Genomic DNA, 72,089 nt, shown 5'->3' on the forward strand with positions numbered 1-72,089 from the left:
AAAGGCAGCCCCAAGCAGGGATTCTGGAGCAGCCAGGTTGTGGGGTTTTTTCCCCCACAGAAAGGTTGGGGAAGGGGGCCCCAGCCCCTTTCCCTTGGGGGTTATTGTTCCCTAGGCTTGCTCAAGAGAAGGACAATCTGTGGGGACTAATTTCAAATTTGCTAGGTGGTACTCAAGTGCTTGCCACCCATTATCCCATGGAATGCCAGACCATTGGGGCTCGGATCGGAACTGAACAAGGATGCTCTATGGAGGGAAGCTGCAAGGACGGGAATTTTGGCAAGTGCTGTCTCGTCTTGGTGACTGCTGCCAAGTAGCAGCAGTTAAACCACGTGCCCTTTCATCCTGTCCACCCATGTGGATACATGCACCCTTGCCTGCACCCCAAACTGGCAACCCTGCTATCCTGGGGCCACTGGAGAACGGGGCTCCCGTCTCCTGCTAATCCTCATGCCAGGAGGTCTGCATACAGTGCAATGCCGGACTGAACCTGGGAAATTTGAATGGGTTGGCATTTTTAAAGCCAAATTTTGGGTTACGGCCCATTTGACTCACAAGTATACCACTTAGGGTATAAAAAGTCCACTCCAGAATCTGGTGTCTCCCTCATCCATGCACACAGGCAGACTCTAGCACATGGGGCATCATGTGCACCCTATGGGTGCACACAAAGCGTAATGGGGAAAGGGGTGTTGCAGCACTCAAGTTCAGTCTTTGGCCATTGAGAGTTGGGTACCCTCCGCAAGCAGGGCCCCCATGGAGGGATTAGCTCAACCTCTCAGCGTGAAGTCCAGAGGAAGAACTGGGGCAAACACCTCTTGCACTTGCCCAGTAGAGTGTCCCAGTCATGGGAGGGATAGCCAACACATAGCCTGTATGCCCCCTAACTTGTGGGGCTGTGGCTGCTGCCCTGTGGGTGAGTTTGTGCAGGATGGGGGCCAGGGGAAGTGAGTCAGCAGTTGCTGAGGACCATCTGCCCAGACTAGCCATCTTTCTGGGCTTATAAAAGGGCTGCTGCCCTGTGGTGGTGGGCCCGGCATTGGAGGGGTCGCCACCAAAGGGGGTCACCCTTATGGGGAACCACTTTGGGGGACAATGAGAGTGAAAGCCAGATTATTTTGGCTTCTGTTTTGCTTAAGTCCTGGGTGTTTCAGATGTGCCTTGGTTTGTCTGGGGATGGGGACTGACTATGGGGGGCGTGCCTACTGACTATGAGGTGGCTATTCTGATGGTGGTGGGGAATAGATGAAGTAAAGTTGACAGGTCAGCGAATTACTAACTGAACCGACAGACTTGGTCTCGGGTATGGTGTTGGAGTCCCTCAGGCTTGTGGAGCTGGGGAACTCCAATGTCCACTTTGGGACCAACATGTGGCTGGTCACACACTTGAACTGGTCTTTCACTCTGATCGGGGTGGTGTTCTGTGGGTGGGGACTCCTGTGATTTCCTCGTCATCATGGGTGGACCACCATCTGGTTAAGGTTGGACTCACAATCATACCCCATCTTCACAGGGGCAAGGGACCCGTTAGGATGATCCTCCCGAGAAGATCCAGTAGGGTTTGAAGAAACTTTGGAGGGATTTAGTGTTGGCTGTGCTGGTGATCCTGTTGATGCTTTGGTGGAGAATTGGAACAGCAAACTGACCAGGGCAGTAGACATGATCGCTCCTAAGTGTCCTCTCCAACCCTCTTCAAAATTGGTCCCTTGCTATATGGAAGACCTACAGGGGCTGAAGCAGCAAGTTAGATGACTGGAGCACAAGTGGAGGAAGACTCGACACGAATCCAACCGATTGCATCATAGAGCACATGTGAAGATCTATGCTCTGGCGATAAGGGTGGCAAAGAAGCAATTATTTCAGCCCATATTGTGTCTGCATATTCATGTCCAGTGGAGTTGTTCAGGGTTGTGAGAGGGCTAGTGAGTGACCCTCCTCCCTTGAATCAGGACTTGGAACCATCTATTACCCACTGTGATGTGTTTAATGCTTTTTTTGTGGATAAAACTCTCATATTCGGGCCGACTTGGATTTAGATCCCACAATTACTGCAGTGTCTGAATTGGAGGTGTCCAGCGACTCCTCTTATGTGGTGAGGCTGGATTAGTTCCAGTTTGTGACTCGTGAGGATGTGGACAAGCTGCTTGGAACGGTGCAGCCTACCACCTGTTCTTTTGACCCTTGTCCGACATGGCTTATGCTATCTGGCAGGGAGGTTGTTGTTGAAGGCCAAGTAGAGATCATAAATGCTTCTCTGAGGGAAGGCAGGGTGCCTCCTTGCCTTAAGGAGGCAATTATTAGACCTTTTTTTGAAGAATCCTGCCTTGGATCCTTCAGAGTTAAGCAATCATAGGCCTGTCTCCAACTTTCTGTGGTTGGACAAGGTAATTGAGAGGTTGGTGACCTCCCAACTCCAGGCAGTCTTGGATGAAACTGATTATCTAGAACTGTTTCAGACTGGCTTTCGGGTAGGCTATGGTGTGGAGACTGCCTTGGTCAGCCTGATGGATGATCTCCAATTGGAAATTGACAGAGGGAGTGGGACTCTGTTGGTCCTTTTGGACCTCTTGGCAGCTTTCAGTACTATCAACCATAGTGTCCTTCTGGAGAGCCTGAGGGGGTTGGGGGTGGGAGGCACTGCTTTGCAGTCATTCCCCTCTTACCTCTTGGGCAGATTCCAGATGGTATCCCTTGGGGACTATTGCTCTTCAAAATATGAACTTCAGTATGGTGTTCCTCAGGGCTCCAAATTGTCTCCAATGTTTAACATCTACATCAGGAGATTTGTTGCATCAGTATGCTGATGACACCCAAATCTTTTTCTCCATGTCAATATTATCAGGAGAAGGCATAATCTTCCTAAATGCCTGCCTGGAGGCAGTGATGGGCTGGATGAGAGATAACAAACTTAGACTAAATTCAGATGAGATGGAGGTACTTATTGTGCGGGGTCAGAACTCGGGAGATGATTTTTATCTGCCAATTCTGGATGGGGTCACACATCCCTGGAAGGAACAGGTGCACAATCTGGGGATGCTTCTGGACACAAAAACCTTCCCTGGTGTCCCAAGTTGAGGCGGTGGCCAGAGGTGCCTTTTATTAGCTTCAGCTGATACACCAGCTGCATCCATTTCTTGAGATAAATGACCTCAGAACAGTAGTACATCTGCTGGTCACCTCCAGACTTGACTACTGCAATGCGCTCTATGTGGGGCTGACTTTGTACATAGTTGGTCCAGAATGAGGCAGCCAGGTTGATCTCTGGGCCATCTCAGAGAGACCATATAGCTCCTATCTTAAAAGACCTGCACTGGTTGCTGATAACTAGGCCAAGTGGCACCTTTTAAACATGGTGATTCTCTTTATTTAGCAGCGGGGGAGTAACTGGCCCTATCCACCCCCAGCACAGCATCCCTCCAGTGACTGTTGCTGGTGTCTATCTTGTGTTTCTTTTTAGATTGTGAGCCCTTTGGGGATATGGAGCCATCTTATTTATTTGTTATTTCTCTCTGTAAACCACTTTGGAAACTTTGTTGAAAAGTGGTGTATAAATAGTTGTTGTTGTTGTTGTTGTTGTTGTTGTTGTTGTTGTTGTTGTTGTTGTTCTTCTTCTTCTTCTTCTTCTTCTTCTTCTTCTTCTTCTTCTTCTTCTTCTTCTTCTTCTTCTTGTATTTTAACCTTTTTTACTTGTTTTTATTGTTTTGTTGTAAACCGCCCAGAGACTTTCATTTTGGGCGGTATACAAATATGTTAAATAAATAATAAATAAAATAAACAAAAGCAGGACACCCCATCACCGAAGGGGAGCAAATTATTATTATTATTTGAGGGGGTGCTCTTGGTTGTGTTTAAAAGGCAGCCCCACTCTAGAGCAGCCAAGTTCTATTTTTTTCCACTGAAAGGATGGGAAAGGTGGCCCCAGTCCCTTCCCCTTTGGGGGGGTTTGTGATCCCTAGGCCTACTCATGAGCAAGGATGGTTGCCAGGGTCAGTAGTGCTCCAGTCTTAGAAGAATGCAGAACTGCTTGGAAGGCAGATTCATCCAGCCTGGGATGGACCACTTGCTTACAGAGGTGTACCTAGGTAATTTTGGAGCCTGGACCTAAAAACCATTGGAGGGGGCCCCCTCCCCTGCAAATTAAGCATCATCATGCTCCACCGGATGACCACACCACCCAGGACAAGAGAGCTGGTCTTGTGGTCACAAGCATGACTTGTCCCCTTAGCTAAGCAGGGTCTGCCCTGGTTGCGTCTGAATGGGAGACTTCATGTGTGAGCACTGTAAGATATTCCCCTTAGGTAGAGCTGCCACTCTGGGAAGAGCAGAAGGTTCCAAGTTCCCTCCCTGGCAGCATCTCCAAGATAGGGCTGACTGAGAGAGATTCCTGCCTGCAACCTTGGAGAAGCTGCTGCCAGTCTGTGAAGACAATACTGAGCTAGATAGACCAATGGTCTGACTCAGTATATGACCGCTTCCTATGTTGCTATGACAGACTAAAGAGGATTTGGGGGGCCCAGGGGCTGTGGAAGATCTGGACTTCCACCCCGAAGTCCAGGGGTAAGAGCTTACAAGAGTGCCAGGCAGGCCATGGGGGACACCCCCTTACAATTCATGAGAAGGACCATCAGATTGGAGGGGAGAGAAATACCAAGCAAAAACTCTACTGAAGCCTGACGCCAAAACTTCCCCTTCTCCCACTGACTGTTCTCTCATGGGAATGATGGGCCATTGGGGCTATGTACTGAGCCAGGTTGCTGTGGGGGGGAAAGCTGTGGGGAGGAGTACCCCAGAGACTGCTCTCCTTGACTTGGTGACTGCCACCATGTTGCTATCAAAGCATGCCCCCTGCCAGCCCGTCCACCCATGTGGATACGTGCAGCCTTGCCTGCACCCTGCAACGGTGATTCAGCTATCCTAGAGTCACTGGCTCCCCTCTCCTGTGAGTCCCCATGCTGGCAGCAGATTTCCATACAGTGCGACTCCAGACTGGGCCCTGGAATTCTGAATGGGTGTAAAGGTCTGTCCCAGCATCTTCGCCCAACTGTGCACACAGCCAGGCTATGGTACATGGAGCATCTGGATCTCCTTTGGGTGTGTGCTTGTCTTCACAGGGAATTAGCGGCGGCGGATTGTGGAGATTCTGTGTTATCCTTTGCCACAGAGAGTTGGGGGCCCCACCCAAGCAACCCCTTGGGTGGGTGGGCTGGCTCAACTCAACTCAGACAGCTCAGAGCTTGCAGTCCATGAGTTGACCAGTGCCCTCACAGTTGTGCAGTCTCCCTAGAAAACTGGCCCTCTCCTGGAGCAGGAGGTTTGTTGGATCTGGAAGGACTGCTTTGCCAGGGCGACCCCTCACAACCTCATCCTAGGTCATGGTGGGACTGATCCCCAACATCCTTTGCCCTCCGTCATCTACATATCCCCTCCTAGGATGCCTCCATGCTCCCCTCTCCTTCCAGTGGAACATGGAAATATCCCCCCAGACCTGTCCACCCACTGAGGGTGCATGGCTCTTTGCAGTCCACCAATGCCAACATGACCAGAAGCATTTAAATGCCTCCAGCTGCCGAACCTGACCCAGGTACTCATAGCACAGACTGACCCACAAATGCGAGGCTAGGTCACCAGGAGGACAGGATGCAAGGTCTAGCCTCCGAAGGGTCAAGTGTAGCCATAGTCAGCAGGTCATGGTTGGGAGCCAGGAAATTGCAGTCTATGAGTGGAGGGCAGGAGTCAAGGTCAAGCAAGCCACAGTCTGGAACCGAGGAGTCGAACATGGAGCAAGCAGAAGAGGCAGTCAAGCAAGCCAGGGCCATGTGCCAGGGAGCAGGCTCCTACAACCATGTTGCTTCAGCATATATCAGAGCTATATTGAGCCTTGATATAACCCTGCTCTTTGACTCCTGTCTCTGGCTCCACCCCCTTCCCTGTAGAACAGGGATTCTCAATGTGTGGGTCCCCAGATGTAATTGGATTTCAACTCCCATAATTCCCAACCAAAGGCCACTGGGGCTGGGGATTATGGGAGTTGAAGTCCAATAACATCTGGGGACCCACATGTTGAGAAACCCTGCTGTAGAAGATGTCAGAGTTAATACAGCAATTCCTTATTTTGGAGTTGCTGGCTCTGGTGGGCTTGAGGAGCCTCTATCTCAGCTCAATGGTCCTCAGAGGAGTCCTCTGAGTCTGAAGATGTAGGCAAGGAAGCATCCTCCTCTGGCTGAAATGGAGGAGGTGGGACTGGTAAGCCTGGAGCTTCCTGTCCAGACTTGTCCCCTGAACTGTCCCTGTCCGCCCTCATCTGAGGGGCTTCAGGACCCAGGATCATGACCCCAAGTTAACTCTCCAGGGTGTGATAGATCCTCACCTGGGTACAGCACAACAGAACTCAATAAAGCTCCAGTTGCTCCCTCACCACACAGACAGCTTCTTGTGCTTTTATTAGGATTGGAAGGACCATGCATCCTCAGCTCAATGCAAGGAACCACCATAGACAGTGGCAAACATGAGGCACAGCATTGCAACTCCCTAATGCTGCACCCTGGGGCTGCTGTGGGCATCCGAGGCAACCCCAACACTTTTCAGAAGCAGTGGTGGCAGGAGCAACTGCTTGTCATGAATGGAGAAAGTGCACTGTCACGGATAGGGAAGCCTGCAAAAACTCTGCTTCGGAACAGGGTCCAGGCTGCCCTAGAGATCCACAGCAGCTCTGGGACGCAGCATTGTGGAGCTGCAATGCTATGCCTCATGTGAGCCACGATGATGAGAAAGAAGGTCTGCACAACATTCCTTCTCCTGCACGTTATATCAGTGCACTTCCAAAGACTGCATCAGTATTACGGACTCTGAATGGTGTATAATCGGAACGGATCTTGTTCCTGCATTACAGTGGCACTTTCAGATAGAGGCACAGCAGCAGGCGGATGGTCTCATAATATAACATCAGTGTAACTTAGTCTCCTGTACTTGCCCAACTCAACAGTTGTGGTGGTGGGGGGGTGGGATTGGGCTGAACGGGGAGGCCCTTACATGAGGTGTGGCGGGGCAGTGGCCTCAGGTGGCAAATTACTGGGCACCAGCAAGGCAACCAGAGCCCCCTCCCCACCACTGTCATTGGAGCAGCTTTTCAGAACCCATCAAGGAGCATCTCTCCTTGCACTTCTTGCACAGCTTGGAAGAAGCATGAGAAGCGGAGAGGAGGCTCCTGGTACGCTGCCCTCCATCCAGTCCCCCACACCACTTCCGAAGCTTACAAGGTTTGCATTCAAAGGCAAACCAGGGGGGACCCTGCTTAGCAAAGGGGGCAATTCATGCTTGCCAGCACACGACCAGCTCCAGCTCTCCTCCAGACAGCCCACAAGCAGGACATTAAGGCATTCCCCCTCACCTGGGCATGAAGGCCTCTGGGCATGATAGACCTCTCCCACCCTTGCAACACAGCATCTGGTGTCCAAGGATATATTTGCCTCTGAACATGGACTTTTCATGATATGTCATATTATTACATATTTATTTTACATATGCATATACTGCCTTTTACATATGCATATACTGCCCCACTGCATAACCAAATAGAACAATAAAACAAGGACTACAAATGTTAAGAGGGAAAGCTAACAGCCCCAGCCAGAGCTCTCCTCCTCCCCCCCTCCTCCTCCTCTCTCCTCTTCCTCCTCTTCTCCTCCTCCCCCCTCCTTTTCCTCTCCTCCTCTTCCTCTCCTTCTCCTCCTCCTCTTCCTCCTCCTCCTCCTCCATCAGTCTCAGCCCCTTTTCAAACCATCTCAGCAAGTGGCAGCCATCATCATATCTTCCACCAGCAAATTCCAATTGGCATAATAATGAGTTTTTGAGCATCAAGAAGATGCTGAAACTACAGGGTCCATGCCCAGCCCATGGCAATGCTTGCATTCTTAGCACTAGTGTTACAGATATCACAAAAAAGATGGGAAATATTGAAACCAAAGAACTCTGGGGAAGGAAACACTCCGCACTTGGCCTGAATCCTCCTCCTCCAGAAAGCCACAACTTGCTGTCAAGGTAACAGCCATTTCCACAATATTGTTGCCTCGCCTAAACAGCTCGCACCAAGTTCCGGGTTGAACGAATATGTTTTTCCACCTGCAGGAGAGAACCATTTGAGACGGCATTCCAGGATGGATCTGGGGAAGGTCGTAAAAAGTTTGCGGTAACCTATAGATTTTATTTTATGCAGGCGCTTAACACAATATATTTTATAAACGTGCTAATGTTCACATAAATCACTTCACATGCTGTTTGGCATGCTGGGGGCGTCCCAGTGAGGATCGGATGCTTGCTCATGTTAACCACACAGAGACACACGTGGGCAGACACCCGCAGACATGGACGGGGCTTCCCTCCATCTTCCAAGGCCAGTTGAGGAAGGTGGAGGCCATCCTTTGCTGCAATGATCATCTCTGTGGGAGGCTGGGAGACTTGTCATAACAGCTGCTATTGATTAGCAGTCATGTTTAAGACAGCCAGAACTTTGGAACGGCCTCGTTCCTGCTTTCAGCTACTAGGACAACCAGATGCAACAGAGGACAGGTCTCCATGTGTCGATGGGGGATATTTTAGGTGCAGTTTATCAAGCAGGGGTGACAACAGCTACACCTGCTGAAATTCACTCACCTACATAACTCTGAAAGGGATAGGAGCCTTCTCCTCTGTTGCCTTTGGCCACCCTATCAGTAGTTATGCACTTGAGAAAGAAAAGGTAAGTCCCTTGTCAGGGTCCGCCTAGAAATCGACCTAGAAGAAGGCAAGTTGGATGAAGAATGGGTGTCTGTCCCAACCTGGATCCCCATCCCTGACAACCTCCCAGAACCATCAGAACTAGTAGAGCTAACCATTCCCATCAAGAAGTCCTGGAACTCTGATGACCTGGAGCTCCTTGTAGGGCTCTGGCTCCCTCTCTCAAGCCCCCTCCATTGCCTCCAGGACTCCAAGAGCAGAAGTGACACCCAGCCAGGACCAAGCACTGGATCCAAAGATGGAGAGTACACTTGGCTGATTGGAGTATCCCTCCCGATAGCTTTCCTCCTCTGGAGAAGGAGGAAACCAGCCTGAGTGTTTCTTTGGGAAGAGGGCTACCCTGGGACTTTAGGAAGAGACGGGTCTCCTGTTAACCATAAAAGACCTTTAGCCATCACCTTCTCACTGGTTCAACCACTCCCATGAAGTGCTCAGGCAGAGGTGTAGCTAGGGGAAAGGGAGCTCGTGTTCGCCCCTCTCCTCTTTGGCCCCTTGGAGTGAGGAAGACAATGAAGAAAATAGGGGAGGGTGGAGCTGGGGTCGGTGGGTTCTATGAACCCATCCGCTCAGTTATAACTCATGCCTCCAACTGCCTAACCTGACCCAGATACAGACATACCTGCTATACCATGTTGATTTTTGTTGATTGCTACAGCTTGCATGGCAGATGGCTGGTGGACCTTCTGCTGGGGAACCAGAGACGACCCACCTGCCATGGGAGTTGTAGCAATTAATATGATGCAGCCGTTGTTAGCACATTGGCCTTTGGACCCTGGAGACTGGGTTTGGAATCCCCTCCTAACCATGAGACAGTAAACATCACAACTCAGTTAACAAGGAGAGGAGGAGAGCTGGTCTGGTGGTAGCAAGCATGACTTGTCCCCTTAGCTAAGCAGGGGGACCCTAGTTGCATATGAATGGGAGACTAGAAGTGTGAGCACCGTAAGAGATTCCCCTCAGGGGATGGAGCCGCTCTGGGAAGAGCAGAAGGTTCCAAATTCCCTCCCTGGCAGCATCTCCAAGATAAGCCTGAGAGAGATTCCTGCCTGCAACCTTGGAAAAGCCGCTGCCAGTCTGTGAAGACAATACTGAGCTAGATAGACCAATGGTCTGACTCAGTATATGGCAGCTTCCTATGTAACACCCACAAAAACAACAAGCAGCCATCAAATCCCTCTTCCATCAGAGCAATCGTGGCTTCTTTCCCTTGCTCAGCTCATCCAGGTCAAGAGACCACGAGGAGGCCTTGGAATGCACAATTGAAATTTCAAAGGGATTTGGGATCTCTTCTAGTCCAGCTCCCTGCTGAGTGCAGGGCACTGCTGAAGACCAATGACCATCCAGCCTCTGATGAAAACCTCCAGCAAAGGTGAGCCAACCTCTTCCTGCAGGTGGTGGTTGAGTCACATCCGTCCTTAGCAGGTCAAGAGTCTTCTTTCTCACCTAACAGTGAGGAGATTCTCACGACTGGCCAAAAGCAGGTTAAAGAAGCCGAGCCAGCTTTTGGGCGAGTGACAACCACCGGGCCCGCAGGCAAGCCCGGTGTCCTCAAAGCGGGTGACCCGCTTAGGTAGCCCTCCCCTTAGACGATGTTAGCGGAGCAAGCACTCCGCTAACCCCATGATTTGATCGTGTACTGCCGCAGCTCAGCTCCACACCACAGCAACACATGAGGACACCTTCAGAGAAATCTTCCTATTCCCTTGCTCATCCTGTGCATGCTTATTCAAAAGTAAGCCTCAATGAGTTCAATACTCTGTGGATTACTATAGTGTTAATCTCCTAAAAGCAAGTCAAATTGTGCATTGAGTTCAGTAAGGCAATAAGCCTGCAGCGTGAACTGCTAAAGCGGGAGGGGGGGCACTCAGAAGTGTTGCTTCAAGCAACCTGTTTAACTAAACTTGATTTTTAAAAGATCAAAAGTGCTTTTACTAGGACATTTATTTCCAAAGCAAACCTCTTATGACATTTACAGCGCACATGTCATAAGAACGTAGGAGACCTCTCGATCGGACTGAAGTTCTAGCTCACACAGGACTTTGTATCCTACCATGGCAAGTAAGAGATTTCCAGAAGGCCCCAAGCAGGGAAAGGAGGCAAAAGCTCCCTCCACCCAATGATTGATGCCTTCCTTTATACCACATGCAACTTGCCTTCTCTTATCTTCTTATGTGCAGGAACGTAGCAAACCTGGAGTGGGCCATGGAACAAAAAAATGAAGATGGACCACTGCCCCCCTTCTTCTTCAGACTGGGTGAGTGGGCGACAAAGTGGCAAATGAAGTTCAAGGCTGGCAAATCTGAAGTGATGCACATTGGGATGAAAAACCCCAACTTCACATATACAGTGATGGGATCCGAGCTGTCGATGACTGACCAGGAGAGAGATCTTAAGGTTGTGGTGGACAGCTCGTTGAAAGTGTCGACTCAATGTGCGGCATTTGTGAAAAGGCCAATTCCATGCTAGGGATCATTAGGGAGGGGATTGAAAATAAAACGGCTAATATTATAATGCCCTTATACAAAACGATGGTGCGGCCACACCTGGCGTATAATTCTGGTCACCACATCTAAAAGAAGGACATTGTCGAACTGGAAAAGGTGCAGAAGAGGGCAACCAAGATGATCAGGGGCCTAGAGCACCTTTCTTATGAGGCAAGGCTACAACACCTGGGGCTTCTTAGTTCAGAAAAAAAACGACTGCGGAGAGACATGGTAGAGGTCTATAAAATCATGCATGGTGTGGAGAAAGTGGACAGAGAGAAATTCTTCTCCCTTTCATATCACACTAGAACCAGGGGCCATCCCATGAAATTGATTGCCAGGAAATCTAGGACCAGCAAACGGAAGTACCTTTTCACACAACGCATAATCAACTTGTGGAAATCTCTGCCACGAAATGTGGTGACAGCCAACAACCTGGATGGCTTTAAGAGGGGTTTGGATCACTTCACAGAGGAGAGGTCTATCAACAGCTACTAGTTGGAGGGCTAAAAGCCACCTGCAGCCTCAAAGGCAGGATGCCTCTGAGTTCCAGTTGCAGGGGAGTAACAGCAGGAGAGAGGGCATGCCCTCAACTCCTGCCTGTGGCTTCCAGTGGCATCTGGTGGGCCACTGTGCAAAACAGGATGCTGGACTAGATGGGATTCCTTGGGCCTGATCCAGCAGGGCTCTTCTTATGCTCTTATGTTCTTAGGTGTGAGTGGAAGAGCAAAGAGCAAGTTGTCACCCAACCAGCGGGGCCCCTCCCTAAGACGTCCAAGGACATTTCTCTCTCTCCCCCATGTAGTTCAATTGTAGCTAAGTCCCTGCTTATGTGGCTATGATATTCTTACACAGGTTTATCTGATAATTCTTACTCTTTGGGGAAATTAGGGATGCCAATGAAGCTCAGCATAATTGAAATAATTATGAGTATTGGGGGCTTCTAGGATTCACCTAAAGGACAAGGTGAGCATTAGAGCCCCAAATTCTTCCCTGTCTTGATTGAAATCTGAGCCACGGAAGAATTTCCAGCCTAGCCCCTGCTATCTGGGGAAAGAGGTACACTTTCAGGTGGTGGCTGTCTTCTGTTTAGCAGGGGAAGAACAATGGTCCCTGTTCTGCCCAGTAAAGCGTCTCTCCAGTGACTGTTGCTGGTGTCTCCTGTCCTTTGTGTTTGTGTGTTTCTGGTCATGAGCTTTTTAGATACGTCGAACCATTTTCTTATTTATTTTGCTATGTAAACCTCATTGAGAATGTGTTGTATTCTATCGAGTGACCTTTCAAGTTTTGTTAATTAACAATTTATCCCAGTGACAATCCTGTAGAGAGTGTGAGGGGTAGAGTCAGAAAGGAAAGAGAGGGAAAGGAAAAGGAGAAAAATGTAGTAGTTTCTGAATTACACTTAGTTAAACAAACCTAAGATCTATCTATCTATCTATCTATCTATCTATCTATCTATCTATCTATCTATCTATCTATCGCCTGATATCTCAATCTCTAGGTGGTGTACACAATCTAAACACAACAAATACAAAACATAGTAAAAACATTTAAAACAATTTCACATAACAAAAATTTAAAACAATCTCACAGGTTAAAAACAATTAAACAGTTTAAAATTAATTTCAGTTAAAAGCCTGAGAAAATAGGTGTGTCTTGAGGGTATTTCCGAAGGAAGCAGCTATAAAACAGAAGGTTTGGTTGAAAAGTGACATATGAAAAAATTAAATAATAATTGAAACATTGCCTCCCTGTGACCCACAGCCCTAAGCCCCACAAATGGCAACTTCATGCATTCAGGAGGGGGCTTTCTTGGCTACATAAATTTTTCATTTGCATTTAGGAATCACGCAGGCCTGCAGACCCTCACAATCACAATCCTTGGCTACAACTGTCTTGCATGACCACAGCTGGATCTCTGCTGCCGATACAAAGCTGTCATTTGCAGCCAAGGATTGTGGGGGCTTACCCTGAGTTTTGAAACATGGTGGCTGTTTTCTGGCCAGGAGAGTGAAAGCTCTCCAAACTAGCGATTGCTATTCCTCCACTGGATTTCATGACACCATCCATCTGCCATGAATCACACTTCCTCATTGATGGGCTGGGCTGGGAACTGGGCATCCCAAAAAGAAACATTTAGAAATATAACCCTCTTATATTACACATACTTGTCTGTGATGCCATAACTTCCATTTATCATTCTAGCTTTGGAACCGCATGGGGACTTTTTCATGTGCAGGAACTGAGCACTTGATACTTTGGCTAAATTGACCCATCAGATGGTCCAAGCCAAACTATACCCATTGAGGAGTCTGCCTAAGTTTGGACTAAGGTCCTGGAAGTGGTGAACCATGGGGAACATTGTTCTCATTGCTTCTAGCATCTGTGGACAGGGAAATGCGCATCTATAACAGCATCCAAGATCTCAACCCCTGGTACAGCATCTTCTGGAACACCTTTCTACTACCTCCCCTCACCTTGGTAACTTGGAACACCACAGAAGAGACAGAGGCCCTTAAACCACAGTGCACAGTATGAGGTCAGCACTGCACCAGAGCACAGGTCCTAAAGGTTCAGTCTGCTCTGCATCCAATCCAGAGTTTGGATTAATTTGGACTCCGGGATGTCCAATGAATGTCTAACAAACTAATCAGTTTACTTCACCTGTTTACTTCACCACTCCCATGTCATGAAGTCCACACAGCCTGGCCTAAATATTGTGATGTTTCTGCTCGAAAGGTCTGCTGATCAGCTGTCTTTTCCCTGTATCACCCTCTTCCATACTTTGAAGTGGGGTGTCTTTGCTTGGGGCTCTGGTCCCTTGAAACTAACTAAGGTACCTTCCTGTGTACTGCTTCCGGCTTCTACACCCTGATCCTGGCCCACTTGGCAAAGTTGGAATGTCCACTATGCTAATGTGGCTGTCTTCTTGCCACAGCCTTCCTTCCTTCCTTCCTTCCTTCCTTCCTTCCTTCCTTCCTTCCTTCCTTCCTTCCTTCCACTCTCTTTGGGCTCTTTCCCCCTTGCTCTGCAATACCTGATCTTGGGATAATAGCAGAATCCTCCTCTTCTTCCTAGGCTCACTCATGCCCCCCGCCCGCCGCTAACTCTGAGTCAGCTGTGAACACCTGAATTAGTTAAACATTGTGGTTGGTATTGGCTGTGCTCATTTCCTCTTCTAGGATATGGAGCAATTGATTACCTCATTACTGAGCCGAAACATCCCCTTTTGCCGGACTTAGACAAGGACGTCTTTCATTGCTAGCGTGGAGGTATGAACTGTTCATGGGGTTGGGCCAACTCTTGTTTACATTTCCCCTCTTGGTCCGACATTTATTTCGATGTTCTGATAAGGGAGCAAGGGAGGGACTACCGGAAAGAATGATGTACTCTTGCTTCACACTTCCATTGCAGAGTCAACTTCCACAAGCCATTTCCTTGCCACCAGAACATCAGATGGAACAAACATTGGATTGCCAAGGTGTGGACCAAGATTGTAGGTTGAGGCAAGGATATCCCTAGCAAATATGTTGTGGATCAAACCCTGCATGTATCTCTGGAGAGGTTGATTCTAGGCAGCATCCTCTCTTCCTCCTCCTCCTCCTCCTCCTTCATTTAATGCTATTTCCCAAACTTCAACATTTCTTGATGCTTAATTAAAAATAATTATTTTACTAAACAACCAAGAGCTGCTGTTTCTGATCCAGTGCCTGGAGGGCATCATCAAATGGATGATGTGAAACCAACTAAAGATGAATCCAGAGGAAATGGAAGTTATGCTGGTGATGAAGCCCAGTGTTTTGGAGACAGTGGTGTTGCCTGGAATAGATGTGGTAGTGCTTGCCTTAGCACAGTAGAAGTACAGTCTGGTTGTGCTCCCAGACAACACTGGGACAAAACACTCCCAGACAAAACAGGTGGCAGAAGTGGTCAGATCAACGTCATCTGTGCTCCATCGTGGAGAGAAGAGACATCACCATCCCTGTCTATGCTTTTATAACATCTAGGACGGGCTATTGTTTACTGACATGCCATGCATGCAAAAGGTTTATCTGGTAGCAACTATACTTTCACAGATTCACTCATAATGATTTGGATCCAGAAAGGATCATGCAAAAGAAGTTACTTGCAAAAGGTATTTGATAAAAATTCTGAAATAGATTGAAAGATAACTGAAACAAGTTATTGAAAAATTGCATTACTCTTGGAGAATGTTATGGCCCTGGGTGATATACCATGTTAAATTATCAAAAAGGGAAATGTGTGAAAAGATCATTTCCTCTCTATTCATCCTTCATTGGCTTTCAAATAAGAGGTGTGGGTATACTGAAGATGTGGTCCAGTGAGCAAGGAGAAGGGAGACAGTGTGGTCCAGAGCAGGGGTCTTCAATGGATGGTTTGTGAGGCACCCCAGTCTCTAGTGGGTCACCCTAGGGCACTAGCACCACAGGCAAAGGGAGCCTTGTGTTGTAGGAGGTAATTTTTTAAAGAGAAGGTGCAGTGATAGTCAGGCTTGAGAGAGGACTAGGCCTCAATTAAAGTAACTGCTTGGAGGGTGGGCCTCTCCAAATGAGGACAAAAGCCTGGGAGAATCCATCCATATTTATTTATTCTTTCTCTGTGTAAACCTCCCTGAGCCATTTTTGGAAGGGTGGTATAGAAATCAAATGAATGAATGAATCAATCAGTCAGTCAGTCAGTCAATCAAATTCCTGTGGCCAATCCAGAGTGAGAGGCAAGGTTTACTGGACAACAGTCTATAGAGAAGTAGGGGATGGATGTATTAGAGTTCGCTTCTTCCCTGGAGGCCTCAGAGTGAGGTCTGATCAGCAGCTACTGTAGGGAAAGGGGAGACTAACAGCCTTAGGCTGGCAGTCAGCTGAAACTTCCTTACCTGGATGCAAGTAGGAAGGATAGGGACCAGTTTAGCTAGACATGTCAGGGAATTTATTCTTGTTTAGGTGCTTGGATCTGACTGCATGGTTCTTATAGTTCCTGGGGAAGGGTTTACTTGAATAGAAACAGAGATTGTTGATGCCTCCATAGATTTCTTTGTCATCAAATTATTAATAAATCCTTGTTATAGAGTGCCAATCCTTACTGGGTCCTGCTCTAGGCACACACTCCTGAAGACCTAAGACTGCTCAAGGCTGACATCACCACAATGACATCACCACAAATTACACCATTGGGGCATCCCTATGTGTCCATACAGCTGAAGCAAATTTGGTCAAATTGGTTAGACTGTCCACAAGTTAGTGTACTTGCTCCTCAAAAGTTTATGTGTCTGGCATCTTGAATAGGGTTGGATGACATCGTTACAATCTACACCATTAAGCGGTTCACAAGTTAGCCCACTTGCTCCTCAAAAGTTTATGCATCCGCCATCTTGAATCAGTGTGGATGACATCATCACAAACTATGTCATGGAGGTGTCCCTGTGCATCACTCACTGCAACTGTACCCAATTTGGTTTAAATTGGTTAGACTGCCCACAAATTAGCCTTCTTGCACCTCAGATGTTCATGTGGCTGCCATCTTGGATTGGGGTGGATGACATCATCACAAACTACACCGTTGAGATGTCCCTATAGGTCCCTACAACTGTACTCAATTTGGTTCATATTGGTCCAGGCATTGCAAAGTTGATAGTGGGGGACACATATACGGACATATGGACATATGGACACAAACAGAGAATGCCGGGTGATCTCATAAGCCTACTGGAAAGTAGGCTGAAAATAGGAAGAAGAAGAAGAAGAAGAAGAAGAAGAAGAAGAAGAAGAAGAAGAAGAAGAAGAAGAAGAAGAAGAAGAAGAAAGAAGAAGCATTGCAAAATGGGGTGAAAGGCAGGCCTCAGAACTGGAACCTGTGGAAGACAAAAGGTCCACAGGTTAGTGTTCCGAGCTTGCTTGTGGTGGGGCTTGAAGCCAGGGTAAAGTGCAATGTGGTATAACTGGCACTGATAACCTGGCATCATTAGACCCCAATCTCTCAGCAAGCCTTGCAAGAAATGAAGTAACTGCTGGTAGGCTGGTCAAAAAGCTACACCTTGAACAACCTGGCTGGGCCTCATGTGTGAGCTCCAAATCCAACTTCCTTCTTTGCCCACCTGAATTTGCTGCTTTGATTACATTTGCTGTGGACTCTCTGCAAATCCTTCCATTGTATCTGCTACCAGCCCTGATATTCTGTCCCCAGTCTTGTGACCTTGTATGGCCAGTCCTGTCCGATGTCCCTGCTCCAGATTCTGACCGGCCCATTCCATGGACTCTGTTCTACCCTTGACCTGACCTTACTTTCCTGGACTACTTCTGCACATGCTTCTTCTATTCGTTCCGGATAGTAGTGCGCACTGTAAACATGCCCAAAGCTAACCGCCTCTAAATAAAATGATTTCCCAAGGATGTGTCCATCTAAAATGTGTATGTTGGAGAGTATTCAGTGCTTTCCCTTTGAAGAAGGAAGCTATAAGAACAAGAAGTGCTCCGTTCATGGAGCTTCCCAGTCATTCCAGCTGGGGAACTTGTCATGTTTCCTTGCTAGCAGTCTGCTATTCCACCCTAGTCCAGTGAAACATACATTTCCATCCTGAGAAGGTGGAAAGGTTGATCTGCTTCCTTTCAGTGCAGGCTCCCACCTAGAAATCTCCCAAAGATGCAGCTTGGAGAGAGAGAGAGAGAGAGAGGGTGGGAGAGAGAGAGAGAGAGAGAGAGAGAGAGAGAGAGAGAGAGAGAGAGAGAGAGAGAGAGAGTCTTTCTGTTTGATTTCCCTGAGATGTTTTGGGTTTTTTTTCATTTTCTCAGATGAGGATTTACATCCCCAGTTTGCAGCCTGACGTTCTGGGTGCTTGCCACTTCAGGAAAGGTGCTAGCCAAAACTGAATCATTCCATAAAAACGCAGCTGATCCCAATTTGGAAACTTTTCAAATGAGACACTTAACAAAGAAGAAGAAGAAGAAGAAGAAGAAGAAGAAGAAGAAGAAGAAGAAGAAGAAGAAGAAGAAGAAGAAGAAGCAGCAGCTAGAATTTGGTGAATGGACCTGGAGTAACCTAACCTGGAGGGTTTGGAACCTCAAATTTGTATCCTCACACTTCACTTCTGACAGGCTTTGTCAGGAAGCAAGAAGTGGGGGTGATCTTCAGGCTGTGAATCCAGACAATTGACACTACAGCTACATAGAGGTCCTATGCCCTGGCTGCTCAGAATTACTTCTGCTAACTCTTTCTATAGTTGTAATTTGAGACTGGGGTAATTTCCGACTAGTTTACTTCTAGTGCTTTGTTATGACAACTAGATGTTTATTTAGCATCGGGAAACACCAGGTGTTGTATAAAATATGGAAGCAATACAATCCTATCCCAACAAGCAGTCTCCCAAAGGAGAGGAAATTGAGCGATGTAGTAGTGGGTTACTACTAGTGGGATTGTACCACTACTAAACAATTATCTAGCACTGATACCTCCTAGATATGGCATAGAGTTTGGATGAGATACAGCTCTTTCCTCAGTTTCCCAAAGGAAAGGAAAGTGTGTGTGCCAATCCATTTTCCTTGTTTAGAGATTTGCAGATTCTTCAAACTTCCTTTCCCTGAGCTCTCCTGTAAATTCTTTCTGACTTGTCAAAACGACCTCTGTGAAGTGTACACAAAGCAATCCCCAAGAAGCACAACTAGAACCCATGATCTCAGGCCACACCGGTACCTCTTAGGGCTTTGGCACACTCTCATGCCAAATGCATGGCCCCCTGGATTGCTAGAGCTGAGCCTCTCCAGACATCATCAGAGGTGGACCTGGACAGTTTGCGTTTGGCTCTGTTTTTCCTGCCCTGGAGCCTATGGGCCAAAGGTTGCTGTCAGGATCCGGGCCTAGCAATCTCTGGAGCATCCATGGGCTGCTTGGCAAGTCCACTCAGAGCCTACTAGTAGCCAGCTCTTCCAGAACAGTTGATTGATGGGGCTCTGAAGGGGAAAGTCTGTCCTCCATTGACACACAGTAGAGGGGAGGGTTGGCAAAGGAGCACATGGAAAAGCAGTTTTGGCACCATCACTGGCAAACGCCGGTCACGCTTTGCCAGGAGCAGCTCCAGCCTCAGGCATGGAAAGGATCTCCTTGGAATTGTATCTCTCGTTCTCCAGGCCTCTGTGAAAGGAGCCTAGCAGGCAATGGGTTGACAATGAGGCTCTCTGAGCTATCAGGATGCAAGAGCATTGGCACCCTAAAGAGCTAGTGGAGCAAAGAGCTGGGACTGGGTGGGGATCTAGGGGAGCAATACACAGCATCAGTCAAGGAGGAGAACTGGTCCTGTGGCGGAAAGCTTGAATTGTCCCCTTTGCTAAGCAGGGTCTGCACTGGCTCGCATTTGGATGGGAGACTACTTGCGTGAGCCCAGGGCTGTTCTTACATTCACCATAAGATATTCCCCTTGGGGGGTGGGGCCACTCTGGGAAGAGCACCTGCCTGCTTGCATGCAGAAGGTTCCAAGTTCCCTCCCCGGCACCTCCGAGATAGGGCTGAGAGAGACTCCTTCTTGCAACCTTGGAGAAGCCGCTGCCAGGCTGTGTGGACAATACTGAGCTAGATGGATCTATGGTCTGACTCAGTATATGGCAGCTTCCTATGTTCCTATTCCTATATTCCCTTTCCAGTTCTGCTTCTGACTTGGCTATGGTTGTTTTTTTTTTGTTTGTTTGTTTTAAATCAATGTTTTTTAAAAAAATCTCATCATGACAGATCCTTCTCTCTGCTGACAAAACTAGACCCCGCATGGATGCCAGTGAATCAGTGAACAAGATGCAAAAAGCTTTTAAAAAATTAACATTGTGGGGGGAGGGAAATGGGCCATGTTGCCCAAGCAAAGGCCAGGTCTGATCTGGAAGCTTGTATATCCCAGTCAGTTCAGGGAAAACCAATGGGCTGCCTGAGGTACATGAAGACACTTTGCAACAGGGTGGAACATCGAATCCCAGTGATCCTTCTGATCTTCATCTCCCAGTGACTCACTGTAAGGGCCAGCAGAGCACTGACCCTTAAATTCCTGGTTTTAGATCTAGTAGCTATGGACACTTTAATTACCTGATTGATTGATTGATTGATTGATTGATTGATTGATTAGACTTGTAAATTAATTATTTAGGACAGGGGTTCCTAATGGCTGAGAACCCCTGTCTTAGGGCTCATTTATCCAACCCCTGCTCTGTTCTTCGCCACTACACAACCTGTCCTCCTTTTGTGAGATGCCAGAACACCAGATCTGTCTTGGTTTCCTCCAGTATTTGAGGCACTACTCAAGATAAAGCCTAGAGGGCCTAGACTGCTTGGACCCTAGGCTGTGCAATTAAAAAATGATCAGAGACAGGCAAATGTGCAAAGCCTCTCTGAGAGAGTTTGTCTTATCAAAGTTTGAGTCTTATCAAAACTCTTTTTGTGCCCCTTTGATTCCTCAGGTGGTTTGACTGAAGAGAGGGCTCCACATTTGTTTATCTCAACCTTTTGCTTCTAGCCAAACTTGCTTACTGCTGAGGGATGTGCAAAACCAACCTTATCCCCAAGAAATGTCACTTCTGTGACTAAAAGTTACCCCTGCTAACTGGGCAAAGAGGCACCTTTGAACGTGGTGATTCTCTTTATTTAGCAGGGGGAGAGCAACTGGCCCTCTCCACCCCCAGCACAGGACCTCCAGTGACTGTTGCTGGTGTCTATCTTATGTTTCTTTTTAGATTGTGAGCCCTTTGGGGACAGGGATCCATCTTATTTATTTATTATTTCTCTGTGTAAACCGCCCTGAGCCATTTTTGGAAGGGTGGTATAGAAATCGAATTATTATTATTATTATTATTATTATTATTATTATTATTATTATTATTAATACTGGCTGCACAAGAACAGGCACTAAGAACAAATGCAATAAGAGCAAAAGTAGAAAAATCCACAACAAACAGCAAGTGCCGCCGTTGTAAAGAAGCAGATGAAACAGTGGACCACCTAATCAGCTGTTGCAAAAAGATTGCACAGACTGACTACAAACAAAGGCATGACAAGGTAGCAGGGATGATACACTGGAACATCTGCAAAAAATACAAGCTACCTGTAGCCAAGAATTGGTGGGACCATAAAATTGAAAAAGTGGTAGAAAATGAAGATGCCAAAATATTATGGGACTTTCAACTACAAACAGACAAATATCTGCCACACAATACACCAGATATAATTGTAGTCGAGAAGAAAGAAAAACAAGTTAAAATAATCGACATAGCAATACCAGAGGATAGCAGAATAGAAGAAAAAGAAATAGAAGAAATCACAAAATACAAAGAAATAGAAAGGCTGTGGCAGAAAAAGACCAAAATAATCCCAGTGGTAATTGGCGCCCTGGGTGCAGTTCCAAAAGACCTTGAAGAGCACCTCAACACCATCGGGGCCACAGAAATCACCATCAGCCAATTACAAAAAGCAACTTTACTGGGAACAGCCTATATTCTGCGATGATATCTATAATAACAGCAACAACATTGATAATAAAATTCAGCCAACCCAGGTCCTTGGGAAGGACTCGATGTCTGGATAAAACAAACCAGTCAATAACACCTGCCTGACTGTGTAAATAAGTAATAATAATAATAAACTATTTGGGATTCCAACGTAGTTACTCGGATGTTTTCGCTGGGCAGAAACCTCCATATTCAATTAAACGTTTACTTTATGGGTAAATTTTGGAAATCGAGCATGATCCAGCCTTCTTGACTGGTACTCGAGTTTGACACTAATCCAATGGCCAAATCAGGAAAACTCTCCACATTTATCTAATTTGATTCAAACGATTTGCATGCTGCCTTTCTGCCACATGGCATAATGATTTCAGCAACCAAAAAACCACCAGGCTGACAAGCTGAGTGAAACAGAGCACTACAATAAGCTAAATTAAGTCACTAGACTTAACTGCCAATATCCAGAATAAATAGGACTTTGCCTGGCACCCAAAGAACAGTCATGAAAACATAAGTGTATCTGCCTCCAAAAGGAGCTCTAGAGGTAGAGTAGAACCACAGAAAGGGACCTCTCTCCAGCAGCCATGCTCCTAACCTCAGCAGGTGAGAGCACACAGATGCAGGCTGCTGATGACAGAGAATGACAGGCCACCTGAAAGGTCTCACCTGGATGCAATGAATAGAAATATCACCTGCAATACTCAAAACCTTATTTATTTTGCTGGTTTGCATGGATTTTTCATTGCTTGACCTTTACGAAGCTGTGCTTTACATTGTCTGGCTTCTCTTTACAAGGGAAAATGTCATTCAAGTCCTGTGTCACAGAAAGCTTTTCTCCATCTCAGATTTCCTCTCCATTCTTCTCTGTCGACAGCACCCACTAAGTATGAATATTAAGGGCAGGCACAGAAATCCCATATTTGTATGTTTGTAGTTAGAATTCTATACTGCCTTTCATAACTTTCTCATGGTGGTTTACAAGGTTTTGATATAATACTAAAATCCATAACATCACATTAAAACAACCAAGAACAGCAACCATAAAATACAGAGAGTGCGGAAAGTACAGAGAAAGCAAAGCACCCCTTAAGGCCTGAAGAAACAACATTGCTTCTTAAATGCAGCAAGAGGAGCCAAGGAATGGACATCCTCCAGGGGAGCATTTAAAAGCCTGGGGTAATAACCAAGAAGGCCCTGTTTCACATACATGACAATGAGCTTCCCTCATGTCGGCACATGGAGCACAACCCTTCTGATGACCTTGTGGGGTAGTCAGAACCCTTCAGGAGCAGGCGGTCCTTCAGCTATTCACGGTCCAAACCATTAAGGGCTTTAAAGATGATGATCAGCACCTTGAATTTGATCTGGAGACAAACTGGCAGCCAGTGTAGCTCTTTCAAAAGGGGTGTAACATGCTCCCATTCTTCAAGGGCTGCACCACATAGAGGCCGGGTTCATATATAATATGAAACCATGGGTCAAATGGACCCGCGGTTCTGTGACGCCTCCGCCACTCTGCCGTCTGCATTTGTATCCTGGGGAGAGTGTCGTCTCTGCAGAGAGGCTGGCTGGGTGGGCTTCCTTCTTCGCAGAAGGATAGCCTGCACAGCCAATCAGGCCGGAGTGAAGGAGGAGCTTCCTCTTTCAACTCTGGCTCCATGGGGCCCAAACTGTGGTGCCAGCATTTGTATATAATGCTGGCACCACAGAAATGGAGTTTGTGGTGGTGAAACTCCACTCTGACTGAAGGTTCAGAGTGGAGTTTGGGGAGGGAAACCACAGATTGCTTTCCTCCACAAACTCAATTTCCCCCTAAGGCATGGGTAACTGTGACCAAAGCTGCCTTCTTGAGGAAGGGGCACGACTGGTGCTCCAACTGAAGCTGTGCAAAGGCACATCTGGCCATGGCCTCCAGCTGGGCATCCAGAATCAGAGCCAAGTCCATCAGTATCCCCAGACTGTGCATCAGCTCTTTCAAGGAAAATGCAACTCCAGCCCACAAGAGTTCCTCTCAGAGCAGGAGGACGAATATGCCCCACTGAAGCTAGGGCTATGCACAGTCACAAATTCTTGATCAGATCAGACCTGATCTGATCCAGAACCATAAGTGTCAGTGTTGGGTCCTTTGGACCCTTAAGAATATTAGAATCATCACAGATAACTCAGACTCTGAATGAATGGCTACTAAAATTATGGGAGTACGCCTTGATGGCTAAGGTTACAGCCTACTTACACCACAACTCAGACAAATCATTTCCATTAATTTGGGAGCCTTTTATAAATTTTAATATTTTGCAAGGTCTTCATCCACATCCAAGATTCAGCTTCTCTTTAAAATGATGTTTGATGTATATTATCTACACTTGTATATTTGCTTTAACTTTGCTATGGGGCAGGGTTAGGGTAATCAGTTGGAAGAGGCTTTTCTGGATTGTTATTTGTAATATCTTATATGCAGTTATTTTAACCTGGAAGTTCAAGAGACGACAATGTAATCATGTTCTTTCTTTTCTTTTAAATAAAAAATTATATTAGAAAGAAAGAAAGAAAGAAAGAAAGAAAGAAAGAAAGAAAGAAAGAAAGAAAGAAAGAGCTTTGGAACCCAATTTTTTATCAATGAAAATCTCCATAGAAATCAATCGGGAAAGCTTAAAAAAAAAACACTAGGGGAAACACAGTTAAACAGGGAGCTCTATAAGTTGCCCTACAGGTAGGCAAGGATGGCCTGACTCTATGAATCTATTTACAGGAGAATCCGACCATCTGTTGTTTTTAAACTGTGTTTTTTTAAAGTAACCCGGAAATTGCACTCATAGAGAATTACAGAAGAAATGTGTTGAAAGTAAAAAGTAAAATAACCAACTAAAAACTTGAAATTAAAATAAAAAAATCCATGGGCCGGCAGGCCGGTGGGCGGGCGGCAGAAGATGGTCGAAGATGTATTTTTTACCTTCCCCCAGACACAATGGGGAAAGAAATGCAGATGTGCGCCACCATTTGGAGCTCCGAAATGCTTTGGGATTTTGCAAACAGTGTCAGAGAACTCCAACCCGAAATAGGCTTCCCTATTTCAGAATGGGAATATCTCCCATACCCTCCCAAATGGCCGATGTCGAGCCATTTCCAATATTCCTGATCTGACTTGACAGAGCCCTAGCAGAAGCCCACTAGATCCCTGAGCAGTGGGAGCTTGCCAGCCCTCTCACATCATCCCCTCCGGCACTGGGGAACTCAGTGCCGCCCAGCAATGCTCTTGGCCCTGTCTCTAGAACCTACTTCATCACCCGCAGGACCTGCCAAGAGCAAAGGCAATGTCATGTCAGGGCTGAACTCCCACACCGGAGGCGAAGTGCTTGCCTAGCTGGAGGCAGAGGGTGTATCTCAACCAGCAACAATGTCAAGCACTCCCCATCTCCCTTTCTGTTGGACAAAGTGGCAGAGCTGAGCCATAGGTAGCCGTCCGGGTTGAGCCTGGTACAAAGTGTCAGGCAGAAAGAGGCTCCAATCTGCAGTCCTGGGGACTCACCATAAGGGGCAGGCATGCACACAGCCAAAGGCTCCTGGTAGCTTCTCACACAAAGAGATTTCTGTTGAGATCAGTTCTCCTCTGCTGGTTCACACCATTGAAAAGCCATGTCTTCCATATGATGGCCTTTAGTTCTCACCCCTGGTTTGTCTGCCACTTCAACATGAAATGTAGTTCTGGATGAGGATCTCACAACACAGAATATTATTCTTCCACATGGTGTGCGCTCCGAGCTGGCACATCCCACGCTAACAAATAGAATAAACACGGAGGTGTTGTTGAACGAGTGCTTGCAGTCTGTGGGTGGCCATCCTCAGTAAGACTTTCCACTGACTCTGGACATGGCGGGTTGCATGTGGTTGCTTGAATAATGGAGTGTTGGTGGAGCGGGATGGTGATTAACCAATCATGGGTGTGCCTTTGCAGAGGATGGATATTCCCAAGGAAAGGCGAGGGAAAATGAAGAGCTAATTGGTCAGATTAATTGATTAAAGCTCTTTTAATCAACTGAAAAGGTGCTCCCGATTCATAAGGCAGCAGATTTTTTATTTAAAACAAAACCGCAAGTAATTATAATCATCCTTTTAAAGGGAGGCATGCTCCCTTTTCTCTCATCCAGAGAGGACGTCTCTTTCTCATACAATGACTACTAGAGCATGAGTATGCCTCAGCTAAAAATAGATGGAGGATGCTTCCTGCTTCAGAACAATTGTTTCTAACCATGTGCACCTCTAATCAACCGCTGATTAATTGACTCAAACTCATATGGAAAAGGAACAGCCAGAATAAAATACACAGCCAAGGCCAAGAGTGTATCAATATTTCATCTGGTTTTTAGTTTGAATGATAGGAGGTTCCAAAGGCAAATAAATTTCCACTTTTATTAGAGATAGGCTAAACCCAGGGGGTCTCAAACTTAGGTCCCCAGGTGTTCTTGGACTACAACTCCCATCATCCCCAGCCACAATGGCCTTTGGCTGGGGATGAGTGGCCTTTGGCCATTGCGTCTGGGGGTGATGGGAGTTGTAGTTCAACAATATCTGGGGACCCAAGATATAGAACCCATAGGCTAATCTATGGGATTGGATGCAGATGAAGTTTGGAGTTGCCAGATTATTTAACAGGATGTTTCCCAGGTGTCTGTTTTGCTTTTCTAGGGTCTTCCCATTATCTTGACTGAGTCTTCCAGGCCTACCCAGAAGCCTCTAGAGACTCTGGTACAAGTAATGAGCCATTTTATTTATTTATTTATATCTATATAAACCTCTTTGGGAACTTTTGTTGAAAAGCACTATGTAAATATTCGTCATATTCGTACGGTGCCAGATGGAGGGCTCAAATTACGGTTGTTAGTGAAATTTCAGCTACAATGAGATTCAAATTGAATGTGCTTGTTCCTCAGCTTCTCATATCAGGAAAATATCTGCGACCTTTCAAAGAAAGTCTCCATAACAGAGAGTGCAAGAAAGAAGTTAAAACCCTGAACTGTTCGGTCAGGCACTGAGACCTGGCCAGCCTGTGTCACAGAGACAATGTACACCATGTGAGAAGTACAATTGTGGTAATGTCACAATATTTCTAGCGAGAGTAACTATGATCTCTAGATAAAAGGAGAGCTTTAATTGTCCATAATGACCAACACCATCACTAACAAAAGAGACTTGGTTGGGGGAGACTGGTGGCCCAGTCTGGCCCCAGCTTCTCTCCCCAGGGTAATCTGTTGAAATGCAGCTGTGGGGACATGGGTGTGGTCTATAAGAACAGCATTGCCCTGACCCGGATCCCTGTTGAAGTGTCTGACCATATTGAATGTGACTTCTGTTGGTGTACCGATAGCCCCGCTGCCCAACAGCGTCCCTAACTGAGTTGATGGACTTGGTCTCGGGTTTGGTGTTAGAGTTCCCCAAGCTTGTGGTGCTGGGGAACTTCAATGTCCACTTTGGGACCAATTTGCTTGGGCCGGCTCAGGAGTTCATAGCAGCCATGACAACTGTGGGCCTATCCCAAGTGGTCTTGGGACCGACACACGTTGCTGGTCACATGCTTGATCTGGTCTTTCACTCTGATCAGGTGGTGTTCCATGGGTGGGAACTCCTGTGATTTCCCCATTGTCATAGGCAGCCCACCATCTGGTTAAAGTTGGACTCACAATCACACCCCACCTTCACCGGGCCGAGAGGCCCATTAGGATGGTCCTCCCAAGAAGATTATTGGATCCAATAGGATTCCAAGAAGCCTTAGAGAAATTTATTGTTGGCTCTGCTGGTGATCCTGTTGATGCCCTGGTGGAGAATTGGAACACCAAACTCACCAAGGCAGTAGACATGATTGTTTATAAGCGTCCTCTCCAACCCACTTCAAAATAGGCCCTTGGTATACGAAAGACATACAGGAGCTGAAGTAGTGAGGTAGACGACTAGAGCTCAGGTGGAGAAAGACTCGGCTTGAATCTGACAGATGACAACACGGAGCACATTTGAAGATCTAAACTCTGGCAATATGGGTGGCAAAGAAGCAATTCTTTTCAGCCTGTATTGCGTCTGCAACTTCACGTGCAGTGGAGGTGTCCAGAAACTCCTCTTATGTGGTGAGGCTGGATCAGTTCCAGTTTGTGACTCCTGAGGAAGTGGACAAGCTGCTTGGAGCAGTTTGGCCTACCACCTGTTCTCTTGACCCTTGACCAACATGGCTAATACTATCTGGTATGGGGGGGTTGTTGTAGAATGCCTAGTAGAGATCATAAATGCTTCTCTTAGGGAAGGAAGGATACCTCCTTGCCTTAAAGAGGCAATTTTTAGACCTCTTTTGAAGAAGCCTGTCTTGGATCCCTCAGAGTTAAGCAACCACAGGCCTGTCTCCAACCTTCTGTGGTTGGGCAAGGTAACTGAGATGGTGGTGGCCTCCCAACTCCAGGCAGTCTCGGAGGAAACTGATTATCTAGACCCATTTTAAACTGGCTTTCGGACAGGCTATGGAATAGAGACTGCCTTGGTCGGCTTGATGGATGATCTCCAGTTATAACCTACAAAGCCCTAAACAGCTTAGGCCCTGGGTATTTAAAAGAATGTCTTCTTCACTATGAGCCCCACTGCCCATTGAGATGATCAGGAGTGGTTTGTCTCCAGTTGCCACTGGCCCATCTGGTGGCTACTCGGGGACGGGCCTTCTCCGTTGCTGCCCCAAGGCTTTGGAACATGCTCTCTACTGAAATAAGAGCCTCCCCATCACTTTCATTTTTAAATGGAAGTCAAGACACATTTGTTCACCCAGGCTTTTAATTAGATACTGTTTTAATATTTAGATTTTAAAAATAATAATTTTAACATTGTTTAAAATCTTAAATTATTGTAATGTTTTAACCTTTTTATTTGTTGTAGTATTGTTTTGTTGTAAACTGCCCAGAGACATGTTTTGGACAGTATACAGTTATGTTAAATAAAATAATAATAATAATTGAATTAAAAGACTAGTACAGCAGTGATTGCACTGGAATGTGGTGGGGGGCAGGGGATGATCTCTCTTTCTTCCTGCAGTTGCCTGTGCCTTCTGAAAATATGTCCCTGGGGCTCAGGGACCTATGCTCAGGTGACGCAGAAGGAAGGGGAGATCAGCTGCCGAAGGAAGGGGAGATCATCCCTTAGCAGGGGAGATCTAACTGAGCTGCTAACTGAGCAAAGAGGCAGCTTTTTAGTGGTGATTCTCTTTATTGAGCAAGGAGGAGTAACGGGCCCTATCCATCCCCAGCACAGCATCCCTCCAGTGACTGTTGCTGGTGTCTATCTTACATTCCTTTTTTTTAAGATTGTGAGCCCTTTGGAGACAGGGAGCCATTTTAGCCATTTTGTTTGTTTATTTATTTCTATGTAAACCACTTTGGGGAACTTTTGTTGAAAAACAGAATATAAATATTTGTTGGATTTGTATTCGTATTCCTCCCCTAACACACCCCATCCCCTGTGCTAGCACAGTCTTTGTCTGGAATGCATCAGAGCTTCATCAGTGATTCAAGAGTCGGGATGTCATCTTTCATTCATTCACTCATTCATTCAGTGGATTATTCTTCAGTCCACTTTCCACTGAACCATAAAGTGGTTTACAGGTAAAGCATGAAAAGAAGATCACAACAACATGGCAGCATTAAACGAAAAGTATAAAGCGTAAACCACTTTGGGTGGATTGGTTTTTTTGAAAAGCAATATAGAAACAGTTTTAAATAAATAAAGGAAGAAAGGAAGAAAGGAGACATCATTTAACAGACTTAGATCCTTTAATTTTTTTAAGCGAATGAGTGGGACCATGCAGATTTCTCTAGGCAAGGAATACCAGAATTGTGGGGCTATCACTGAAAGAGCCCTGTGTCTGGTACTCACCAGCAAAATCTCTGCCACTAGCAGGTCAAACAGCAGGGCCTGAGTGGCAAATCTCAATGGTTGGGCATGATTATATGTTAGAAGTTAGTTCTAATTGTACTATTTATTAGAGACAATCCTTACTTTCTGGTTCCTGTCTCTGGAAAATTGATATTTTTCCCCTGGTAAGGATGACATGGTAAAATGTTCAGTGTGAGTAAGTAAAACTCTCCTTCTTCTGGCATCAGCTCCTTCTGCAGGGATAATGACTGATGGTGAATGCCTCTTGTGCACAGGAAGGTCAACACTCATGCACAGGAACAGCAGCTCACCATGCAATGAAGAGCTGGCCGGAGTTACCTAGGGAGCCACTTTATAGCCAGTCAGACAATTGCTGGTCCATCTTGCTCAGTATTGCTTACAATGACCGGTGGCAACTCTGCAAGGTTTCAGATGGGTATTTCGCAGCCCTCACTGGAGACGCCAGGCTCTGAAACTGGGTCTTTGTGCATGCAGAGCAGATTATTTATTTATTTATTTATTTATTTATTTATTTATTTATAATATTTATACCATGCCCCTTCAGTGCACTCCTGCTCGGGGTGGCTCACAACAATAAGATAGACACAGATACAAGTAATAAAATTAACTAATTTTTTTTAAAGTCAGATTAAAAACCACAATTATTAGATTCAAATTAAAACTGAAAATTAGAAAAAGCTAAAGAACCTACCAGATATAACAAAATAATAGTAGAGCATTAAAAAGCCTCCTTAAAAAGGTGTGTTTTAAGATGTTTTTAAAAAACACTGAAGGAGGGAGCATGGCGAAGCTTTTCAGGGAGGGTGTTCCAAAGCTGAGGGGCCACAACCGAAAAGGCCCTATCTCTAGTGCCCGGGTCATGAGCAGGGCCGGAGATGATGAATGAAAGGCCCTGGCAGATTCATATGGGTGAATGTGGTCCGACAGGTACCCCGGCCCCAAGCCGTGTAGGGCTTTAAAGGTCAATACCAGCACCAGATGCTCCTCCACTGAGCGATGATCTTTCCCCAAACCAGAGGAATCTGCCTTCTATTAAGTGAGATCATTGGTCCATCTAGCTTTGTACACGGACTGCCAGATGCTGTCCAGGGTTTCAGACTGATATTTCTTAGACCTACCTGGAGATGCCAGGGATTGAACCTCGGACCTTCTGTATGCAAAACAGATTCCCTTCCACTGAGCTACATAGGAACAAAAGAAGCTGCCTTATACCAAGTCAGACCCTCAGTCCATCTACCTCATTATTGTCTAAACTGACTGGCTGTGGCTTTCAGGCAGGACTCTCTCCCAGCTCTACCTGGAAATGCCAAGGAGTGAGCCTAGAACCTTCTTCATGCAAGCATGTAGATGCTCTTCCACTGAGCGATGGTCCCATCCAGTTACGGAGAATGCCTTACCATGTTCACAAGTAGTATCCCATCCAAATGCAGACCAAGGCTGATCCTGCTTAGTTACACCAGCATAAATGGTCAAGGGGACAATTTATGCTCACTGTCACAAGACCAGCCCTTCTCCTCAGCAGTCCTTCCCTGATGCCATTTCATTTCCTGAAGCTGCTGGTTTATATACAGTATACTAGAATTCTTGGCAGGATATTCTGTAGGAAACTGGCCTTTTTGTAGCCTGCCTTTAGCCACAAGAACAAGCAAGCACCCTCTCTGCTTTTTTATATTGGCACAGGACAGGCTATTGCTGGGTCCATGAATGCCGTGTAAAGCAGGAGGCAGGGACCAATTGTCAATCCGGTGTAAACATGGAGGCTCTGGAGAGGTCGAGGCTCGCAAAGTGAATCTTGCTTTGACAATAGGGGTGTTCTAACTCCATGTTCCTCTCTGAAGTGCTGGAGGGGATGCCAGTATTCTCAGTTTGGACATGAACCTATGACCACACACAGGCCCCCTGTTCAGAGACTCCCAGAAGATGTTTTCAAGCGCACACTGCCAAGGCAGCACAGGTTCCTCTTCCCTTGCCTCCGCCTCCTTCTTATCCCTGCTGCTGCTCTTCAAGAATGAGTTGGAAGCTGGGCCAAGACCCACGGTGCAGTCCAATCGCTTTGCTAGCGTGAACAGTGATTGGCAAGTGGACTTCCAAAGGCAGTATCTCAGCTGCTGTAAATGTAAACGGTGGAGGAAATGGGGAGACATTTTTGCAAGCAGGTAGAACAAACAGAAGGAGGGGGCCGAGACCCGCCGTGAAGCCCCCAAACCCAGGCCATGTGGTGGTTGGTTGGTTATAGCCATGTGGCTTGTGCTGCTCAGTTGAGCATCATCTCAGCCTTTCCATAAGCAGCCCATATACAGTATCTTTCCAGGCATTTGTAACTCCACATCTGTAACTCAGGACTTCTCCACTCTTAAGAGAAGTCCTCAGCTTTCTAAGAAAAGTCTCAGAAGAAATGAAAAATAAAACCTGGGAGGTTGTGAGTGGGAGGACAGCCTCAAAAGAGATGACCCCCCCCCCACCAGCCAGAACTGATGTCCAGCTTGAAGAACTGCTGCAAACCTGATAGTCAAAGACCATTGCTGAGCATTCTCCCTGGTGGCACTCCCCCTGAGGAGCGGTCACAGAAGCCGAGTTATGTGTTCAGCAAAAGGAAGTGGCACAGTCTGACTTGGAGTTCTCAAGCTCTTCCTCCTCCCTTCTGTGGCTTAGCAAAGCCTGGGAGAGGGTGGCTGCAGAGGAGGAGGCCTACACCGTCCTGTCTCTCGTGCAGTATATCAGCCAAAGGCACAGTAGATCCATGTAGATAACATGATGAGTTATTATGGGATATGGGGAACCTAAGAAACACTCTCAACATTCGCTGCTGGTTCGGAGGTGCTCCTGGGTGATTTGGGAGCCTGGACCTAAAGGCCTTTGGAGGCCCCTCTTCTTTGGAGCCCCTCACCCCACGCACACCTTGACACAGGCAGTATTTTTAACATGTGAGTTCTTGAGGGCAGAAACAGCAACTGAACTCACAAGCATATAAGAATATAGAACATGAATATTTATGCAAATATGCATTAGCAGAAACATTTCAACACACAACATAACATATTTCCACCTCACATATTTCTTTCTCCACGTCCCGCTCTGTCTCTAAAGCAGAGGTCACACTCGGCTGCCCGACACAGTGGCAGGCCAGCACCACCCAGGACAGAATGAGGAGGATTTGGAGGCCCCTAGGAGGTGTGGAGGCCCCGGACTTCAGCCAACAAGTCCAGTGGTAAGAGCACCTCTGTGCTGGTTTGCTATTTCATCTTCAATATAGGCAAAAGTGGGTCTTTAGACCTCCTGTGAGAATCTCCCCCCCTCCCAGCATGGATTCCAGAATGGCACCCTAATGGACCAGGAAAGCTTGGCCAAAGTAACGGGGTCTTGACTACCCCTATGTCCCTCCATGTATGCATGTATGCATGTATTGCTTTATATACCACCTGACTCCGAAGGCTCTAGAGCAGGCCTGCTCAACTTAGGCCCCCCAGCTGTTTTTGGACTACAACTCCCATAATTCTCAGCCACAGCAGCCAATAGCCAGGAATTATGGGAATTGTAGGCCAACATCTGCAGGAGGGCCGAAGTTGAGCAGGCCTGCTCTAGAGTAAACTCTAAATACAATAAAACACAATAAAACAAACTATTAAAACAACTATGAGTAAAGCAAAATAGTAAAAAGTAAAATAATTTAAGACATTCAAGGATTACTAAAAGCCAGGCTTAAAAAAAAAAGTGTCTTGGCACTTTTAAAGGCGGACAAAGATGTTCTGCCGCAGATATCTAACTGTTTTATAAATGTTGTGAGCCGCCCCGAGCAGTAATGTACAGGAGGGGTGGGGTATAAATGTTTTAATATATATATGGAGTGCATTCCACAGCCTAGGGGTGACTGCAGAGAAGGTCCGCTCCTGAGTCACTGCCAGACATGCTGGCGGCATCTGGAGAAGGACCTCTCTTGACGATGACTTTAATGTTCCTATCCAGCCCATCCCTTAGCTTAGTTGGCCCACCACTGGCACTTCCTGAGGTTGATAGTACATGGCTTCCATAGGATCTGGATTGTTTGATCCCTCCTGGTTAGGGTGTGACAGCCTCCCATTGGATCACAGAAACTTCTAGTTGGCTTCCAGGTTAGTCCCAACTTCCTGTTGGACACAGCATTCTACAGGAAATTAACCCAGTCCCCTGCCTGCAACATGTAATAGCGAGTGTGAATTTCTCTGGGAGGGAACAAGGCACCCCTAGAGACCACCATAACTGTTCTGGAGCACAGACAGGGAGGGGAAGGGGACGGTTTGTGGGTAGACCTCCAGAGGGAAGAAAGAAATGTTCCATCGCCGGCATCCAATGTGGGTGTGATATGTGGCTCATTCCTCAGTGCAGGGTGGCTAATTGGAAGTGAACACAGTCTTAATTGCATCTTGCTAATTCTTGCTTGTTAGGATGATTGTAGAAAAGGAAGACCAGAGGATGAAAAAAGGCTGGTGTTAACACGCTGCAATTTATACCTCATGTCCAGATCATAATTCTTGGCCTCTGGTGCTTCCACACCTCAAGATTTATGGCCAACAGTCCCAATGTGGTCTCAAAATGGCATGGCACCGAGGCCCTGTGGTGAGATGGACTGATGTTAGAAAAAACAAAACATGAGTTTAATTTATGGGAATGCTTCTTTGGACAGGAATTCCAGGCCAAGCACAGTTCCCTTCTAGTGGAAAAACTTTGCAAAACATTCCCTTATTCATTCTGTCTCTGGGAGTCTGTCTTGGATTTTCTCCTTCATCTCCCTGTTCTGCCTTCCTCACACCCCCTCAGGAACCTTCTCACTGTTATTAAACACTAGTAAAGTGTCTCTCAGTAGGATGGGCTGTTCCATACTCCCATCAAAGAAAATGGCTTCCATGCTTTGGAAGAAAGTAAGCGTGCTGCAGTTGGAGACACCGTCAACGGTGAGGAGCCCTTGCTCTATTCTGATATTTGGCATCAGGGGCTGACACAGGAACATAGGAAGCTGCCAGATACTGAGTCAGACCCTTGTTCCATCTAGCTCAGTACTGTCTTCACAGACTGGCAGCGGCTTCTCCAAGGTTGCAGGTAGGAATGTCTCTCAGCCCTCTCTTGGAGATGCTGCCAGGGAGGGAACTTGGAACCTTCTGCTCTTCCCAGAGCGGCTCCATCCCCTGAGGGGAATATTTACATCTAGTCTCCCATTCATATGCAACCAGGGTGGACCCTGCTTAGCTAAGGGGACAAGTTATGCTTGCTACCACAAGACTAGCTCTCCTCTCCTCATATGTAGGCCCCCTTCAGACATAATGGAACCCACTATGAATGGAACCCATAACTGAACCCACAGTTCCACGCCCCCCCACCCGACTCTCCCTTCTGCTTTTGGACATGCAGGAGCACGGCTTCTCCACAGTCAGCGAAATGGGTGCAGCTGGCCATGCGGACTTCCTTCGTGACAGAAGGACAGACACACACCCAATTGGGCTGGAGTGAGAGCGGAGCTTTCTCCCTCAACTCTGGCTCCATGGGGCTGAAACTGTGGTGCCAGAGCTCGGATGTAATGTTGGCGCCGCAGAACTGGAGTTGGAGACGCCCATACTCCACTCTGAACCTTTGGTTCAGTGAGGAGTCCAGGGAAGGAAACCATGGGTCCCTTCTCGCCTTCAAGTCTGGTTTCCTGAATTTGGACATGCATCCAAGGAAACCAGAGAAGTGACCTTTGGTTTCCTGTTACGTCTGAATTGGGCGGTAGTCTCCCATCCAAATGCAAACCAAGGCAGGCCATGCTTAGCAAAGGGGACAATTCATGCTTGCTACTACAAGACCAGCTCTCCTTCCTAATGGTGAGGGAAATTACTCAAAGCAGTTCCACTGAAATCAAAAGGAATGCATTGCCGAACTTTTCCTTCACATTTCAATGGGCTATTTTGTGTAGTGCAACTTTGCTAACTTCTTGCATGCTTGTTCCACAAGTGGTTCATTGCTCTGGTGTTTCTGGAGAGCAAGTTGGGTGTTTTTTCTCCACTTAAAAAAAAGTTCCCATTAGAAAGGAAATGCAATCTGTATAACTGGTGGATTATACAGATTGCATTTCCTTTCTAATGGAGCTACAGAGTGCGGGGGGACTTGGCCACTAGCCCAAACAGTGTTGACCCCAGTGATTGTGTCAGAAATCATTGTGCCAATTCAAACAGCTTCTTTGTTATGCTGCTCTTCCAGTGTGGGCAGGACCCCTACAGGAGAAGTAAGTGCAGCACATGGGAAGTCTGGTGTGACCAAGAGACGAGCAGGATTCCTATCGTCTGTAGCCTTATGTTATAGGTAGCAACAAAGGACTCCTTTTGGCACGTGCCTTTGAACCATCTCAAGGTAGCCAGCATCTTATGGCTGGTTGCTATTTTGCTGTCTCCTTCAGCCGCAGACATTGGCCTGCATGTTGCATATACTGGCAATGGAGGGAGAGAGAAATGTGTCATTGCTTCCTTGTACTATGGCAAGGAAGACCTTGGTCATGCTGACAGAGGATGAATTAAGCTGAACCTTGGGGCACAGGGTAATGTAAGGAACTGAACCCAGGTCTCCAGATTTTAACATGAACATCCTCTTTGCTGACTTTGCAGAACTAAATGCAAGTCTGTGAATATGCCCCAGTTCTGCAGAAGTGCAGAAAAACCAGACTGTGTTCACTGTCTACTAAGTCTCCTCGTTTTTTGTAATCTAATTTTTTTTTAAACCCAGCTTCCAAGTTTCTAGCTCTTGTGATTTCAAAGCTATATTTGTAAGTGTGGAGGGGGCAATATCTGGGGAAACCTCAGGAGTTGGAAGAGTTGCTGAATAAGATATCAATTGAACAATGTAGAACTACTACTCCTCCCTCCTCCTCCCCCCACCCCCGCTCCAAGGTCCCCTTGTGACTGTGAAGGAGCAGAGACTTGTTCTCCGTTGCTGCTGAGAACAGAACTAGAACCCACATCAACAACTTCCTTTTTGAAATTACAAGGAAGCAGATTCAGGCTAGACCTTGGGAAGAACATCTTGAGTTGCTTGACAGTGGAGCAGTATGTCTCAGGCCATGGGTTTCTTTCTTTAGAGGTTTTCAGAGGCCAGATGGCCATCCTGCCAGGGATGCTGTAGCTGCCTCCCTCTCTTAGTAGGCAATTGGTCCAGACCATTGGTTCCCAACCTGGGATCCTCCAGATGTTGCTGAACTGCAACTCACATCAGCCCCAGCTTATTGTGGCTGGGGATGCTGGGAGTTGTAGTTCAGCAACATTTGGAGGATCCCAGGTTGGGAACCAATGGTCTAGGAGACCTCCAAGCTCCCTTCCAATTCTAGAATCCTATACCTGGCATCTTGATGAACATGGCACTAGTGCAAACATGTTTCACTAGTGGGATGTTGCAGTAGCTAGTTCTGCTAAGCTGAGCACTTGAGTTCCCCACTGGTGTTGCCCCAGTGTTAACAGGGTGCTCTTGCACAACCCACGGTGCTCCACCTGCCGTGAAACCATTTCCTCAGTCCATAGATGCCGAGAACGAGGCAAAGCTATCCATGTTCCTTGTTGTGCAAGCGGACCAAGAGTGCAAGAGACTGAGCAACTCTGGGCATTCTGCCGAGCTACGTGACCCGTGCATGTGCATCTTTGTCCATTACACTAGTGTAGCTTTAGTCTGGATGTCAGCCTATGATTGCATGAGACTATGCCGGGGGGAGGGGGAATGACATTACACCATATAGGGAAAAGGGCACAATACTTAAATTATGTCTAAACCTGGCATTGGCCCTTATAACTGCAAACCCTAGATGCTCTCAGGCGCTGGGAAGAAGCTGAAAAATGCTTTTGCCCTCCCAGCTGGGGGCAGTCACCAGCTGATGGAGCCTGGGGTTCAGGGTCAGAGCCCAGAGCAGGCCCAGGGATGGAGCCCTAGAGGGCCAGGTCTAGTGGTCTTGGTGCATTTGGAGGCAGCGCCAGTTCATTTGGGGAAGATCTGGGAGCAGAGTTCAGTGCAAAAGCGATTTATAATATTTCCATAACTTGTATCCAGGTGGCAAAATTCAGGTGTCCTGATTGTGGAATCTGGATGGTCTTGACACACACTAGGGCAGTCCACACGATCACATGTAGGGCAGAAGCAGCCTCCTATCCTAATCTGGGAGCTGTGTTGTTGGCTGATCATCTGTGTTCAACCTAAGGCTGGAGGCACCATCCTAAGCAGTACCCGGGGTCAGTTGACTTTCCCTCCTACCTCATTCAGCAGCTGGGTACATCTGCTGGGCAGGAGGGAGACCTCTAGCCTAAATATGACTGTGTGGATTGCCCTAATCCCCCCGCCCCACAGGGCATTTAAACCATCCTCTGCATCCTCTGTCCCTGGAACCACCACCACGCTGAACACAATCCTCATGTCAATCCACATTTGTTCTCGCTCGAACGTACCAAAGTGTATTCCCTCCTGGCTTTGTATGTCCCAAAGTGCAAGTGTGAGCTGAGGCCAATGTGGGGTGTGTTAATCCTTGGAGACGACAAGCCTCTCGCCTCTCCCTGCTGGTGAGAAAAGGCCATATCAGCACTCCTAAAGATAGACGTCCATGCAGTGAGTGACGGTGGAGAGATAGCGTTTGCCTCTGTTGGCATGCTGATAAAGCCCCACCCTTGGAGGGCTCTTGCTGGAAGGAAACGGAGTGCCAGGAGAAAAGGCTGACCCTGTTTGAGCTCTGGTGCCTATTTTGGATACTGTGAGAGGTCAGCAAGAGTACCAAGCCAAGAGGTACTCTTTGCTTGCACCTCCAGCAAGAGTTGCATTTGGAAACCTCACTTTTCAGTCTTTCTGGTTTCCGGGAACTCTTCCGGCATTGACTGATCTGCCAATGAAGTTCTGCATCTCTGCAATGGAACGTGTGGGGATGCCATGGATCGTGAGGAGTGTTCTCAAGTGCACATTCCATTTATGCAGGGCCGAGAGCCAGAAAAGCCAGGGGCAAAGCTGGGTTTTTATTTGTAACCGTGGACATGCCGTGAATAGATAGCTTTTGCACTGAACTCTGCTCCCCAGTCTTCCCCAGATGAACTGGCTCTGCCTCTAAATGCACGAAGACCACTAGACCGAGCCATTTGGCTCAACCCCTGGGCCTGCTCTGGGCTTTGACTCTGAATCCCAGGCTCCATCGGCCAGTGGCTGCCCCCAGCTGGTAGGGCAAGAGCATTATCCAGCTTCTTTCCAGGGCCTGAGACCATCTAGGGTTTGCAGTTATATGTGGGCCAATGCCAGGTTTAGAAAAGCAAGCTTTGACCCTTCCCTCGTTCCACCTGTGATAATAGCCTTAATGCTGGATGGGGGCGTAGATTAATTAATCCAGTTTAGGTTGCTTAAAAGGGGAGACATTCAAATGACTGGGGATAAGCCGATTAGCCATGACAGCTAAATTGGGCTTTTAGGTTCTAAGGAACATGCCTCAGAAATTAATGCCAGTTGCTGGGACATAGACTGGGGATGCCTCCATCATGCTCTGTGTCTGAGCTTCCCAGAAGCTTCTGGTTGTCTACTGCTTTTCAGCTGATTGAGCAAGACTCTTCTTATGCTTTTATTGTAGGTAATAAATCCCTAACCTAAGGGTCAGCCCCAACTTGCACTTCAGGGCAGTTCACACCAACCCCTTTTCCACATCTGCAGTTGGAACAAACCCTGCAAAAATCGAACCAAGAAACAAAATATTTCTGCTCCTGTGCTCCATGAAAGTTGTTTGCTGCAAATCCGCCACACAAGTCAACAACCAGACACACTGGATGCACACTCTTTCTCCCTTTTGCCTCTGTTATGATTCTGTTGTGACAGGCGTAGGCATTTGAATCCCATCTCCCATGATGGAATGTGTTGCTCAGAAGCTTCGGAGAGGCTGTGGCCATGAGGATGCAACTGGACGGAATGCTCTTCATAGAACTTCACATTATTAAGTGATGGAAGCCAATCATTACACGATGGAAGCCACATTATTAAGCAATGGAAGTCAATTATTAAGCGATGGAAGCCAATCAAATGTTGGAGTGTGCGAACTGGTTCAGATTGAACCTGAGTTCAATTCAAACCAGCCCAGTTCGACCAGTTTGAGCTCGAACCAGACCAGCCCCGCAAAAGACGGAACCAGTCTGAGTTCGAACCAAACCAGGTCTGGTTCTGATCAAACCGAACTGTTTGACTGGCTCAATTGCCCTGCTTGTAAAGGGGAATACGAATACGATGAATATTTATATGCCACTTTTCAACAAAAGCTCCCAACGCTTTTATTTTTATTTTAAAAATAAATAAAATGGCTTCCTGCCCACAAAGGGCTCACAATCTAAAAAAGAAACATAAGATAGACACTAGCAACAGCCACTGGAGGGATGTTGTGCTGGGGACGGATAGGGCCAGTTTCTCTCCCGCTGCTGAATACAGAGAATAACCACGTTTGAAAGGTGCCTCTTTGCTCACTTAAGCAGGGGAATATGGTACGTATTCCCCTTTACAAGCAAAGGGGGCTGGGGAGGGATTCCCTATGTGAAAATGGGTTGGGGGCCAGTTGAGAGGGCACCTTACCGGCTCTTGCGGCGGCAACTCCCCAGCAGTGGTGGAGGCAACGACTCTGTGCAATGGCAACAGCCCCTTTGCCCTGCTGATGCTCCCCCTGCTGCAGGCTTGTGGGCGGCCTGGTTCCAGCCTCCGCACATGCACAGAGGCCATTTGCGTGACTTCCACGCGTGCACGGAGAGGCCATTTACTTCACCACTCGCTTTGCCAATGCGCAAATTGTGGATGTGCATCTCATCTGTGGAGGCTGGGATAAGGCTTCCCACCAGCCCATGGTGCAGGGGGAGCATGGGCAGGACTGAGACAGACCCCCGCCACCGGGGAGCCCCTGCTGCAGCCATGAGAGCTGATAAGGTGCCCTCTTGCCCCACTCCCCAGCCCATTTTGAGATCGGGAACCCCCCTCTTCCCTCCATCGCTTGTAAATCCTTACCAGATTCCCCTTTACAAGCAGAGCAATCGAACCAGGTCGAACCAGTTCGATCCAGTTTGATGCAATTCGACAACTCGAACTGAACCACCGCCGGATCTATCGAACCAGCTTGTGGACCGGGCAGCTCGGCTTGAGTTCCGTTCAAACTCAAACTGAACTGCCCATTCCGGTACCGCGCATACCCCTAATAGAAGGTGGGGGAATCCCACATGTGACATGCCATGCACGCAGCCAGTAGTGAGAACAATCGCATCAGGTCAACATGTGGGTCTGTTTCAGGCCCACAGGCATTTTGCTGATGGGCCATTCAGCTGACGACTCATTACTCACTTTCCCCGCAGGCATTCCTTCCTCGCCAGGGGCCATTGTCTTGTGTTTGTGACATCACAGCCAGTTGCCGTGGGAACCAGTGATGATGTCACAGAGGGAGAATTAGCACCTATTAATGTGAACAAGCAGGGGGAGGACATGAATAATGGGAGAGAGACCAGGTTTGGACACAAATTGCTAGGGAACATTTTGGACAGGAAAATGACTTGAAAGGTAAATGGGGATTTTTATATTGAAATATTATGTTTTCATTACGCTTGGACAGCGAACAAAAGCTCATATTTGAGTAATAAAATTATAAATGCCAGAGTGAGAACAGCTGTAGAATCGTGAAGGGCTTTTTTCCGTGCAGGGCGAGCCAAAAGTTATGATTATCATTTCTTTTAATGCGTATGACAGAGAAAGGCTGCTCAGGGCTGGGTGTCTTAATTGCTCTGCATCAGGAAGGTTTCAAAAAGGCCAAGCAGAGCAATGAGGAAGGGGCATCATTGACTGAAGCACAAATCCAGGTAGTCCAGAGAGCAGGCAACCCAAGAGGCAGGACAGGCAGCACTGGGGGAAGCAGAGTTGGATCCCACCGCCATGTTTGCTAGATAAAAACAGAGACTTGGTTCTAGGACACACACACACACCTCAGTGCCATATGAAGGAGAACGTGGCAGGCCTCAACTCCACAGTGGTTCCACTCCTACATATTGCTGGAGGCTTCTACTACAACTATTAATATACTGCTTTTCAACTCAGGGGCAGAGCCACCATTGTGCGACCAAGTTCAAAGAACCTGGGCCACCACCTTTCAGGGGTCACGCCTCGCACCCAAGACATGCACCCTGGGTCTGAAGCCAGACAGGGGTGTGTGTGGCAGGGAGACCCAGTCCAGCCATGCTGTGGCCCGGTTTGCAAGCTAAATTACACCCCCTGTGTCTGACATCAGAAGCAGGGGGCGTGGCAAGGGGGTGCTGTGGCGGCAGGCAGAATTCAGGCCACCTCTGGCCTCCCTCCGCAACTGTTTCAACTTTTAAAAAAGTTCCCAAAGCAGTATTTTTTAGAAGAAATTCTGAATAAGATACTTCCCACTGACCTGCAGATACCACATTTTGCAGGGACAATCCTGCCACTTCAATTAGCTGAATGTGTTACCCCTGAATATTCTCTGGATTGGACTGCTCTGGTGGTAGTTCTCTGTTGGGCTCGGTGTGTGGGTATGTGCACATGGTAGCAAGCAAGGGAGGCATGGTGCTACTCTCCCTCTCCGCACACGCTTGTAGTCACCACTCAGCTGGGGTGGAGGAGTCTCTCTCTCTCTCTCTCCCTTAAGATGTAACAAAGAACCGCGAGTCCCTCCACTCTCCCATCCACATTCAGATGTCCTGGAGAGTGTCTTCTCGGCAGGACTGCAGAGAGGTGGGGAAGCTGGCTGTGCAGACTTCCTTCTTCCATAATAAAGGACAACTCACAGAGCCAATAGCAGCCAAAGCGAGGGAGGAACTTCTTCCCTCATCTTCGGTTGGGGAAAAGGCTAACTGTGGTGCCAGCATTCGGATGCAACGCTGGCACCGCTGAACCAGAGGTACAGGCAGCGAAACCGAATGCAAACCGAAGGTACAATTCTCTGTTCAGGGAGGGAAGCTGCGGGTATATTGTTTGCTTAAACTGCAGTAGCCCACATTTGGAAGGGCAGTTTGCAAAACTGAAGGGAACTCTGGTTTCGGGTTATGTGCAAATGCAGCCATAGTCACTCTCTCTGTGTGTCTCTGAGTACGTCTCTGTCTCTCTCTCTCTCTTTGTGGAGTGGCAGCAGCAGCTGCTAGTGCTGCTCTCTCGGAACTCCCTTGCAGCAGCCTCCACTCACACTGCCTCACCTCTTGTGACGTACGTGCCATGCATCACATCACTGTGACTGCGCAGGTGCAGTCAGGCAGCACAGACCCAGCCGCATTTGGCCCTCAGTAGGTGGCTGGGCTGCACTGGTGGGCGGGAGGGCTGCTGCGGCTGCAGTGCACCTGGCAGCAGTGCAGTGCAAGCTAGTGGCACAGCCACCATCCAGGTCTCTGGCAGGACATCACACACACACACACACCAGTGCTGGAGAACGGGACTTCGGACCAGAAGTCTGATCCAAAGGGTGCCACTGAGATTACCTTGGGTCATGCCTGACTCTGACTCTGTCTCTGCATACCATATGAATTTACTAGAAACCAAGAGAAAAAAACTTCATAAGTCCCTCCTGTGTTCTGCCTGAAAACAGAGAAAGAGGTAGCCACAAGCCCTGTGCCAATGGACTCCTTGGCCACGCCTCCTGGCCCTCCACATCTGCAGAGGCAGATAGGGCAGGCCCTCAACTCCTGCCTGCAGGCTTCCAGCGGCATCTGGGGGGCCAATGTGTGAAACAGGATTCTGGGCTAGATGGGTTTCCTTGGGCCTGATCCAGCAGGGCTGTTCTTATGTTCTTAAAGCTTTGGGTTTTAGTGTTTTTATCTGCATTTTAAAATTGTTTTAATTGTGTCAATGTTTTAATGGTTGTTTAGATTGTACACCGCCCAAGGGCTTTTTTGTATGGGGCTGTATAGAAATTGAATGAATGAATGAATGAAATCAATCTAAGATCCGGCCATTGGAAGTAAGCATGAAGGGCAACAGGTTCTATCCTAACCTTCTCTTTGACATGCTAAAGCTTTCTGTATGCACAAGTGTGTTTGTCTTAAGGTTTCAATACGGACACAGAGGTGCTGCTGCTCCGTTTGTTTCCCCACTCTTCTAATATTGAGTTGAGCACAACATGTAATACGACATCTTTGCACGATGCATTGCTTTGTCCTCACCTCGTGTCATTCGCTGTCAGCAATGTGCAGCATGATGATGTCACATCATGCCTCTTCTTCAACTACATCAGGGGTTCCCAACCTGTAGTCCTCCTGATGTTGCTGAACTACAACTCCTATCACTCCCAGCTACAATTTATTGTGGCTGGAGATGATGAAAGTTGTAGTTTAGCAACATCTGGAGAACCCCTGAACTAGATGTTATGAGGATAAAGGCAGAAGAGACACTCATCGGTAGCATCTCCACGTCTTTTGCCATGTCCGGTTTGACCTTGAGTCTTTACACAAGCAGACAAGTTTTGCCGGAACTGTTACTCAGTAAGGAGTCTAACCATGCTGAGATGAAAATTCTGATCATTCCCTCTTCCTTCCAGAAGGAAGAAGATGGAACTCTTCCAAGCCATTCATTTGATGGGCCTCCATCTCCAGCTGTCCTCATGAGAGACATCTCCAAACACCTGCACTGGATGTGTGGCTGTTCGGAAATGGAGAAGACTTCCATTCCTGGACTTGGCAGATGTTGTTCCATGCCAACTGTTGACATCTTTAGGGGGTATGGTAGCCAATTTTCCAGGGTCCTTGTAAAGCAGCAGAGTCGTAGCCAGGGAAGCTGGAGGCACACCAGCTTCCTGCATCTTTGGCATAGCATGACGAACCAGAGCCCATGTTTTTAGCTGTGTCCTGAGAGCTCGCATTGTCTAGTGGAAAGGATGTTGGTCAGTCTCCGCTCGGCCATAGGCTCAAGGGCAGTTTTCAGCAAGTCATTCTTCTCACTTAGCCTCAGTTCCTTCTTTGTCAGTCAAATGGGAATTCTGCAGATCTACTTCAGCTTTGTCATTACGAATGATATATGGCTTATAAAGCCATTTGTTCACAAGCACCCTGCTCTTAGGATTTGTCGGAGGTTTGAGAGTTCTGATACACCTGTGGAGATCCCTGCCTTCCAGATGTTGTTGGACTATGCCTCCCATCAGCCCTTCAGCCATTGTTGCTGGGGATGCTGGAGGTTGTGGTGCAACAACATCTGGGGAACCAAATTTGGGAACCTCTGTGCTAGAATATCAGCATTCATTTCAATGGAGGAGGCCAGGCCCCAGGGTGGGGAAGGGACTCTTTATACAGAGCAGTTGATTCAAGAAGTGGGCTGCAAGATGACTTTTGAGTTGTCAGCATTTTGATTGTAAACCCTTTGGGGGGCAGGGATATTTCTTGTGTTGCTTTTGTTATTCAGTCAAGCACCAGGGTCCATGTTCTATAAAAAGGCAGACAAAATCTGCAACAACAACAACAACGGTAATGATGATAAAGTGTGTGTGAATCAGCTTACAGGAAAGGGCCTCAGGTCAATCTATGCCTGGGCTGTACTGTTTCAGATATCAAATGGGGCTTGCATTATGAACAGCTTCCCTATGATAAAGAGCATCCCTAAACAGACAGTATTTATGCTTTATTACCCCACCTTTTCTCCCAGATGGTGCTCCAGATTGCATGCAGATGGCTCACACAAGGGTTCTTCTTCCCCCATTCAGACAATGCCCTGCTTAGCTTCAGTAACGTGGCTGCATCATGTGCCTGCAAACTGTTCTCTGGGACCTGGAAAGATGCTTGCCACAGGCTACATTGGGGCCATTCTCCCTGACAGCTGGGTTTTGATGTGCAGGGAACCTTTTTGCGGAGAAGGGCCACTTTGTCATGTGTGAACCCTCACCTACAATTTGAGGTGGTCCAGCCTAAACAGTTTATTTATTTATTTAACGCATTTATATACTGCACCTATACAAAATCTCAGGGCCGTTCACAATCCAAACAAACAGCCCAAACCCCCAAATCCTATTAAAGCAGATTAAAAGTTCCATAAATAAAATTTTAGAACATCATGAACTAAAAGCCTGATGAAACAGGCGTGTTTTCAAAAGAAACATGCTTTAGAAAGCATGTCAAATCGTGGTTTTTTTTTAACCCAGGCTTTTATATGATTGTCTCCACTGCTGCTTCTTGTATTTTGTACTGTTTTTATGCTCGTGTTTTAATTTTTTTTAAAAAAAAAAAAAATCAGATTTGTTTTTATATTTTTTTAGCTCAATATTTTAATGTGACTTTTTTATAATCTGGTTTTTAAATTTTATTGTGAGCCACCTTAGGATTTTCTTAATGAAAGGCAGGGTATAAATTTAACAATGAATAAATAAATAAAATAAAAAGTCCTTTAAAAACAAGCAAAGATGGGGCGATTCTGGTCTCATTTGGGAATGTGTGTTCCAGAGCCTTGGAGCAATTCTAGAAAAGGCCCAGTTTGGGGTTGCCACCAAGCGAGCCAGTGGCAACTGCAACCGGACCTCCCCCAGTGATCTCAATAGGTGGCAGGGTTCATGAAGAACCCTGGGCCCAAGCCATTAAGGGCTTCATAGGTAATAGCCAATAGCAGCCGGGGAGGGCAGCACCAGGTGAGGTGGGGAGGTGAGAGGCTCCTTTATAAATAAATGAAGAGGTGCTCACCAACATTAAGGCAGCAGCTGCAAGCTCCCTCGAGCACATGTGCAGAGGTCAGGGCCATGTTGCGGCCCTGCAGAAATGCCAAGCAGGGCATCATTGCCCCACACCAGATCCCCGGGGGAGCGCCACTGCTGAGGCAGCTTACAGATGCTGCCCTAATGTTGGTAAGCACCTGTTCATTTGATTATAAAGGAGTCCCTCACCACCACCACCACCACCACCAGTGCTGCCCTCACCGACCGCTACTGGTAATACCCAGCACATTGACAACATCAGTGAGAAGGCGACCTAGTGGTTAACACGAGGGTAGGTCCAGGTAGGTCAAGCCAAGCCACCACTTTTCCAGAGCAGGCCCGGGCAACCCATCCTAAAGAGATTCAGTGCTGTCTAGCCTCATTGAGAAACGAAAAGAAAAATATATGTATGGAATTTATTTTTACATTTACATTTCATTTTACAAGCCGTTGCTTTTGTTAGAATCAGCAAACCTGGATCCATCTATACCACGTTTCGCACACGGAGAAGACAGTTATACATCATCCACAGGTTTAGGGCCGACCAAAGAAATCAGGGAAACGTGAACTCCTGACTAGAGCTTCACAACTTCAATCTGTTAAGTGAAAACACTCTCTTCAGGAAATGGCATACCTTCCCTAAATGCCTGCCTGGAGGCAGTAATGGGCTGGATGAGGGATAACAAACTGAGGTTGAATCCAAATAAGATGGAGGTACTGGGGGTCGGGACCTGAAAGATGGTTTAGAGCTGCCTGTGGTGGGTGGAGTTACACTCCCCGTGAAAGATCAGGTATGTAGCTTAGGAGTGCTCCTGGACCCAAAGTTCTCCCTGGTTTTTCAGGTTGAGGCAGTGGCCAGGAGCACGTTTTATCAGCCTCGGCTGATATGTCAGCTACATCCATTTCTAGAGGTGATTGACTTTAAAACAGAGGTACATATACAACTAACCTGCAGACTTGACTACTGTAATGCACTCTACATGGGGCTGCCTTTGTACATAGTCTGGAAACTACAGTTGGTACAGAATGTGGCAGCCAGATTGGTCTCTGGGACAACACAAAAGGAACATATAGCACTGGTTTTGAAAGAACTGCAGTGGCTGCTGATATGTTTCCAGGTGAAATACAAAGTGCTGGTTATTATCTATAAAGCCCTTAATGGCTTGGGTTCAGGCTATTTAAGAGAGTGACTCCTTTGTCATGAACCCTCCCACCTTTTACAGTCTTCTAGAGATGTCCAGTTATGGTTGCCACCAGCTTGTCTGGTGGCAACTCAGGAGTGGGTTTTCTCTGGGGCTGCCCCATGGCTTTGGAATATGTTCCCTGCTGAAATAAGAGCATCACCTTCTCTGTTTTCAGGAAGACCCTCAAGATCCTCCTGTTCTCGCAAGCTTTTGATTAGAATGAATTTTAATTATTTATTTTAATAACTTGTTTTATATTGTTTTTATTGTGTTTGATGTATTTTAATATTAAAATTTGTACACCACCTAGAGATGTACATGTATGGTGGTATAAAAATATGATAGATAGATAGATAGATAGATAGATAGATAGATAGATAGATAGATAGATAGATAGATCGATAGATAGATAGTGGATTATCACAAGTCTTCATGAAACTTAAGACGAAGTCTCAACCTTACAAGAGCCCTTCTGGAGCAAACTGCAGACCGATTGGTTCCAGCATCCTGTTTCCGGTGGTGGACCAGATAGCTCCAGAAAGCCCACAAGCTCCATTCCAAGCGACTGGCAAAACGTCCACAGAATACACTGGAAGTAGCTCTTGGAATGCTTGGCCTGCAATGCTTGACTTGAAGGCCTCTTCAGTGGCACACTTTGGACCGAACTTCTGGACTTCTGCCCACCCCCCATGTCCCAGTGATGGCCGCCCTGCTGACCTGCACTGCACCGCTGCAGCGGAAGCTGCTGTGAGGATGCTCCTCTGATTCTGAGCAGTAGCACTAGCGCAGCATCCAAGAGAGAAAGAGGGGAGGGGGGAGAGACTGAGATGCAGAGAGACAGAGAGAGAGACTCCCCTCCCCACTGAGCAGTGACTACAGGCATGAGTGGAGAGGGAGAGGCAAGTGCCTTCTAAGCTTGCGACCATGCACACACACACACCCAGACCAACCACCCAGGGGCGTAGCAAGTTTGGAGTGGGCCCAGAGACAAGATTTTAAAATGCACCCCCCACACACTGAAGCTCAGCTCATGAAGTAAAGAAATCTTAAATGAGGCTGAATAGTGGTCACAAAAAGAGTAAAATTGCTATCTATCTATCTGTCTATCTATCTATCTATCTATCTGTCTGACCTATGTACCACAATAGAACATCATCCTAAATTATTTTTTAAAAGGTTTTGTAAATTGTGGACGATGCAAGTCATTTAATGGTACTAGAGAAAGACATGCTGTTCTGGTAGCTCCAGGTCTTAACGCTCACATCAATTTCGGAGGATGAATACAACTGAAGGAAGCCCGGGCGGGTGCGCGGCTGGGGGAGTCAGTCATGTGACTTGCCTCTGGAGGGGGCCAAGGCAGTGGGCCCCCAGACAACTGTCTCCCCTTGCCCTATTGTAGTTACGCCCCTGCAACCACCACCAGAACCAGTCCAGTCCCAGATAACAGCCACAGGTAACAGTGAGTGAGTGAGAGCGGGGTAGTGCATTCAGCTAATTCCAGTGGCAGGGTTGTCTATGCAAAATGTGGTATCTGCAGCTCAGTGGGAAGTATCCTATTCAGAATTTCTTCTTTAAAAAGAAGAAGTTCCCAGCTTTCCCTGAGCATATTCTGATGTAGAATATAGTGCATTGCTGCTTATCTGGTGGTGGTGGTGGTGGTGGTGGTGGTGTGTGCATGTGTGTCCAATAGGTCTTTAGTTCCAGGCTGCAAAATTACCTAGGTGCACCCCTGGGCCTCTTTGACATGTTCCCCTCCAAAGGCACAGGAATTCCATTGTGATGATGTCGCACTAAGTTGGTGTGGAGAGCTGAGCTCACTGCTGTGACTCAACGGCTGTGAATTTCGCAGCACAAATGTTGTCCGGGGCAGCTCCCAGAGGTCAGGAGTCAGGAGCAGCAGCTTATGGCATACTGAAAGCCACCCTGTGCATCGGCTCCCATGCACAATATGCCAGTGGCCAGCCTGGTGTGGTGGAAACCTGCCAGCACAAAGCAGGCATAGCTGGTGAAATCAAAGACGGGTTGGGATGGTGGAAGTCCAAAGTTCATCTAGAGGTCAGAGCAACTGGCGGCTGTTCCCCCAGCTTGCCAGCAATGGGTTTGCAGGCTGTCCACATCACCAAAAGAGTGACACAATTCTGAAAGAGCCGTGCCTAATCTTGGATTTGGTTTGGAGCTGAGCTTTTGACCCATGATGAAAGACTCTTCGTAATTTTTAATCAATCCAGTGATTTTGCTTTACAGTTGGTCCTAGAGATTGGGGGTTGGGGAGAATGGACGTGAACCAGAGCCAAGTGATCTCATAGGGAGGCTGGCTGGTTGGGTTTCACTTCATGCTCAAGGTCTGGGAGCTGATGCACAAGCCCATGTTTTAATGCACAGGAACACAAGGATTTATTGACTGTACATCAGACCATCAATGTGCACATTTCTTTACAAAGTACAAGCAGACACATCTCTGCCCTGAGAAGCTTAAACTTTAGAATTCAACTCAGGGGAATCAGCAGAGGAAGGAGAGGGAGGTGAAAACAGAGATAAACAGGGGAAGAATATGAAAAGATTTCATTCACACATACATGGTCCTAGTTATATTAGGGCATGAGGACTAAGGGGTTAAGTCAAAGGCTTAATTGCCATATACTGAGTCAGACCCTTGGTCCATCTAGCTCAGTATTGTCTACCCAGACTGGCAGTGGCTTCTCCGAGGTTGCAGGCAGGAGTCTCTCTCAGCCCTATCTTGGAGATGCTGCCAGGCATAGAAACTGAGACCTCCTGCATGCAAAATCACCCAAAGACTTAAGTGGTGAGAACCCAAGCAGACTGGAAAGAAGAAACTCAAAATAATAATAATAATTTAAAAAATCTGTTCAGACTGGGTGAATGGCCAGCAAAATGGGAATTAGCTCCAGGGCATGGGGACCTATGAGGCATGCAGTCAGTTTGTTGGAGCTGAGCAGGGCTGGGTATGGTCAGTAATAAGGAGGCCCATTGTAAGTAACTGTAAAGTGAAGCATATTGGGGCAAACGTCCCCCCCCCCCCCATGTATATACTGATGGGTTCTGTACTGGTGAAGAGCAATCAAGAAAGAGATTTGGGGATAATGCTCAACTGTCTTCATGAAAATGGCAGTTCCTAGCCAGCTTGAGTGACCCATGAGTAGTCCAACTGAAGTTAATATTCTGCTCATGAGTAATTTAGGCTGGTTTGGCAGCTAGCAACTTATTGTGCGCCAGCTGTGGAAAGGGCACATTCCATAGTAGCGATTATTGGGAAAGGCACCGCCGCTGAGCTACGACTCCATTCACAAGAGAGAGGTGGCATCCTGCGGCTGATGGCAATAAGGGAGAACAGGTGGAATTGTTCTAGGGAGCAGGAGACTTTTTAATGCTCATCTGTAAACTGGGTGAATCATGGAGGCAAGACCTGAGGTCCCACCCCTGTAGCCCTCAGTGTGCCAAATTTGACCTGGGCAGACTCCTGGGCAGGCGCGGCTAGTGAACACGCCTCCGGGGGGGGGAACGGCGGGCAGCTTCTTTAAGGTAAACTGAGCCGGTGCTCCATGCCCTCGCCAGCAGCCAGGTGAGTGGCAGAGGTGATTTCCTGCTGGGCGGCATGGAGCACCGGCTCCATTTACCCTTAAAGGAGCTGCCCGCTTGCCCCCCCCCCACGGAGGAGAGTTCAAGAGCCGCGCCTGCTCCTGGGTCGCTGAAGGCTCTGGCTGCTAGAATCCACGTCTGCTGGAGCCTTGCTGCCACCCACGAAGCCGTACCTGAAGAGAAGGCAGCACATGTGGAGGGAACAGACCAGAACCCACCCAGAAGCAGCCGGCCCCTCCTCCTCTCCCAGGTGTGCTCATGTCTTCCTCTTTCCCTCGCTTCAATCTGTCTCCTCGGAAATTTCACTGACTCCCACATTTTGCAAAAAATAAGGCCTTTCTAGTTTTCCAAGCACTTCACGGCACATGCCACGGTTCTGCAAGTTAAGCCAGCACGACTGTACCTCTGCGTGCGTGTTGAACTACAGAGAGTGGTAGCGTGCTTAAGGCAACATACTGGACTCATGAGTAAGGTGAGATTTGAATCCAGGACTCCTCACACACAGTTTGTTGGAGATGGACTTCCAGTGCATCGACCTTTTGCACCCACTGCCCTAGTGACCACTAGGGGCATTGGGAGTAGAGACAGTGAGTCAGGGTCTCCCTCTCTGCCCCTACCCTATGCCCCTGGACTGACTCTGCTGCACGTCACAATCCTCCCTTTCCTTCTAGAGAGCAGACGGAAACATCTCTCCCTCTCTCTCCTTACCATCCATGATGTAGTCCTTTAGATTAGAGATAGGTCTTTCCTATTGAAGTGTATTTAACCAAGAAACATTTCGTATTCAGTTCTACAAGGATCTCCATGTGTTTTCTCTAAATAGCTGCAATAACTTAACCATCCTCTGCTACCCACTCTGTAACTGGAGTATGTGTGTGTGCTCATTCCTTAATGCTCTGCTCTTTTACCTATTGAGGGTACAAAGCGACAATTTCTAATGCAGTTCACATTGCTACCCAGTATGTGAAACTCAACACGTTGAGCTTGGTCACTCCCCCACCCTTGCATTAGTATCCCATCCTACTTCCAAGATGTTCTGATCAGCATACAGAGTTCTCTCCCAAACTTTATCTCTACAACAGCCTCCCGAGGTAGGCAAGGTTGAGAAAGGTCACCCAGTGGGGATTAGAATAGAAAACCCAACCTCACCCCTTTGGGCTCAGCATGCATCTGTGCCCAAAGAGTTGCTAGTGAGACCAGTAGCATTTCTCACGGGGAAAGGGTCTCACGTCCCTTCCCAACAGCATGTCTGAGGTCTCCCCAGCTGGGCTTGCTACCTCACTCAGCAAGGCACTCTCAGGCCAAGGTTGCTAGCCCCCGGCTGCTGGCTATGTGGCTGGAGCTGTTGGCGAATCCAGCAACAACAGCCCCATTAATAAATCCGCTCCTCAGTCCTGACATTTGCCATACTCCATCGTGTCATGCCTGAGAAGTCTTGGCCACGCATGCAAGTGGACACACACAGAATGGGGCTGGCAAGCGGTGGGTATGTGCCGGGAGCTCAGCTCCAGCTTCTGACGCCCACGGAGTCTCCGTGAAATGCAAGCTGCCGCTTCCAAGGCTAATATTTACAAGTTGTTCGCATACCGTTTGCTGGATCGGCTCACTCCATTAGTCCTCGAACAGCACTGTGCCATTTCATACAGTTGGGCTTGTGAGGGCTGCAGAAGTGTGCACGGGAAGTGATTGATGGCGTCTGCCTGTTTCATAGCAGGCCTGGAGACAAACTCAGCATCTGTCCAGCAGAGAATCTCTGCCACCCTCAGAGTTGAGCTACAGACATTCTACCAAGGGAGCTGAATGGTAATTATTTTTCTCCAAACACCACAGGAATCTGGGCCTCTGCTAGGAGGCCTAAAGAGCTGTTCTCCATGGGTGAATTTCATGCCCACCAAAGCACCAAATAAACTTTGCATGAAGGCCTTGAGTGGGATTTAAACTGTGCATGGGACGCTCTGCACAATGAACCCACAGATTCGGCTTTGGGGGGGGGGTGGCTGTCAGCTGCAGACTGGTGTCTTTCCATATGATAGGACTGATCTCCAACATGCAGCATAATAGAATCCTAGAAGAGCTGGAGGCTACTTCACTGGCCAACTAGTCCAACCCGATGTTCGATGCAGGGAATCGGCTGCCCGGCCCTGCCCCCTGTTTGAAGACCTCCAATGGAGATCCACCTGCTCTCTGATGAGTCTCCCTGATGTTTAAGATTGGCTGGAATCTTATCATCTTATCTGGGTGCAGACTGGCATCCATAAGGAGAAGGGTCTTTTCAGTGGTAGCACCAGAGCTCTGGAATACGCTTCCATATGCTGGCTGCTGGAAGCCCCAATTGAAGACACACACCCTGACACTTTATGGGTTGTGAATCCTAAAGGACATAGAGTTGTCATAGGTGATTGATTAATCCTGACCCCACTTTTTTCCCTTTATACTCATACTGAGGAGAAAATGGCATGCATCTGATGAAGTGAACTACAGTCCATGAAAGGTTCTGTTACTATGAACCTCATAGCCCTTAGGGTGTCACAGGACTCTGTTGTTCTTCCTTTTTCGTAGCCACACTACCCCAGGACAATGCTGGACAGAGGAGATTCTGCTGACACAGTTGGCAGTGAAAGCCTCATTTAAGTATGATTTTTTTTTTTTTTTAGAAAGGGGGTGGTGGTGGTGGTTATGCATATGGGGTTCTTTAAATACCAAACGTTGTTTGTACCCATACGTACTATTTATCTGATCTGCAGCCATTAATTTCGGAATGAATGGGAACCAATCCAAATGGGTCTAATTTGGTTCTGTTCCCATTGACTCCGAAAAGGAATACACCCCCCCAGTCCCATTGGTTTCAGTGAGCATTGACTATTTTGCAAATGAGAGATATTTCAGTAAGGTCTTTCCCCCCTTAGGACTTTTGCCAGCGGACGTTTTAACAGAAGACAACGATCAATCATTAATCTTTATTACAGTCTGAGACCAGCACAAGGCAAAAGGAACATGTAACAGTGATATTAAAAGCAGATAAAAGCGGTAGTCTATGCCTATTAGTATAAAAACCTGTACGGTTACTATGAAATTACTATAAGATAAAAACTATGAATGTCTGTAAAAAGTGATAAAGAAGCTACAGGTGAAACTCGGAAAATTAGAATATCGTGCAAAAGTCCATTAATTTCAGTAATGCAAATTAAAAGGTGAAACTGATATATGAGACAGACGCATTACATGCAAAGCGAGATAAGTCAAGCCTTAATTTGTTATAATTGTGATGATCATGGCGTACAGCTCATGAAAACCCCAAATCCACAGTCCCAGAAAATTAGAATATTACATGGAACCAAGAAGACAAGGATTGTAGAATAGAACAATATCGGACCTCTGAAAAGTATAAGCATGCATATGTATTCAGTACTTGGTTTGGGCCCCTTTTGCAGCAATTACTGCCTCAATGCGGCGTGGCATGGATGCTATCAGCCTGTGGCACTGAGGAGGTATTATGGAAGACCAGGATGCTTCATTAGCGGCCTTCAGCAATTCTGCATTGTTTGGTCTCATGTCTCTCATCCTTCTCTTGGCAATGCCCCATAGATTCTCTATGGGGTCAGGTCAGGCAAGTTTGCTGGCCAATCAAGCACAGTACACTGTATACTTTTCAGAGGTCCGATATTGTTCTATTCTACAATCCTTGTCTTATTGGTTCCATGTAATATTCTAATTTTCTGGGATTGTGGATTTGGGGTTTTCATGAGCTGTATGCCATGATCATCACAATTATAACAAATTAAGGCTTGACTTATCTCGCTTTGCATGTAATGCGTCTGTCTCATATATCAGTTTCACCTTTTAATTTGCATTACTGAAATTAATGGACTTTTGCACGATATTCTAATTTTCCGAATTTCACCTGTATAATATTGCTAAAACAGTAGCATGTGACTACGGTGTCACAGTAGGGCTAAATCTATAAGATGGTATTGAAAGTTACATGCTATAAGCTGATTGATTGATTAAGTGCTGTCAAGTCAGTTTTGACTCTTAGCGACCACATAGATGGATTCTTTCCAGGATGATCTGTCTTCAACTTGGCCTTGAAGGTCTCTCAGTGGTGCATTCATTGCTGTCGTCATCGAGTCCATCCACCTTGCTGGTCATCCTCTTCTTCTATTCCCTTCAACTTTCCCCAGCATTATGGACTTCTCAAGGGAGCTCGATCTTCGCATAATGTGTCTGAAGTATGATAGTTTGAGCCTGGTCATTTGTGCCTCGAGTGAAAATTCTGGATTGATTTGTTCTATGATACATTTGTTAGATTTCCTGACTGTCCATGGTATCCTCAAAATGCTATAAGGTGCATGCTAAAATCTGTAAAAGATAAACTGAGATTTTAAAAACAGTAGGGCTGGATGACTGAAGAAATTAGTTCTTGCTGGCAGTCAGGGCCCGGCGAATTCTGCATGCTGCCGCAGAGAACTTGGCAACATTGTATGTTATAGATGGATTACAGTCTGAGAGTAATAGGGAGACATAGTATTGGTCTGAGTGTCCTGGGTGCTTTCCAGATTAGATCCTGAAACAGGGTCACGGTGGCTCTCGGAAGTATGCTTCATCACTTCCTGTGTTGTGACACCGCAGTCCTTACACGGACAGCAGGGTGCCGTTCACATTTCCAATGCCTTGTTTCACATTTAATCGCTGTGATATAGTGCTATGACATCATGTATCTGGTGTAAAAAGGTTGCTGTTTTTTCAGGTTGTTAGTTTCCGCGAGACTGCTCCCCCTGCTGTTTACGTTTCAAATGTGATTCACCTGAACGGAAGCATTTTGTTGCTTTTGAGGAGCTAATCTGGAAAGCGATCTGTCCAGAATTGGGAGAAGGGGATTTTGTATGTGTCTGTAGAACAGGCAGCAAGGAGGACACACTCAATAGTTTCAACTCATCCTGAGTTGCAGGGGCACAGATATTCCAGGAAAAGGATCTTCCTGTATCTTCCTTCAAGGACAGCTGAAGGAAGGGTGTAGCAGCGAGCCAGAGTAAAGGCCTTTAAGTACTTCTAGCTGTGAAAGGTATCCAGCAGGAGTTGTTACATCCCTTAGACCAGTAGTTCCCAACCTGGGTTCCTCCAGCTGTTGCTAAACTACAACTCCCAGAATCCCCAGCCACAATTAATTATAGCTGGGGATGCTGGGAGTTGTAGTTCAGCAACATCTGGAGGAACCCAGGTTGGGCACCACTGCCCTAGAATTTCAAAGGGAACAGAGTTTGGAGACTTATCTAGGCCAGTTTGACATTCTGCATCCATTCTGCACTGTTTAAAAGTGTTCTGGCCCACTTGTAACTTTGCATGGAGCTGCTGGGCAAAAGGTTTTAGGTGTAGGGTGACTGGAAAATGGTCACTGTCAAATTGAGGTGTGACCTCAAAGTGGTCTGCAAAATGGAGTCAGTTCCCAGAGACAATTACATAGTCAATGACACTCATTTTAGTCCTGGCCCAGAAGGTAATCCTGCAGGGTGGTCAATTTCATTGGAGCCATTGAGGATGCAGAGATTAAATTTGGTAGACATTTGGACTAGACAAAAAGTGGTGTAATTTGACTTCTTTTCCTTCAAAAAGTGAGCTAGGGACAAGTCATGCTTGCTACCACAAGACCAGCTCTCCTCTACTGGCAACGTAGTTTATGAAGGAGACATCCTTACAGCTGGAGTTCCAGCCAGCCACCTTCCAGGTCAGGAGGGAGACCTTGTGCTGGTCTTTGGGATGTCAATCTGTTTTAGTATTGGCAGGGGCCAGTATAGGTATTCCCACTGGGGTAGTGATGGGTTGGTGCAAGGAACCACACAGTCGAGGGAGGTAATCTCTTGTGTTGGCTCTGCTGCAGCTAGTTGCAGCTGTACTTCTGACAACACAATAGGCAGAGATTGGAGATTATCATCATTACTGTGCCATGAAGTCAGTGGAAGTGTGGAATCATGAGCTCTCAGCTCAGGGTCTGCTAAACCTCCCTCTGAGCATACAGACTCCACAGAGGAAGCAGGCAGCTCCCGCACCTCAGGCAAATGAACTGGGGAGGTTAGAGCAGTGATGTCACCAAAATGAGGATCATTGGCAAACAACATTCCAGGGCCTATAGCAGACAAGATGGCATCCCTGAAGGTTGTGTGTGGTGAACACTGCTTTGGGGGTGATGAGTATGATGTAAAGGCCCTTTCCACTGGGGTAGCAGTGGAGTATGTAGAGTCTGAAGCTCTTCAGCAACAGTAGGAGGTTTGCATGGTGATGTTATAAGCCGGGGCTGGGTAAGCTCAGGGGCCCCTTCCTTTGGAGTTTCTGTGTCTATGAGGAGCATTTGAGGCTCTTCAGCACCAGGAGGTAGAGCTGTCTTGGATTAGAGCTGGGCAAGCACTGGGGTATCCCTGCTTCTTGAGTTATCTGACGTGGGCAGGGGCACTTCAATGATATCCAAATCTCTGTCTTTAAGCTCTGAATTTGTGCTGAAATCAGAAAAATAAACTGATAGTTTCCTCCTGGTTTGGGAGGGGTTGCAACCTTACATGGATTGGTGTCCGACAAGAAGGTCAGCAGGTCATGCTCCAGGGGATTTATTAGGGCTCTGGCAGTTGCACTAATGTGGACCTTAGGTGGGGACTGGTGGTGGAGAGTGTCTGTGTCACTGTCACTCTCTGTGGATTCAGACTCTGATCGGAGTGGGGAATGTCCGCGTAAGTGCCTACTTTCTAACCACTGTGAGTAAATCCCCCAGATCTGAGAACTCTAGGCCTATAGCTTCATGATCATCACATTCTCTTGGCCATAACAGGTTAGACTGTGGAGGTAGCTGAAATTCAGCAGGGTTATTTGCAGGCTGTTTACTAAGGCCAGAACTTGTTTCCTTAGCAACTTTATCATCAAGGTCACTTTCAGCAGGAATATTTTTGCTCTTGGTCTTTTCAGCAATTAGAGGCCGAAGGACAGTGTCTTTAAACACACTATTGTGTCTAATGTTAAAGGTATGGAGAAGGTCCCCCCTCCATTTGAAGGAGCTGGCAAGGGAGGGTGGGATGACTGAAGGTGAACAGAACCTGGACAGCTTGGCAGAAATTGGATTAAGTCCAGGTCTATGGATCTGGGGTGGCAGTTTAAGAGTTGGCTCAGCGAATTAGTAATCAATTTACGATGAGCCTATTTCCAAGCGTTAATAAGGTTCATTTCTACTTGTAGTAGCACCTGGGAGGTTGGAAGTACATGCATTGATTTAGATGAAACTAAATCCAGCATATGTCCTGTGTGTGATTTTGGCAATCCAGCATATGTCCTGTGTGTGATTTTGGCAAAGGTCCTGACTAGAGTTGAGGAGGGAGCTGCCTGGACATTGCCAGGGGCTGTTTGGAGGTTTAATTGTTTATTTGTGTAGCACAAATGCATCAAAGACATGCTGGAGCTTATCTACTTTCACTGAGATTGTGTTTAAATGCCCTAGAATTTGAATGACCATTTCTACTGTAAGTAAACATGCATCTCCTAAATTTTTTGGAGGGGGGGGCATAGGAGTGGCTGCAGGGACATCTGGCTCTCTTTCGTTCCCTGTCTCTGCTCCAGAGGAGTTTTCAAGCCAGAGTTCTTAGATAATGAAGGAGATAGCTGAAGTAATGCAGTCTTCCTTGTGGCAGACTCCTTGGAGGAAGGGTCCCCTGTGCCCAGGGCCATTAGTCTGTCCTTGGTAGGGAGTGTGAAGGTTGTACTCATGGCTCCGTTAGTGGAAAGGTAGGAATTGATTCTCATCTGCTTCCCTGCCTTGTCTGATTGGTCATTAGGGCTGTTCCTATTGGTTCTCTTCTGGTTGTCATGGTTAAGGTTTGTGTAGCTTTTGCAAGAGAATTTCAGCTCCAATGAAGAGCTGAAGGGCAGTTTTAAGGCAGGAGCTCATGAATAATGCTGCTAGCTAGTTGTCATCTTGGCCCCTCAACAGAAGACTTGTATCTCATATATTGCATAAAACAGGCATGGCTATGTCCCATGGTTACCAACATACATTTTTAAAATAAAGCTTTTAGACCTGTTAGTGACTATAATGATGGGAAGTAGAAGGAAACCCATTTTTCCTTGTCAGAGCAAGGCACAGTTTCTTTAATTTTTACTGTACTGCTAGTCCACGGGGGATAGGAGTGCCAATAAAAGGGATTAGGCAGCAACATACTTTTCCCATTAGGACATCCCATGCTGCTAGTGCAGTGGACTTTGCCAAATGTTGAAGGTCAAGGACAGAGCTACCTCTAGTTGGATGGCAGCTCTTATGGCTGGCTCAGCCATTGGACAAGTTTGTCAGTCACCAATGTCTTGAGCGTCATTTTCTTTGTGAAGCTGTCACTGTGACAGTCCAAAAGGGAGTGAGCACAAGATAGGGTTATGTAAACAAAGCGGTGAACATTTTCACAGGGAGTGCCAAAGTGGGACCATAGCTCAGTAGCAGAGCATCTGCTCTTCATGCAGAAGGTCCCAGATTCGATCCCTGGCAGCAGAGAGGAGAGTTGGTCTTATGGTAGCAAGCATGACCTGTCCCCTTAACTAAGCAGGGTCTGCCCTGGTTTATTTATTTATTATTTATTCAATTTATTTATTCAATGTGGTTGCATATGAAAGGGAGACTAGAAGTGTGAACACTGGAAGATATTCCCCTCAGGGGATGGACCCGCTCTGGGAAGAGCATCTGAGGTTCCAAGTTCCCTCCCTGGCAGCATCTCCAAGATGCTGACTTGGTATAAGGCAGCTTCCTATGTTCTTATGAAAGAAGGTCCTTGAAATAGTAGCATTTTTCACACTCTATAATCTGGTTCTCACAGCCAGCTATAGTGATGTGGGAGTGGGAAAACTTGTGTTGTGAGGCTCGTGCAGAGCCTGGGAACCCACTCCCACCCCACTGCTCCAGAGCAGGGCTAGCCTGTTGGGAAACCCAGCTTAATACCAAGGTCAAAGGAGCAAAGCCCCAGCTCTCCATGGCAGTCCCAATTTCCCGGCAGCCCAGCACCCTGATGATCACAAAGAGTGGCCAGGCCGCTGGGAGCTGCAGCATTGCCATGGGAAGACTCTTGGTTGCCCATGCAATGCTCCGTGAGGTACTGGAGGACTTCCTCCTCCAAATCCCCTATGTATTCAGCTCCGCCATGCCAGTTGTGTGGATGGGCAGCATGGAAAAGCTCTAACAAACATCTGATCAGCAGCATTCACATGTAACACAAAACCAGAGGTCCCTTCACCTCCATTTTCACTAGCCATACATCCAAATGCAGGCAACCAGAGTTGCACAAGGAAATTGACCTGCGGTTTCCCTCCCCGAACTCCAATCTGTACCTTCAGTTCAGAGTGGAGTTTTGCCACCTTCAACTCCGGCTGCGTGGCGCCAGCATTATATTCGAATGCTGGCTCCACCGTTTCACTCCTCTGAAACCAGAGTTGAGGGAAGACGCTCCTCCCTCGCTCCAGCTCCTATTGGCTGTATGTGCTGTCCTTTATGAAATAAGGAAGCCTGAACAAAAGGTTTTGCCTCCGCTCTACAGCCATTTTGTCCGAATGCAGATGGGAGAGTTGGGGTAGGCAGTGAGGAACCGTGGGTCCATTCGACCCGCAGTTCTACATTGCATCCAAAGGCGGTCATTGTGGTGGGGAGGCAGGAAGGCTTCTGCCTTCCCCTAAGTCCTCCCATCCCTAGCCACCAAGGAGTTTGGACGTGGGACCAAAATGCCCCACCAAACTATACAGCCTCACTGCATATATCAGAATTTCCACTGTTTTTTGTGGGTAAAGTGAACTTTCTTTGGTTGGTATCTGAGAGTCGACAACTAACTCTGGAACGTTCATGAGGCTACTCAGATGTGTCTACTGAAATGAGCATTTTCCTTGTGTTGATTGAAATCTGGCATTAAGTTTATTGAATGTCCACAGACTTATAAGGGTCAGCACTTAAAGTATAACTCATAGCATCATTTGTATGAGCATGTACCTGCATTTATATCATTTTGCCATGTGTTTGTATGACTTATATTCTAAGCCTGACATGGGCCTCTCACTTAAAGCTGTAGAAACAGCTGCTTGAAGAAAGCAAGCATACATAAAATACTGCAGGACTCAATAAATGTCAGAAACTTGTTTAGCTCTTCAGTATTCTCCAATGTTTCCTTAAAATTCAGCACTTAACGGTTGGGAGCTAGGAAGGAAACTCACAATATGATGATCCCATGTCACATGATGTGGGCTCCTTGATGTAATGCCTGGGAATTTGCTGTTTTGGTGGACCAAACATGATGGATCTAACATGTAACCCAGTTGTAAGTTTGGTGATGGTGGTTAACCAGTAGCAAGTGGTTTTTACCTGGCTTCTTAGTATTTAAAATTGCTCTGAGCTTCCCAGAGTGGTTACCTGTAGAGTGGAAGATCAATTTGGTCTCAAACATTTCTCCAAATTGGCTCAACTATTGTGGTGCTATCACTTCTGAATCCGGATCTGAAAATTCTGGTGACCATTCTCAAGACTGTCCTTCCTGTACTGAATCTTCAGAGTTATCTTCTCCTAGAGAGTCAAGTGTCTGAGTCTAAGCAATGTCAGGACAGACAAAATGAATGACTTTTTCACACAAGGCATAGGAACATAGAAAGCTGTCTTCTTCTGAGTCAGACCATTGGTCCATCTGCTCAGTATTGTCTACACAGACTGGCAGCGGCTTCTCCAAGGTTACAGGCAGGAGTCTCTCTCAGCCCTATTTTGGAGATGCCAGGGAGGGAACTTGGAACCTTCTGCATGCAAGCAGGCAGATGCTCTTCCCAGAGCAGCCCTGGGGGGAGTATCTTACAGTGCTCACACATGTGGTCTCCCATTCAAATGCAAACCCATATGGACCCTACTTAGCAAAGGGAACCATTCATGCTTGCTACCACAAGACCACTAAGCTCCTGTTAGCATCGAAAATTCACTGCCACAACATGTGACAATGGTCACATGTGATGAGGGCCACTAGATGATGGCCACTGATGATGGCTACTCATGAAGGAGGAAAGGTATATGACTAGTGATTATCATTAGATAGAGCTTCCATGTTCAGAGGCAGTATACCTCTGAATATCAGTCACTGAGGAGGAGGGACAACAGGAGCAGGCTATTGCCTTCATGTCCTGCTTGAATAATTCCCAGAGGCATCTGAGTAGGCCACTTTGGGGGGAAGAATACTCAACTAAATGGATTTTTGGACAGGGCTTTTCCTGTTAAGGAATTATTCAGGCAGAAAATTTATGTTCAAGAAGACACTGAGATTGAAGTTGATCCTCCTCATAGCTCTCTGATATTCCAGCCAGGCTCCTGTCTGGCAGCAGAGATGCTGAGCTCCCTGAGCCCCCAACCATCAGATATGTGCTGTGGAGGGAAGCCAATGTGGTGGAAACCTCTGGGTGGGGATGGAGCTCTGCATATGCACAGAAGGGATCAGCTGCTGGCTGATGGGGATTGGAGATGGGAGAAAGAGGCCTGGTGGGGTAGGGCTGTGATAAGGAGGCCTGGGGAGCAGGGTCAGGGATGATGGGTGTGGGGAGGCCGAAAGGGGATTTAAGCCCACCTCTGCCAGGGATGAGGTGGATGGCCAGAGTGTCTATGGTCCCTGTTGATGGAGCAGACATGAAGAGGAGGCTCCAAGGGGCATGGAGGAAGGTCCCAGATGAAGCAACCCCTCTTCATCTCCACCTCTCTGCTCTGAAGCACTGTAGTGTAACCTTCTAGGGCCTCTTGGAAGAGGTCTTGCCCAGGGGATCCTTACACATCCAACTATCATGAGATTAGGGAAGTATCATGAGAATATAGAGATCTGCAATCGTCCACCCCAGTTCTGGCTTTGTTAGTATCGCCTGTAAGAATGGACATAGATTTTCCAGTGAGCCCCACCCCCCCGCCACCTGAAAGCTTAAGCAAGCATATTTGACTGTTTCAAACTGCTTCTAGCTTCAGATTGATTGGAATTGCCTATTTCATCTGAATGAACTGCAGCTGTCATGGTCAAGGCCGTCAGACACAGGTGGGCAGAGAAGCTGCAAAGTCTTCTGGGATGTCCTTAAGCCTCTTCTCCTCTCTTCCTCTGATGGAAGGCCAGTAGAACCGATCTCCCGGGGAAATCCAGGAATCTCACTTCTCACACGATGCCAGAAATGGGTAAAGGAGGAGAGCAAGTCACTGATTTTTAATCCGCCTTGTATCTGTTTGCCTTGGAAAATGCAAGTTGGGATTTTTTTTATGGAGAATTGCAATGAGCCATAAAAACCCTCAAGCCTAAATTGATCCAGGCTCTTTAATAACCTGGGAGGAGAAAAACAGAAGCAGGAAGAGCAGCAAGACAAGCCGAGGGAATCCAAACACAACTTGGCCGTTCTCTGCATCTCGGATTGTTTCCTCTATTGGATATTTCCACTGGCACATAAAGTAATTTGCTGGTCTCCCTCGGGATCTTCTTTGAAGCAAACGGAGCATTTATAATGACTTTTAAATAGGATATCTTTGGATCCAGCTGTAATCAACAGTTTCAGGTCAAATCCCAGGCCAGGTCCCCAATCTCCACCCTTTGACCTGCTCTCTTTCACTCTCTTTGGATACCCCCTTTCTTTGCTGCCCCAGCCGACGGGATCATCATAAGGTTTCCCTTGCCGAATGCATGTGTTTCGGTCCTGCTCTTGCATGGAAACCAATGAAAACAACCAAATGCTTTAATTCTTGTTCGACCGTGACGGTGACATTTCCAAAAGGCAGAAGAAGGACCAAAATGTGAAATAAGATCAAGTGAGAAGAAAATGGAATTCAGACTTTCTTTCTTTGAGGAATGGGGGGGAAGGATAGTCAATGGGGAAGTGGGGGGAGAAGAAATGGAACTTGAGGGTGTGGGTACCAAAAAGAGGATGATAATTTGCATGTCACCCATCGCTTCTTGGCACAGACAACCATAGGCCATCCTATCTGTGTGCTAGAAAACCTTGCTGGGTTGAAATCCTTCATAATAATTGCCAGATTGTGTCAGCCCAATGGACCATCAAGCATTCAGTTTTCCAGCTGTGGCCAGCCCAAAGCCAAAGGGAAGTTCATAAGGAGGACATGCTGGCGACATCCAAGGCTGCGTGTCTGCCACAATTCAGCACAAGTGTAGAAAGAAAAATGCAAAATGTGGTATTGAGGGTGAAATGTAGTTTCCAAAGCATTGGGAGTTACCCCGTTGACATGCTTCCAACCACTCCACAGACTGACCGGCCTGGTCAGATGTAATCAAAGCTAGGCTGGAAGTGAGGCAGGAGTGCCTGTTTATGGTGCTATTGAAGCCCTGGTCAGCAAGTTTCTGAGAGACAGGAGATGAACCTGCCAGGAGAGGAGGTGAGGGAGATGATCACCTTAAGGCATGCTGTCTTGGGAAGGCGGAGGCTAGGAGATAGACAGGGAAATTGAGCCCAGACAGGAGCTGGAGGAAAAGGATGCTTCTCTCTGAATGGGCGGAACCAGGAGGGTCCTTCCCCAGTAGGGTTGGGACCAACATTTCTCCAATGTGACATTCAAAATTCCTTCAAGGAGAAGCTGTTAGGCCGATAATTATTTCAGGATTCCTTCAAAGATGAAACTGAAATTTGAAAACTCTTTTAGGATTCCTCTCAAGAAGAAACATAGGGAAATGTTCTCTGATGGTTTCTCCACATTTCCACACTCACAGGAGGTTTCCAGTTGTGAAGAGCCAACGAAGAGATGCCTCCTTCCATGCACGTTTCAACTCTGGTAAGAGAATTGATCCAGAATCCATCTAGGCATTCTAGAGTGGGACTGTACCTACTGCAGCTCCTATCTCTTAACATCTGATATAAAGCAATCACAACCTCATGTTTTCATTTCATTTCCCCCACCAGTGTTCCTAGTTCTTGGGGCTATTCTCACAATCAACAAAAATCGGGCTAGGAGAGCCTAGCCCAATTTTTGTTGATCATGTAAACCACCAGGCTCTCAGGCGAGCCCGGTGGTTTACAAGTGGGTAACCCGCTCAAGTAGCCCTCCCTAAAGCCCGGGTTTGCGGAGCGAGCACTCCGGAAACCTGGGCTTTCTGATCATGAGTAGCCGCGGCTACTCACAAGGAGACCCCCGAAGGGGAGGCAAAAAGCCGCCTCCTGGCTCCGGGGGTCTCACCAGGGCATGCGCTCGTGCAGGGCATGCTGGAGCTTGCGGGGGCCAATTGGCCAATATATATATATATATTTACATATTTTTATACTGCCCAAAACTTATGTCTCTGGGTGGTTTACAACTGATAAAAACAAAATTAAAAACACTAGTTAAAAACAAAAAACAAGAAATTTAAAACATAACAACATTGTTTTTTAAACAATGCTCTAAAACAACATTAAAAACAATCAAAACAGTATCAGTTAAAAGCCTGGGTGAAGAAATGTATCTTTAGAGACTTTTTAAAATATGTCAGAGATGGGGAGGCTCTTATTTCACTAGGGAGCACATTCCAAAGCCTTGGGGCAGCAGCGGAGAAGGCCCATCCCTGAGTGGCCACCAGTCAAGCCGGTGGCAAATGCAGACGGACCTCTCCTGATTATCTCAATAGGCAGTGGGGTTCATAACGAAGAAGATGTTCTCTTAAATACCCAGGGCCCAAGCTGTTTACGGCTTTATAGGTTATAATGAACACCTTGTATTTTGCCTGGAAACATATCAGCAGCCACTCCTCAATACAGGAGTAACATGGTCTCTCCGAGATGACCCAAAGACCAGCCTGGCTGCCACATTCTGAACCAACTGCAGTTTCCAGACTATGTACAAGGGCAGCCCCACATAGAGCGCATTACAGTAATCCAGTCTGGAGGTTACCAGCAGATGTACCACTATTTTGAGGTCATCTATCTCAAGAAACAGACGCAGCTGGCGTATCAGCCGAAGCTGATAGAAGGCACTTCTGACCATTGCCTCAACCTGGGACACCAGGGAGAGACTCGGATCTAGAAGCACCACCAAACTGCGTACTTGTTCCTTCTGGGGAAGTGTGACCCCATTCAGAACAGGCAGATCAAAATCGTCTCCAGAGTTTCGACCCCGCACAATGAATATCTCCGTCTTAACTGGATTCAGTCTCAGTTTGTTATCCCTCATCCAGCCCATTACTGACTCCAGGCAGGCATTTAGGGAGGTTATGCCCTCTCCCGACACTGCTGACATAGAGAAATAGATTTGGGTGTCATCAGCATACTGATAACACCCTGCACCAAATCACCTGATGATCTCTCCCAGCGGTTTCATGTAGAGCCCTGAGGGACACCATACAAAAGTTCAGATTTTGAAGAACAACATTCTCCAAGGGACACCATCTGGAACCTGCCCAAGAGATAGGAGCGGAACCACTTCAGAGCAGTACCTCTCACCCCCAACCCCCTCAGACGCTCCATAAGGATACTATGGTCGATAGTATTGAAAGACGAAAACTGCCGAGAGGTCCAAAAGGACCAACAGAGTCACACTTCCTCTGTCAATTCCCTGTTGGAGATCATCCATCAGGCCGACCAAGGCAGTCTCCACCCCTTAGCCAGCCCAAAAGCCATTTTGAAATGGCTGTAGATAATCTGTTTCCTCCAAGACTGTCAGGAGCTGGGAGGCCACCACCCTCTCAATTACCTCGCCCAGCCACAGAAGGCTGGAGACAGGCCTGTAGTTGCTCAACTCCGAGGGATCCAAGGTAGGCTTCTTCAGAAGCGGTCTAATAATTGCCTCCTTAAGCCTAGGAGGCATCCTACCTTCCTTACCTTCTCTCATGTTGTCTCCCATTCAAATGCAAACCAGGGTGGACCCTGCTTAGCAAAGGAGACAATTCATGCTTGCTACCACAAGACTAGCTCTCCTCCCGATAGTTGCTTACTGAGATACAAATGTCATATGTAGCCTATATGTTACAGGGAGCCAGCCCTAACATGAGGTCAAGTGATCAAATCTGAGGCATCATTAAGAGGGTCAGAACTGAAATGATTTTTAAAAAGTTAAAATTGAAGCAAAATTCAGGGTTCCTCTCAAGGGCAAGCACCTGAGAATTTTCAAGGGAGTCAGCCAAGGCAAATGAAACTACACCGGAAGTTACTATCAGGGCTGTGAATAGCATTGGACCAATAATTGGATCCAATGTAATGCAAGTTTTATCAGAGAATTTTTCACCAGAAGAGATACAGATGAAAAAGGTCCCCAATCAAAAGATACAGTTCAATAAACACAGTATAGTACTGTGTGGCATTGAGCTGCATCGGAGTGAAGGAGGGGTCCCCTGCTTCCCTGTATAGATTCTTTCCTTCTTCCACCGGCAAATCAGTTGCTTTCCAGGCAGTGACATTTTAAACTGCCATCTTTCTGCACTGGTATCACCCCACAATGACTGGGCAGGTGGGGGCAAAACTTGCTGCTAACTTGGCAAAGAGGCACCTTTTAATGTGGGGATTCTCTTTTTTTTAGCAGGGGGAGAGTAACTGGCCCTGACCACCCCCAGCACAGGACCTCCAGTGACTGTTGCTGGTGTCTATCTTATGTTTCTTTTTGGATTGTGAGCCCTTTGGGGACAGGGAGCCATCTTATTTATTCATTACTTCTCTGTGTAAACCACCCTGAGCCATTTTTGGAAGGGCAGTCTAGAAATCGAATAAATTAATAAAATAAATAAATGGCTCGGTGTAACTTTATATCAACGATGGTCTCTCAGCCTCGGTCTCAAATGGGCAGGATGGGAGGAAATGGACACTCCTACCTAGCAAAGCTGTTGTAAGAAATACAACAAAATAAAGTATGTAACCACTTCGAACATTCTATATAGATGCTAACAACTATTGTTAAAGAGGCATTTTGAGGCGATCTAATCAAGACAATAGTGGCAGCATATTGATTATGAGGAACATGATGATGCAGGGCTCTGATTTTATTTGAGTGCTGGTTTTTAGATATATTGCAGCCTTCCTGCAGTCCATGCTAGGATGTCCCCCATACTTTCCCCCTCATTTCTGGGGGTGAAATGCTAAGATTTCAGTGATTTTGAGGGGTGGGCATAATTTCGAGGAGGCAAAATTTATATGGTGGGTGGGGTGCTTCCAGCTGGCAGCTGCCATATTTTCTCCCCAAATGCCCCTCAGAAGTTCCTTGGGATATATCATGAGGAACTCCTGAGGGGCATTTTGGGGAAAATATAGTAGCTGCATATTTATATATACTGCTATTCAACAACTACTACCCCCCCCACACACCAAAAAATAATAATCACAAAGCTGTTTGTTTGTTTGTTTGTTTGTACATTTACATCTCGCTCTTCCTCCAAGGAGCCCAGAGTAGTGTACTACATACTTGAGTTTCTCCACACAACAACCCTGTGAAGCAGGTTAGGCTGAGAGAGAAGTGACTGGCCCAGAGTCCCAGAGTTTACAGAGCAGAAGGATAAAAACAGAAGAAAAAGAATGAAGATGAAGAAGAAGAAAAGGTTTCATGTCCCATCCCAAAGGGGCTAACAGTCTAAATAGGGTGTCACCTGCAACAACCACAGGAGAAACATTACGCAGGACAGAATAGTGGCAATTGTTCTCACCCTGCTAAATATAAGAGTTACCAGTTTGAAAGGAATCTCTTTGTCCTGTTAACCTAGGCCTGCACAACATATAAGGCCCAGGTGATTGGTGATTTTCTTTATTGGGCAGGGGGAGAGCAACTGGCCCTATTCAACCACAGCACAGCATCCTTCCGGTCTATCTTATGTTTCATTGTTTTAGATTGTGAGCCCTTTGGGGACAGGGATCCATCTTTATTTATTTATTTCTATTTCTGTATGTAAACTACTTTGGAAACTTTTGTTGAAAAGCAGTATATACATATTTGTGGTAGTAGGGGCCAGATCTGTCCCGTGGGGCCTTTTTCACTGGCTCACAGTCCAACAGCAAGAGCAGGAGTCATAGAGCACTCTTGGCCTGTCCTGCCAACAGGTAGCTGTGAGACCAAATGTTCCCTGTCCCTAGGCTGGAACTGACTAACACCATTGCTCTTCCTCTCTGACCCCTCACATTTCAAACCTCTGACCCCTCACATCCATTACCATTTTTCATCATTAATGTTAATGTAACTATTGCCCCCCCCACACAACATCATGGTTGGTTCCGACCCACAGGGGTATTTGAGTTGGGCACCCCTGTGTTAGCAGAATGTGGCATCCTCCCAAGAGGCATTCTTGGGCAAAAAAATACTGGCTGTCAAGAGAGCGCTATAGCTGCTGCTGTGTTGTAGACCACAGTGATAGCTAAATAATGTGGTAGAAGGAAAATAGGTAGGCCATGTTTGCCCACTAATTTAAGTCAACAGTTCTCTTTGGAGCAACACTCCAAGTACTAGAGGGAGTAGGGGGAGGAGAAATATCTCCCTCTTTTCTGCTGCCATCATCATCACTGCTTACAGTAAAGAAGGAGGAGGGAGAGAGACCTTTCTCCCTGCTGATGTTAATGTCATAATTCTCCCATTGTGTATGCCATCACAGGAGTCATTGCAGATGCCCTTTGAAAAACTACATTTCCCAAGGGCCCATGGAGAATTTATTCCAATTGCACAACCAGTGCTTTGGAGAGGAGAGGGTGAGAGAGACGATCTTCCTTTCCTCTTCCTATACCCATAGTTCCTTTGCTACTGCTGACACTGATTGCACTAGATACAAGGGCAGTCCTACCCAGTTTTGTGAGCTTAGTATGCTTCTGTTTTGCAGTTGTGTGTTAGATTAAAACAAGGTAAAAGGCAGGGATCTTGATCATCTGTCAAGATCCAGCTGAGTAGGACAAGCACACCCTACCCAGATTCCATCCCCACCATCTGAATGATGTAGGCAGGAAAATCATCATATCCAGTTGAAGCTTGAAAAATTTTCAAGCTCCTTGCTTCCTACCTTGTTTTTATCTAACACATAATGACAAAACAGGAGCATGCCCAGCTCCCAATGCTGGGTAGGACTCATCTCTTACTCAGTTTATGGGTGTGTGAACTGCCCTATAATTAATTTAAGGGCAGGGAGGGAGGGGAGAGGTTAAGATGGGTGGCATGCAAGGGGACATGGAGCAATAGAGGGTTTTTGAGGCTGGGAGCAAGCTGGCAGTTCCTCGACAACTTGCATTTCAAGCCAAGCTAAAGAAGAAATCAAGAACCTCATCAGGCTCACCTGTTCTTTGAGGTGAGCTTCACAAGTCCCCAGAGCTCACATCAAGGCACAAACCTGGTGAACTTCACTGGCACTTCTAATACTGACCGGACTGAACTCTCAGTGATGTCAGTGGGCCACAGCAGGGTCCAGATTAATTCACTAGTGACAAGTAATTAACTGAGCTATTTTGTGATTTCTTGGAGGGAAACTAGCTCTGCTTGCCAAGTGCAGTTCTGAATCTCTAGGTGTGTGTGGCAGGTTTCATTCATTACTAATAAATATTTAAATTTACACCAGGATTTTTTCCCCTTGAGATCTGCCCCCCCCCCAAAGCATCTCAGTCCAGTCTTGTGCCCCTGAACCCTTCGCAGCAGGCAGAAAGTAATTGAAGGGAGTCAAATTAAAGGCCAGCTGCTGCTTTGACTGGACTGTCTTTGAATTTCTGAGCAAATCCGTAAAGAAGCTACAGACAGAGCATCCGAATTATATAGCTTCTATTACAGGCTGCCTTCAGAGGCCTCCTGTGTCCATGCTTCGAAACCTAACCATGGCTATTAGAAGAGATTTTTTCCTATTCCGCCTGACCAACATTACTATAAAACTCTGCCTACCCCAAAACCCCAGACAGAGAGCAAATGACAGTTTATCCACGGCTTTTCCTGTTTTCTCCTTTGACGTATCTGGTGATGGGCTGCATGGTCTGGCCTAGTGGCTGAGGCGTCTATCCGTGAGGAGAGGCCTCTCATTCTGTCTGCAGAACCTGCAGTCAATTTCCTCTTGGACTTTCCAGTTGCCCGCGGAAAACATCTCTGGTTATTGTAACCAGCCAAACCAAATGTTTGGAGGGGTTTTTCTTTTAACCACGGTAGTTTGAGAGAGAGAGAGAGAGAGAAACCCCTCCCTTGAAGCAGAAGGAAAACAGCCATCCTGGTTGATGGTCTATTCACTGTCTTGGAATGCATCACTCCACTCATTTCTCCAGGCAAGCGTGTTGATAGCTGCTAGTATTTTATGTTGTCCTCACAAAATGAGCTCTGCAGGGTGGAGGGGGGTTTATTTAGAGGTGGTTTTTTGTGTCCATGACATGCTTTCTGGAATAACTGAGTCACGGCTCACCCACCCCCCCAGCAAAGTGCTGTGGACTCTTCTCACCTTCAAGTGCTGTACACATCTGGTTCCTTCAAGAGGACTTGCTTACTTGCATTTTCTCCACCAAAGGTTTTTTTAGTGCATACTGCTAGGTTTACAGGCTTTTGTGTCCCATCCCTGGAAGGGCCAGGGGAGCATTTGCCCCCCACCCTATCTGGTTGTCATAAATCAGTACCCTCTTGTGACTGCATAAGGGTATGCAGAGCCCCACCAACACATTTCATACGTCTTATGGAAACTGCATTTGGCCTCCTTGTTGTTCTCAGGGGTTTCATTGGGGGAGGAACCTGAAATTTGCTACAAATGTCACTTCGTGTGAACTTTCAGTGCTAACAGAAGCAGATAGTTATGTGCTGCTGCCGTTGCTTCCCTACAGCAACTGATATACTGAAGTAGTCTGCTGCTTACCACATAGATTATATTTAGTGATCCTTGATATACCTATCTTTCAGCTACATATGGCTGTTAGTTTTCAAAGATATCCCTGAGGTAGTTGGGTGAGTGGGCTTAGCTAGGGCATTATTTGATCGGTAATTTGTAGCATATCTTTTGAAACAACATATCACAAGGACAAGCATATAGAATGGTGACTGTAGAGCCAAACTAAATTTTACTTTGAATGCATCCTATTAATTAATTAATTAATCCATCCATCCATCCATCCA

General features: G+C 46.9%; 1 long non-coding RNA gene across 1 annotated transcript; it reads left to right on the forward strand.

Annotated features, from left to right (window-relative positions):
• The first annotated feature begins 41,099 nt into the window (after window positions 1-41,099).
• LOC128331639 (uncharacterized) lies at window positions 41,100-54,078 on the forward strand. Its single transcript, XR_008310378.1, has 3 exons — window positions 41,100-41,188; window positions 44,172-44,350; window positions 53,992-54,078. It is a non-coding gene; the product is annotated as an uncharacterized LOC128331639 (long non-coding RNA).
• The last annotated feature ends 18,011 nt before the right edge of the window (window positions 54,079-72,089 follow it).

The sequence above is a fragment of the Hemicordylus capensis genome, chromosome 6 (assembly GCF_027244095.1).
Source record: "Hemicordylus capensis ecotype Gifberg chromosome 6, rHemCap1.1.pri, whole genome shotgun sequence".
NCBI lineage: Eukaryota > Metazoa > Chordata > Lepidosauria > Squamata > Cordylidae > Hemicordylus > Hemicordylus capensis.